The 72,089-nt window shown below is 44.5% G+C and overlaps 2 long non-coding RNA genes across 2 annotated transcripts; one reads left to right on the top strand and one right to left on the bottom strand.

Moving 5' to 3' along the window:
- Positions 1-21,287: 21,287 nt before the first annotated feature.
- On the top strand, positions 21,288-35,880 carry LOC129384015 (uncharacterized). Its single transcript, XR_008611772.1, has 2 exons — positions 21,288-22,771; positions 34,260-35,880. It is a non-coding gene; the product is annotated as an uncharacterized lncRNA (long non-coding RNA).
- A 19,153-nt stretch (positions 35,881-55,033) lies between these two features.
- LOC129384009 (uncharacterized) lies at positions 55,034-60,094 on the bottom strand. Its single transcript, XR_008611767.2, has 3 exons — positions 59,851-60,094; positions 57,866-57,952; positions 55,034-55,182 (listed from the first exon to the last, which is right to left on the bottom strand). It is a non-coding gene; the product is annotated as an uncharacterized lncRNA (long non-coding RNA).
- Between the last annotated feature and the right edge of the window lie 11,995 nt (positions 60,095-72,089).

Raw genomic sequence — 72,089 nt, forward strand, 5'->3', positions numbered from 1 at the left:
GTGGTGAGTACGGCGCGGAAGCATTGCGCTATGCGCATAATGCTCACACCTTTTATGTCGCGGTGTTGAGACTTACCGGTCCTCTCAATAAAACTCAAGAAGCCAGTGCCGCACAAAAAAGAGACGTTTCAACTTTTTTCTTTCTCTTTTTCAATTTAATTGTCGTGTTTTACGTGTCAGAACCATGATCTGTTCCTGTGACCTCGTGCTTAATACTAAGCACAACTCCAAGGACGCTTATAGCAACCACGGCGGGTCAAAGAGTATTGGAATTTCGTCATCAGGGTGTGTTTGATAACCACTTCGCCTTAAGTGTCGATATAGGTTGTGACAGCCCACTTGAAAAACACAACAGGAAATTTTAGTCTGTCGGTCTGTTGTCCGTAGTGTGACGTCCTGTAGTTCTTGATCAATATTCAATTAAAAATTGACAGAGACCTCTTTAAGGCTATGTAAATTTGTTTGTAGAAAAAAGAAAAAATAAAGAAAAAAAAAAAACCTCCCCGCAGGGGATTCGAACTCCGGACTGAGGCATCCCGAGCCCAGCATCTTACCACTACGCCACGCCGAACATACCTTTTCGTGCATATTTCAGCTATACAAATACTTTAAGTTTATGTTTATATTTGCATTTTAAGAGTCAACATGCGCTTTCATTCCACCGCGTCAACTGCCGCATCCCTAGAAAAGTAAAAGTGTTCTTACCATCGACAGGTACATTGTGTAGTGCTAGAACATCGATTTTGCTGTAGGATATCCATATTAAATAAGAAATACAGAAATAGACAACGGTGACCGGGGACACTGTTAGGTTGTTACTGCTAATTTCGACAGTTGTCTCTCGCTCTGCACTTTTGAGCGCGCATATAATTCTGTGTTCAATGCAAGATAGCTACATAAACATTCGTGGATGATTGTTCATTCTGACAGCATACTGGCATCTCTCGGCAGCGCTGTACCAGAATAATGAGACCCGAGCGAGACAGCTTTTCACGCAACTTTGTGGAACAACCCAAAACTTCTTTTTCGCTTTGTAAAAGCTTATGCAATATTTATGGGAAGTTAACATTGTCAGTGTAACGGAACATGTAAGTCCACAGGCCTGTGTGCCACATCTTACCAAATAACACAAAACGGATACGCAGCCATTCCCGCAGATGATATGATTTTCATCAGCGGCCGATTTTGAGGAGGCCGGTAGGGCATTTATGGTGCTTCGTCGTCACGGCACAATTATAACAATTGGCCACGTCGACTTCAATACCGGTGTCTGTGCTATCAGCATTGCCGGCTTCAGAGAAGCACGATTGAATACCGCGCAAGAGAAAAGTACAGGGTACACCACCGATGCGAAATTGACATACAATTTTAAAGCGTCGCGACTGAAAGCGCTTCTGTCGCGGCGTCAGAAATTATGTCGCTGCGACAGAAAGTGGCACATTTCTAACGCCACGACCGAAAATGTGTAGTCCCGACAGAGAGTTCCTGTTGCGACGTCAGAATCGCTGTTGCGATAGAAAGTTGTTGTTGCGACTTCAGAACTCTTGGTCTTCACGACAGGATGATTCTGTTGGGACATCAGAATTTCTCTCCTAATGTCAGAAATGTCTGTCGCGACTACAGAAACATCAGGAACTTCTGTCGTACAACAGAAATTTCCGTAGTTGCGACAGGAATTCCTGTTGTCTTTTTCAACTGGGAGCGATTTGCGTCACAGCAACATTACTTTTAAGGCGGCAAATTACTGTTATGCAGCATGAACAATGCGAACAGCCAGCCTGTTTCTGTGTTAAATGGAGGCACGCAGTGTGTGCACACAATTATGTTCATTTTGTCAGTTTTGTGAAATAAGCTTCAAACTGCATGCATTTTCACTGGGAAATCTGTACCAGCACTTCCTTGTATCAAGTTGTCTATGCACAAAGGTTTGTGCATTAGAAATCACAGTTTCAGGCAGTTACAGCCTACAATTTCTTTTTTTTTGTATACAGACACTAACTGTGTTTTCATAGTCATGTATTGCACATTTGACCAGTGCTGAAAAGGACAAATGGAATAAATTCAAATAGGCCTGCGAATTTGTTTGTTTGGTCAGGCTTTGATGTATTTTAGTAACGTGTTCATGTGCAGATGTCGTGTGAATGCATACTTGGACTTTAGTTACGTTTCACTGCATCAAAAGAAACCACCCAGCCAATCTCAATTTCCTTCCTTGTTTCTTGCCCTTGGTGTCCACATACCTGAATGTATTCTGAGTTTTTTGTACCAAGACAACAGCAGGGCATCACACATGCTAGAAACATTAAGACAAAGAATAAGGAATGTGGCACAAATGATCCACAGAGTCACAAAACAAAAAAGAGGCTTCAAAGAAGCGGAGGCAGTCAGACTTGTGCGAGCATTAATTATTAGCAGGGTGACCTATAGCCTCCCCTTTCAAAAACTAAATAAGGCTGAAATGTCTAAAGTGAGCTCCATCATCAGGGCAGCTAGGGCTCCCAAAAACACATGTGCCAAAAAGCTGGAGGCTCTTGGTATTCACAACACAAATGAAGGACATGACACGGCATGTGGTCATGCCTCAGAGAGAACATCTGAATTCTACAAAACAAGGAAAGGCTCTGTTACAAAAGGCAGGATATCCCCTGATAGCGCAGTATGGCTGAGAAAAAACAGTTTTGCTACCCAGACAAACAAGAGAGGAAATTCTAGTTTCACGAATCCCAAAGAATATGAGCACGGAACACCACCAAAGCAGAAGAAAAGCGCAATCAAAGGCTTTACAAAAGAAGTGTGAAAGAAATCCAGACGTATACTACACAGATGCATGTAGAGTGGCAACAGACAAATTCAAAATAGTGGCCTTCAATTGGTCCACAGGGATAACAACTTCCATTCGGAACCCTTTAACCTGCACCGTGGAGGCAGCAGCCATAGCGCTGGCCTTTCGAGATGCAGAAGCAAAAGAAACAATCTGCATTGGCCATGATGGACTCTAAGGCAGCATGCTGTTCGTGCATGACGGGTACCGTACCATACAAAATTCACAGAATTGCACCAGGTGGTAATTTGGTGCCCGCCGCAGTCTGGACTCGAGGAAAATGAGAGGGTGGACCGAACTGCTCGAGCAATAAGCATCCGAGCACTAGTCAGTCCTTTCAAGGAACTCCCATTGACCCACACGACACCTTCGAAAACCAGGAAAAAGAGAGACAAAAATACAGCCGCCCGCACTCCAACCTTATGGAAGAACAGGCCAGGGATTCGCGCTGTGTACAGACTAACACATATCTACACCTACAAATACTCACTAAGGTACACCCTGCATTCTATGAAAGTATGTGTTCTTGGTGCGAGGAGCTGCCAACTCTTGCCCACGTAACATGAACGTATAAACTACAGCCTCCAAATTCCAATTCGCCCCTTACGGCGTAAGTGCCAAGTAACAGGCACTGGGATGTTTGGCTTGCTAGTGAAGATGTAGAGAGCCAGAGAGCTCTTCTCGATCAAGCCCAGCAAACCACAGAGATCAGTGGAGCCCTGGACTGAGGGACGCACCGACCGCCCAAACCACTAAGAGAAATAAACTTTATACTACTATTACTTGCCCTTAGTGCTATCAGCCATCAAGTTTACCTACAACTACAAATGAGCCACATGTCACTTGATTCACTCAGTTTCCATTTCACTCTTTGTAGGAGGGCATGCATGACTGATTGCGTATGTGCAGCATTTTGTTGCCACAGAGGGGTATGTAATATGGAAACCGACATAAACATTAATACACTCTGTAGTAACTTGTTCTGAATTGAACTTTTAAAAATAAAGAGCAATTTCAATAAATGACAACATGTGTTTTTTTTTTTAACTGGGTGAGTAGTGTGCTACCGTCTGGGATTTTTTTTATTCCACGTGGTAGAGGTGTGTGGCTGTCACTGTACTGCTTTCAAGCTTCTGCATCAAGTGTGCTTGTGGCACCTGGGACTAATTCTCAAAGCAAATATGCTTCAGGTAATTGTGAATTCTCGTCAAACATGACATGCATATTGCTGTATTTGTCTTGGAAAATTTATTCAGAAAAGCAGCTTTTATAGCCTCAGTAAATTATTCATTGTGGCCAATTCAGGTGACCCTTTCCGAGACTGACCATTAATTTTACAGCAGTGGCTTTCTATCATTCAAGTATTCAGTGTGTATACTGCTTCTTTTCAGATATGTTAACATCATACAAGTCTGCATTCCTAAGAACATAAACAGCCAGAGGCCACATTGCAAAGACAGGGATCTGAGTATCAAGAAAGGAAATCAGTAATAAAGGTAGCAAGAAGTACTCACAAGCAAATGTTTGTTGACAGAGGGATGCAACAATAATACAGCCCATCCAGGGGGTGCGCAAAAGCCAGATAATGGCCACAAAAAACAAAGCCTACTCATATGTCACAGCCATTTTAATCAAAAATGACATTTAACTCCAGGGTATGCATATTGAAGCCTTGCTAATTATGTAAATTTACTAGCACTACCGTCCAGTACTGCTGTGCTCCTGAATGGTGGCTCACATTTGCAGGCAGCAATAGGTGCAGCGACATCCATCATTCGTGCATTACTCATATTGGACAATACACACCTTGCTGCAAGAAAAAGTAGCCACAATATAGCTTTCTAACAATTATTGGCAATTAGTTTGAGAAAGGCGTTTCCAACCACACCAGGCTAGACCGGCATTGCTTTGCAGCATGCTCTACACCGGGAACGTAACTCCTTGCCCCCGAACCCAACATGTCTGTTTACCTGGCATAGGACAATGTGCAGACAATGCTCACCCCCCCCCCCCCCAACACATGCACCAATATATTCCTGGCTACTGGCACTGGGCCTTGTTACAAGAAATAGAAGTACGGATCCTTGGTCTCGATGTTCGCCAATCCGGAACAAGATCAAATTGGCTAGGCAAAATAAAGAAGACACCAATGTCAACCTTCCACCTGATATGAAGGATTGCATCTAAATGTGGAGAAGATTGTACCGAAAAAGCCAGTAATGCTGTTTGGTCTGTACTCCAGCCACATATTATTTATCAGGCTCAGTTTTACTGGCCCTCACTGAAGCAGAGGGACCAGATTAAGATCATTATTCAGAACGTGATGAGGGCAATAGCTGCTCTCCCTCTGTTCGCTCAAGAACATGCCCAGGTGAACACCACGGCAGCATTGCTAATTCAATGTGAATGAGCATTTGAATTAAAGAGGTTGCATGTTGCAGTCACTTCTGATTGCTTGGGTGCAAGAACAGACTTAAGGCCATGGCACGGCTGTACACTGATGTTCCTTTGGACCAATGTATTTTGTACAGATGCTGCTATTACAAGAGATGGAAGCATAGTATCAGTCAGCCTTAAGTACTTCCCTCTTTATAAAAATAAGGAATCTACAATGGATGTCTGCAACTCTACTTGAGCTTCATACCATACATGACAAGAGTCTGCAGAACAGGGCTGGTACACGGTAAAGTCACACATGACACCAATGAGGCAGCCTCATTTTTATCAAACTTCACCCAAATACAGACACACCAATTCCTTGAGTGCCATTTAGCAGCTGAAGCAAGACAGTAAAGCCACATAGCTTTGTCAGAAGATACACAAGCTTCACAACTACTCACTTTTAATGCTTGCTTACACTAGGTACAGGGACACATCTCTGGCCTTTTCAATGCCATGGCAGATAACAAAGAACACAACAACATCAAGAACATGTATCTACCCGCACCTCTTGTGCCAGGATCACTTACCGTCTTTCTACCCCGAAAAGTTTGCTCTGATGCGACACATGCTTTTACGCTCAAGTTTGACAGCCATTGCTGCATCAATTTTGCAAGCACTGTCAAGGACGCAGTATTCTTAACTGCAATTTATTATCAGGAAATACGTAATTTTAATAATGTGAGCACAGGCATCTTGACTCACTTATTATGAATGGAAAGAAATGTCACTGCTTCCTGAATGAAAAGAGTAATCTTCTGCAGTTTTAGAGAGTCAGTGTAGCTTCATGCAATACTGTTTCACAGCAAGTTTGTACAAGGTATCATTACAGGCAGGGAATTATAGGCCTAATCGTGCTTTTCACTTGCTCTGAATGTGACCTTAAACAAAGCATTGTGTGTAAAAAGGGCAAATGTTCTTTGATATGAAGCATCTATCAGCGAGTAGCATTTTGCCTTTTGAGACTTTTTAGCATCCATGGGGGAGAGATTAAATTGCCAGTGTATCTCTATAAGTCATGCCTCTAAAGATGCACATGGCGTTTAGGAAGGTAAATTTTTTTAAACCAGGGAGGGACGTACGGAAATAACTTTAATGAGAAAAGGATCTGCAAGGTTTCCAGCCCAGGCTCAGGCCACCCGGGCATTATGTGCGGTGAGGCATAGCCTTTCCACTGCTGCCCGGGCCCACTGGATAGCCCATAGTTGGTCGTGTAGTTCCGAGCTAGTCAGAGCGCTTAGCTATCGCTCCTCGAGAAGGTCCTGTTCTATCTTGTCCTCTAGATATATCGATCTGATCTGTGTGCACTTCCATGAGATCTGTGCATTGTCTGCGGGTTCGTGCTTGCAGAGCTTGCAGCTCGCGTCTGGGTATTGTGTTGAATTTACTCTGTCTAAATGTACTGGGTTTCGGAATGTTCTGGTTTGCAACCTCCTCCAATCTGTTTCTTGAAACCTGTCGAGTTGTTTGCGGGGTTGTGGGTATGTTTCTCCTCGTTTCGTATAGTGTGTCAGTATGTCGTGGTACGTGACCAGTCTGTCCCTGTTGTCTCGTATCGCTACTTCGTAGTCGTTGCCTTCCCGCAGTCCTTCCCCTCTCCCCGGGGGTTGCGGGGTGTTGTGCCGTCACTGTCCGAGACGCGGTGGGTTAGTTCTCACGCGGCTCGGTCGGCCTTCTCATTGAGGTTGGGAGGGCCATTCATGGTTACTTCTCCCATATGTACTGGGATCCATTTGAGGTATTTGGGTCATGTCAGAGAAACACAAATGTATTGTTCCAAAATGGTACAGTGTTACTCCGCTGCTAGAAAGGTGATTTAGAAGAGCTCTCTAACTCCATTGACTAAATTTTCAGAGGTGATTGCAATGGGTGATTCCCCTGTTACTCTGGTATTGCTAGTCTGGTGCTTACTGTCAGTGATATACACAGCATGCCAGTCTTGGAGCTCAACTTTCAAGAGCCAATTAAGAGGCATGTCATGGGTGATTTAATAAGCTTATTAGGCTTCTTTTTAAACAAACAATTAATTTATTCTTTATTTTTGCTGTCATTTTGATGGCCTGTCTATGCTTTTTGTTTTCAAAGGCCATATTATTTTCATAATTATGGCCTCCAATGTTTAATTGTAATATCCCTTATAATCCACAGTGATCACTCGTAAAAGAGAAATCAATATAGAACAAACAGTAGATGTGGGTAAATGTATGTGCATTGACTTGAACAGTCACCTGCAAAAGTTTAAAGTCAGGTTGCTCAATGGATTGAATAATCTCAGTTGGAAAGCAGCACTAAGTGTGTTCCAATGCCCCTCGCTCATCCAGTATACGTAAATGTAACCAAATGTAGTATATGTAACCAACACACTCTCAGACTTTAGCGCAATAAGTTAATATGTTGTGTTATGCTGTTGAGTTGAGACTGTGAATGGAACGATTATTAAAATGAGCAAGCTAGAGACAACTATTGCAGTGTTTATAATTTGTGGTAATTGCAGCATGATATTGCAAAAGAACAATAAATAATGCTCCTCTCAATGTTTCTATCTATGCCTTTCGTTCATCTCTTAGTCTCTCTGAAATTAAGCAGCAGGGCATGGCACAAGCACTGCTGCTTACGTTTATAATGGAGTCATCAGTGGGTTTCAGACAGAGGCAACTCCTGTCTCTTATGCACATATGTTTTGGTATTTTCAAGATTGTTCCTGTCATACCAAAGCCAAGGCTCACTGGCCCCTCATGGTATTGAAGCTTGCTCACCAATTACTCAGAGTGGATGATACATTTTCTGCATTTTGTCAGGTGCCATCTGTCTTGCCCTAATCATGGTATGAAAGGTAGGTCCTGCTGGTCCAATGCAGCTATCTTAATAAAAAAATATTATAATTTGCATGTTTCTTCTCTTGGCCACCGAAGTGCATCATCCAAACCAAACACAAACACTTTTCTTCCTAGGCGCACTCTTGAAAACAAAGGCTTGCAGCCACATGCAGAAGGAAGAACAAAACAAATTATACAAATTAATGCTCTAATTAATTAACCTAATTAATTAATTAATTAATTAATTAACTTGAAAAGCTGATTTTACTCAGTTGGTTATATGACAAGAAATTTTGTTGTTGTGTTCTTAATACTTCATTCCTACATTGCATATTACACTACACCCTAAAGGTCCACACAGCCCACCTATATCATCATTAAATTAATAAAATATGAATACCATGTGCACATTTGTAATGTTCCTCTTCAGGCGAATATGTACGGTACTGTACCTATATTCCGCCCTCATCATTCGTCTGCACGCTAATAGGAAGTTCGTTTACATAGTTGTGTGCGAGAAAAATACTAAACAGCACTTCATCGGCATGTCGTTGGCGAGCATATCTCATGAGAGCCTCTCAACTGTACGTGCCAATTCGACTGAGTCATACATACATACATACGGTGCGATTCGGCAAACATGAACCTATCTTCAGGGCCAGTATTTCAATGGATTCCTTTCTCGGGGTTATCGTTATTATTATTACCTACCGTCCATATAAACGACCTATCGGTGATAGTATACGCGCAGCACGGCAAGGAAAGGCCCTAGCGAGTACGGCATCTCGATCCGGCCTGCCTGCTCTATCATAACATAGCATAACCGTCGGAATAAAGTGATCGCAATCGCACCTATTGTGTAACACAATAAGAAAAAAAAGGCTAATGCCAACAGAGCTGCGATACGGAAGCGATCGACGTTTCACGTACCGTCAACACGCTAACTTAATTGTTGACAAAACACGATTTTACTACTAGCGCTGGCCAGACAGAAAGCGTTGTCGGCCGCATATGCCAAACTCGGTCCAAGGATGCTCGGGGCGGCCAAGCAATTGCTGACTCGGGCCCGGGCTGGGCTTGGACCTAGGAGCGTCTGGCCGGGGAACATTCATTGGCGACAGACGGGAAGTCAGCGAGTCGTGGAAAGTTCTTGCGCGAGCGAAACGCAAGCGAAATTAAAATATGTTACAATGTCCACCGTCTACAATCGGGCAGCGCGAAGCATTGGGCCTGGCAACAGCTACGCAGTTAATCTGAACCCTCGGGCTAATCACAGGTCACATACCGAACCCCGCGTCGTAAGAATGGGCTATTTTCCCATGCCCTTCACCTGCGGGGTGCCCTCACGCAGCGAGCGTACTACCATCCAAAAGTCAATCTATTATTGCCCGGCCGGCACCGCGTACGGCGGACGTGATGTGGCACACAACGACGGGAGCTTTGCCCAAGCCGGATTAGCAAACGTTAAGAAACTGCCGTATTGTAATAAGTCGTGGTTATCAGCGCGTGAAATGACAAGGAAGAGCTCAATCATAACCTACGCTTATCCATGCCGGCCTGGTCGCTGTGGACGCGGATATAACACATAGCGTTACAGAAAAGTGTTCACAAACCATTAACAGCCCTGCTCGTGTATTTAATAACGTTTTCTACTCATCGTACCTTTGCGCTAGCTGTTACCAAAACTAAGATAAATCCTAACCAATTCGCCCACCTTGCTGTCTTGCTGACATAATATGACTGGTGAAAGTTATTCTAGTGCATGCACATATATCGTATTCACATGTGCATATATTGATTGTTTACTTCAGCATAAAAAAAAAGGATGCTCCATCTGTATAATTTCACATAATTACATTTTCCTTCCTTTCTTTCCTTTTTTTTACTGTTGCAGTGGGTTGAGTACAATATGTACGAATAAAATATGTCACTTTCGCACTACTCCATCACTTAGGAACAGCAAATCAGCAATCAGGATGACAGATATATTTATTTTCTTATTAATTTTTTAAAATTTGTAGTCAGTATGAGACAGCTCACACTAAGCTTGCTTGGTTTTTAACAAGCTCTTGGTCAACAACGACATATGTTTGGGACTCGGAAATAAACTGTGCAGTGCGTCTGTCTCAGCATGCTTTGGAATGACAAGCCAAACCTTCATCTTATGCAAGTGTGGAAACTGACAGCTTATGCAACCACACACCCATAACACGTCTACAAACCTGTCATCCTTATGCACTAGAGGTTGAAGTGTGATGTCAAAATATATGTCACTTTCATCACTCATTGATTCAAGCGTGACATCTCTTCTTGTACTAATCAAGACGTGGCTAAACGATACCATCTCCTATAAAATTTTTCTTTTCACATCTGCATGCAACACTTTTTGTTGTGAATGATGCAACTGCATAGAAGGTGGCATGCTCATAGCTTTAAAAAAATAAATTCTTGCAGTTCCAACTGGCATTCATTCATTCCTAGAGCACATTTTCATTTCACTTCAATGCTCAAGCAGAATGTTCTCATAAGTGCATACTACTGCCCTCCGGATGTAAATTGTGCATTTTCAAGCGAGTTTCAAAACATTCTAAATGAAGTGCATATGCTATTTTGGCATTCTACTGTGATCATTTATGGCAATTTTAATTTCTCCATTATTAACTGGACAACAGAATCTGTGACAGCTGCTCACGCTCAATGGCATATTTTCCTTCATTCCTGTCTACACTTCATGTTACCTCAACTCATTACTCTCCCAACCTGTTCATCATGTACACTGGCCAATATTCTAGATCTCATCAGAGGTAGGAAAAAATTAACATTCAAATATGCAAAGCCATCAAAACTACCCTGGGCCTACCATCTACGGCTTTGACTACGAGACTTCTCAAGACGGGCATACACAACACCTGGCAAGAATTAGCCGAAGCTCATAAAGCCAGTCAGTTAGAATGACTTAAGCTCATGCCCACCGGAAGATCAGTGCTGCAACGGCTGAGCTACAGTGAAACCTTTATAGGCCACCACGGACCGAAAAGAAAGAATTCCTCTAAACATCTGCAAATCCCTGTGCATAGCACCAATTGTACCACAAGGAAAGAAGACGAGCCCAAGTGGATGCCCTACGGCAAAGACACAGGCAAGGTCCGGATGCCAGATACACCGACACAGTCAAATACCCGCAAAGAAATGCTAACGCCCTGAACGTCACAGATTCTAAGGGCAGAGAGCTAGCGTCTGCCACAGTCCGTGCACAAAACTCTGAGACTGCAGAAGAGACGGCAATCGCCCTAGCAACTACCACGTGCAGACGCAGCTGTAGTTTTTTCCGATTCTGAAGCAGCTGTCAGGAACTATGCTAAGGGTCTAGTGTCGACAGAAGCACTAAAGATATTGAAGCACGACAGCGCTTCGATCCGCTACACCTGCGTGACCTGGGTTCCTGGGCATGACGGGCTGGAGGGGAACGAATCAGCACACGCCGTGGCCCGAGGCCACACCTGCCGGGCCAACCCTTCCTACTCTCAAGATGCCAGTCTGCATCGGCAGGGGCAGAGACCGTACCCATCACCTACTCAGCGATCCTTCAATATCACAGGCTGGAACGCAGGGTGCACCCACCACCTCACCCAAAGCTCACCGAAGAAGAAAGTACCACACTCAGAAGACTACAGAGTAACACTTACACCCACGGAATACTCATGCACAGACCATACCAAATGCTACAAGGAAATACTCATGCACAGACTATGCCCAATGCTACAAGGATACCACTGCCCAATGTGCAGCTTACCATACACCTTGGCGCACCTGATCCTCGAGTGTCCATGGCATCTAGATACAGACGCATCGCCTTCACCGAAAGAATATAACGCCAGACAAGAAAGCGAAGACCTCATTGAAACGTGAGAGGCCAAGCTCGTCTCCGAGGGCCTGGAGCAACAATGACACCTCGTCGCCAGGGCCAAGGAGGCAGCGAAGGCCAGAGGGTTCCTGGAATGAGGAGACCTCCCACCTAGAGTAGAACTGGGGCTTAACCCGGGATACTGTTTCAAAAATAAATGTTTATTCCTCCTCCTCCTCACCTCGACCAGTGATCCTCTAATCTGTTCCAGCATTACTCACCTGGACGGGCTGTCTGATCATGCAGTTATAGTAGGTCTGCTTAACTTCTCTTTAACAAAAAAGAAAACACTACTAAACACATTAGGTGCTACAATAGGGCCAACATTACTCGGCATAATCGTTAATTAGCCACCTTTGCAGACACAGTCGAGCTATTGAAGAGAACTAGGTTATGTTTAGAGCCACCTTTGCAAATCTTATCAAAATGTTCGTCCTTTTTCTCAGCATTAGATGCAACAAAACATTCAATAAACGCCTGCAGCACCTCATAAATAAAATGAAGTGCTCTATAGAATGGCAAATAAAAAAAAATCCTAGACATGGCAAAGATACATATTATGTGACAAAGAATGCCAGATGCTACTAAAATCCACAAGTCAACAGGTTTACAGCTATGATTTATTATGAATAACAGTGATTATGGCACGTAATAAACCCCTATTCACAGCCTGACATAATCCTAATTCTGGTGGTGATGTAGTTCCTGAGTTATAGTGTGTGCAGTTACTAAATGACATGTTTTGTTGAGTGTCCAAATGTGAAGACATCACTGCATGCCCTGACTTCCCCATGCAATCTGACATGTCTGAAATTGTTATTAGTGGGTCGGGCATTTTTACCTTACTAAACAGATTAAAAACTTCATCTACAACAGGTCACAGCAAATTTAATAACAAGCTACTCAAGAATGTGTCCCAGCTAGTGTCGCAACATACCCCCTGGGTTCATTCTTAAGACTGGTGAGTGGCTAAAGTCATCCCATTCTACAAATCCAGCGAGTGTTTATCACCCCTTAACTACCAATGAATATCATTAACCAGTACAATTCGCAAACTTATGGAACACATTATTAATTCACAAGTCATCGACTATTTCGAAGATCCCAGTTTAACATTCAACTACCAGCACAGGTTTTCATTTACATTACGACTTAGCATGAAACCACCACATTTACTCCATCTTTGCAGCAGCTCACCACTCTCTTGGCATCATCAAATTAAACCTAAAGCATGCTTTTGTCAACATACATAAACTTGCTTACACTACACTAATCCACATAAAGCTCGAATACGCATCGCTAATATAGCACTCTGGCAGGTAAACATTGTTGACGAGATTGCATTTGTTCAAAACTGGGCTGCTCACCTTCATATTTTCCGACTATTCATCTTACACTTCCGTGTCATCATTAAAAGCACGTACTGATTTACAAGCACTATCCCTTCGCCACAAATCAGTGCGTCTTTGCCTGCTTGACAAACTTTATAATCGTACTTCTCTTCACAATGATTTCTTTCAGTCACCACCTGTCGTATTTTCATGCCGGCATCACCACCTCATATTCAAGCGTACACCATCTCGCACGTTACAATATGCATGCTCCTTTATACCCTGCACCATCACTGAAGGGAACTGTTTTCCCTCTGATATTGCCACAGAATCTGACATTAAAATTTTACGACGTGCTACGCACTGTTAATTAGTTGCCTTTTTTATTACATTCTTGTTTAGTTGTTTTTGTGAGTTACTAATAAATACCTGTATTAATACCGTAGTTTATGTGTGCATGCATATTTTCAACATTTGATTTTGCTGTGTGCATAACTTTTGTTTTGCAATTCTTATGATTTCTTACATTCTGTTTCTTAATACCTAAACAATGTTAGCATACCTTTGTTCTGTACTTTGTCCTATTATTTGTTGTAACTATTTCTTTGTAATCTCATTTATGTTTGTACTCCCCCTGCCCCTGTTATGTGATGGGCGCAACTGATGCCTTTAAGGGCACCGTTGAGCGCTGCAACACTGCTACTTTGATGTAGCAGTGTTGTGAGGCATTTTGCTACCCTAGGTAAAGTCAAACTACTGCACTCCTCTCCACTCTAGCACCAAATTTAGGTGCACCATGTGAAGAATTTTAAGACACATTGTAAGGCATTATAGTAACTAATATGGGAAGAAAGTTGGTACACAGGTTTCCAGGCATCACTTCATTGTTCTTTCAAAAGTCAGTCATCCATAGTGCATTTGAAATTGGATATTTTACGGAATCCAACATTGTCCTTTGCCATTGGTGAAATGTAAATGTTAAAGTGGGGTGAGGAACGACTAGATGCGATGTGCCCATCTAGAGCTGCCAAATCTAAGTGGCCACTTGTTTTGCCTACAGCACAATATACCTCTGCTTGGTTGTGTTGCTGGTCAGAAATATACATACAAAATAACAGAAGGTGCTGCTGTGCCAATATATTCACAAAAGTCTTACATGATTATACAGGTGCCATCCATTAGCATCAAAACATGGCTTGCACAACAAGCACAGTATCTTCAGCGGAAATTGTAGTGTTATATCTTGCATACAGAAATGCAGAAAAGTGTAAACAAGGTACACTGTGCTAAAATTTGTCTTGTGAATTCCTACTGTGCCAACTGTGCAGATTGATGACATATAGTTTGATCTGGGAGCTAGCCCAATGCACATGTACACAAAGGAAAATGATTCACCTCTTAAATATGTGAAATGACGCCCAGATAGGCACAGTAAATTTTCAACTTTGTATGCTTCAGTGTTATGCTAGAAGAAAACGTTTTTTTAGTGTGTTGCTGATTCACAATTATATACCAATTATGCATATAGGAGAATAATCTGCAATCTTTTAGGCTGCGTGTTAAAATACCATGTATACAAACCCAGGGAAAACATGGGGAAGGCGGGAAATGGAAATTCAAGACGATGAGCAAACCGAGAACAAGATGAAAGCAGGAGCCAACGTTTCAACAAGTGGACTTGTCTTCTTCAAGGCGACATATGCTTTCCTCGCCACAGTTACAGATATTAAGAATCAATTTGGTTGATGCCCAGCCTGATACTCCATGATTATACTGATAGATATGCATACAATTGTTTATCCTTTTTCTGTGGATTGCATTTCACCTACTAACAATTGAAAGATATCAGTCAACGTGAGATGCAAATAGTGTTGTACTTTGCGGAAGGTATGTATATATATATATATATATATATATATATATATATATATATATATATATATATATATATATATATATATATATAGCACCAGCAGTTATGTTACGACCTTTGACGAGTCACGTGACGCGCTTGACACACCATGCTCGCCGCTGGGTTGTTGTGCTTTGAGTGCCACATGTTTTTCTGAGCACAGGTTTGACCGATAAAGATTTAATGCTGTGAAGTGATGTTTCCAGTGCCTTATTCTACACTGTCACGACAACGCAACAATGCTCTGAAGTATATATTTATTGATTTGACAGCAAGAATTCCATAGACATTTTCTGTAGCATGAAGGAAGGAGATGCAGATATGGTAGCAGATCTGAATTATTATTATTATTATTATTATTATTATTATTATTATTATATACATATTATTACTGTATTAATCATTAATATACATCATTGTACTGTGTGGTAGTACAATATATAGTATACCGCTCAACACAGTCAGTGCTCCAAGTTAGCCAGGGCTCGAGAGAGTTCGGCCTCTCTTCCATTTTCTAAGCAGGGGTTCGGCCCCATCTTTGCAGGTCAACTGTAGCACTGCGGCACCCATTTGACAAGCACTGTAGGTGATTTTATTGCCAATAGTGCCTTGTGAGGGGAAATTCCAACTCTCCAATTTTTTGAATAATGACTTAAATAAACAACAAATCGGTTTACTACCTCTGTCCAAGCGGCGTGATTATGAATGCCTTAAATTGTTGCATAATTCAAATAACACCCCACACTACTCATTAAAGAACAACTATCTGTCTCCTGATAATTTGAAACCTACTAGGAATAGCCACAAACTTAACCTTGCACCATTTCAACTGCATACTAACCTGTTTACGTATAGCTTTCCTCATACAATTGAAAAATGGAACTTACTCCCAGGTGAAACTAGGTAAATTAGAAAAATCTTTGTATTTACTTGATTCATGCTGCGTTTATTATACTGATTGTATCTTTTATATTGAAGTTATCATGTTTTTTAAGGCATTGAAGTTGATTTGTGCAGAAAAATATTTTGTTATATGCAATGTACAAACCCACTCCTGCGATAGCCCAATTGGACTACAGTATGTGAAAATAAAAATAAATAAATAAATAAGTGATTAATCAGTTGATAGGGCATGAGCAAAGACAGAGCAACAGCTATTGTCCTACTTCTGCATGCATTTCCCCAAGGCATTGCACATGACAGTCACCACCCTTAATTGCTCGACTAATTAAGATTCTTGGCACAGCTAGCATACTGTTTCATGAGTCAGTTGAGTGTGAACCTACCTGTTCGTGAATTATTGAAGGTTCACCTTGGTTTCTTAGTTTACAAATTAATTTTAATTCGTTTATTTTTGCATTACGAGTACAGTGCTATATACCATGCATGTACTGTACTTTGTATACACTTTTGCAGTAAGCAGGTGTGAAACCATGAAATATATTCTTGTAGTGCCCTGAGGTTCTAGGTCCTTTCGGCTCCCCTTATTACCACCGGTACCACTATAGCCGTTACCACCAGTGGTGCGCGGCCGGTATGTCGATCGATACCGCCGGAATGCTTTATTGAGCGATATATGTGTGAACGTGACACGCGCGGCTTGCCCGTAAATCCGTTTCACTTGCGCGTGCCGCGTCAACAGAAACACGCCGCTTTTCTTTCTTTCTTTTTCTGGTGGAAATGGGGCACAACATCGTATAAACGAAGCTTTGCACAACACGTTTACAAACGGACAAACACGAAATAACAACCACTCTGACTCATCATTAACATGTCTAATTGACCAACGATTTGGCGGCTGTCCATTGTATTTGTTAGGTTGTTAATTATGCTGTTTCTCACTAGTCAACCAAGCGAGACTGTACTAGTAATCATGCAAGCCGTTCGTTTTCTTGCATTTCGTGACTTGCTCGTCCGGCTCCTTTTGCCGACGAGAAGCAGCCTATTTCTCGCTTTATCCCCAGCAGCAATACTCTACAAAACGAAATATTGTCCCTCCATTTAAACCCCATTCAGCCAGGTTTAATGTCCTCGACATTGAGCCACAATATGTAAGGAATATCGTTTAAAGGCCGCAGGCCAGCTGACAATGGACATAAATCGGAGGGGCCGAGGGGCCAAAGAAACTAAACTAAAACATTGTTTGCCGTGAGTATTTTCTAAACAGCATGTGCCTTATATCTTAAATAAATAAATATAAAATAATCTAGACGGACATATGTTAGAACTTTGTTTCGTTTTGCCCATATTCAAACTCTTCTAGGTGGCGCCCCAACAGCTCATCGAAATGCACGCAGCGCGAATTCGAATCCACAGCGAGATTTGAGCGCGGGAAGCTGTTATGTGCCAGTATGCTGGGGTAGGCTTGACAACTCAAAATTTTCTATTTGTACTTACGAAGCAGCAGTATTTGACAGAAAAGAATAATACTTTGATGCTCTTCTCACGCCTACAAGCGAGGGTGGCATGATTAACAACACAGCGTAATGCGCAACGGTGAACGCCAACGAACTGCGTGCCGCCACCAACCTGGACGAAGCATTTTGGTAAGCTCGTATTTTATTTCTTGTTTGCAAAGTTTGTCGCAGGCAAACAATTTCTTTATTTCTAGAAGGATCGCATTTGACTTCGCTATCGTGAGTCTCACGCCGTGAACAACGGCTTCTGCGATATCCAGAACGTATTGATGTGCTCAGTGCGCATGCATGCTGTAAGACGATGGGCGTCTTGCGCTGGAGTTTGAGGTATAGTAGCGACGCCTGGTGGCGCCGCGGGAAATGACATCTGGGTCGTACCAGCTTGGGTCGTATTGAGCCCTGGATGTGGCGAAGCACGTTTCTAGGCCGAGTTTTGCGTCGATTCGCACTTTTTTCTGCCCTGTTGCGAGTACGAAAATGCTCGTCACTTCTCACAGACCACGCCGATCACGCTGCGAGCTGGCCGCAGCCTATAGTTTAACGAAAACGGACTATCCGTGTGCCGTGGGACGTAATGCTGGAAGCAGAAGGAATCGGCGACGCCGATCCGGAGGGACCTAGCTCAGCATCGAAAAAGCGTCACCGTCGATACTGCTGCGTCGTGGGCTGCCATGAACAAGAAGGCCTGAATCCCAACATCCGATTCTATCGTTTCCCTTCAAGGCCTCACGAAGCGGAGCGTCGGGCGCGCTGGGTAAGCGAAACTTCGCGCCATGCTGACTGCTTCACCTGTCTTGAAGCTTGCTTGATTATCTACGTTCTAAAATTCGGTCTTTTGCACCTGCAGTCCCGACGGCAGACCGACATACTAGCAGGCATGGCCATGGTGATTCACGATTCGAAACCCGGCCACAGCGACAATTAACAATTCGACCGATGCGAAGTGGTGAAGTGACCAGGTGTGTGCAAATGACCACAAATGGCCGGGCTGATTCGGTGACAGTTCACTACCCCACTACGAGCAGCACAGGTTAGAGAGTTAAATGTGCTCATACTTGACCTCAAGCCGGCATGTTGAGGCAGCGCAGCAAGGTAGTATTGATTACAGCAGATCGATGTTCGAGCGCTGTCATTAAAAGCTACATCAAGCGAGCAGCGCACGAGCTCGCGCTGCAGCGCGATTCGCACGTACGCGCGAGCTCATATGCATTGCATCAGTTATTGCCAGTTACTAAAAGGGACAGATGGCCGCTACTACAACGCAGGCATAACTACTTGTTTAGCGGCATGCAGTGAACAAAGATTGCAGGAGGCCCGCCGTTTCGCGGCATGTCGAAAGACCGCTGCCGTCGCGGCGCGTACGATCGTGCGCTCGAGCAGTTCGTACATCGCGGCATGCTGAAAGACCGCTGCCGTCGCGGCGCGTACCGTCGTGTGCTCGAGCAGTTCTGTACACATGATGCTTGCTTATCGCTGCTGTGGATTCATTTATAGCAAGCATTTCCTCGCGTTTGTGCGCCTGAATCTAGCAGCGTGCAAACCTTACCTGATGTTCCGCTTCGTACGCGACTCGCTTCACTTGCGATTGACACCACGCTAAATCTTCGCCGCTTAATTCTTGAACGGCGTACACGTATTCGGCACTGCATAATTTCTTGCCTTTACGCAGCGTGCCACCCCTGAAAAAATCTTCGGCGCCCGATATTCGCTGCAGGCCGTGATACAACACAACCGAAAGTGGCGGGTCCATATTGTAAACGTGCTTTCCGAAGCAGACGACCGAGCTTGGTACGACCCATTTTAGGACAGAGGGCGCTTTTTAGCACCTTTTTCACAGCGCCCCCTGGGCAATGCAAGAGCCCCATAGAATAAGCAGAACTGTGTAACCTCTTTATCGTACAAGGGGGAGAAGGCGCGAAGATAATATGTCAGTTGAATAAAAAGAACACATCTCGTTTGTACGCGTCCTTTTGTTTTAGTTACTGTATATTTTGGTAATGTATCGTCATATGGGTTTACCAGCCATGGCCGGACTTGGTGCTCTCGTTCTCGCGTGCAAATGTCCCAGTTGGCTGAGGTGGCACTGTGAACAGCGCCAGACAGGGCGCGATTCACCCGGTTCTTGAGCCCCTGGCCAAAAACTTATTTCTGGTATAGGAAAAATTTTCACAGCTGTGCACTGTACCCACCGTGGTTGCTTAGGGGTTATGGTTTTGGGCTGCTAAGCACGAGGTCGTGGGATCGATTCCCGGCCACGGCGGCCGCATTTTGATGGGGGCAGAATGCGGAAACACCCGTGTACTTTGATTTAGGTGCACGTTAAAGAACCTCAGGTGGTCAAAATTATTTCTGAGTCCCCCCACTATGGCGTGCCTCATAATCAGATTGTAGTTTTGGCAAGTAAAACTCCATGATCTATTTTTTTACCTCCGCACTATGTGTTTTGAAATGTTCCCTTGTTTAAGCGTGTTGGTACAAGCCTTTACCGTAGTTTTAGCTTTAAGATTTGACCATATTCTCTCGGTGCGTAATGCCTTTATATACAACAACCGCGGATAGAAGTTGCGACTGTTTGAGATCGTAACGCCTTTCCTCTAAGTTGTAGTGATTAGATGTCATTGGAAATGTGTAAGGTTGGAAATGCTTGTTTTCATCCTTCACATTCTAGAATACAAATTTATACTAGGGTAATTAAAACTTGCAAAATGCAGTGTGAAACTTCATACTAAACTTTATTTATTCAAAGAAAATAAACAATATTTTCAATGTCCCTTTATAATAGCATCATTGTGCAATGTGGAGGTGAACTGGTTCGAAGGCACAAACTGACTGAATGGATTCTTGTCTTGCTTTAGCATAACTCAGTTTGAGTATGGAAGAAAAAGTACAGGTGACAGGATGAGCACTAACTTCTAACTGGTCTTATTCCACGACCCTACTGCACATTATATGCGCCGCTCATAGCACACATGAGAAAAACAACTGAAACAACAACCTTACAAGAAGCAGACGGCTGCAGTTCACTGAAAACGTGCCGACCAACTTAGAAAGTAAAGTTCCTTGCCTGATAAAGATAAGGAGGGTGTACTCACGCACACCCTAACGTATTTGGCAATGGCATTAGCCTGATCAGTAATCTCGTGCATCAGTTGAATGTTACTGCATCCTATGATGACACATTCTTTAAAAAAACTAGTTTGCATCCACAAGTCTTGCAATGCATGGCAAGGGGCCTACTTCGTTAACTTTTATGAAGGTTGTAACTATGCTCGCCCAAGCAATCGTTGATACTGCATCAGAACGGCAAGTTGGGCCAGTTGGTTGGGATTCATACTAAGGTTTGTTACAGCGCAACCTAAGACAAGGACAACAGAAGGTACAAAACAGCGCCGTGTCATCATTTTGTACCTTCTGTTGTCCTTGTCTTAGTTTGCGCTGTAACGAACCTTATTATGAATCATTGATACCCCTTCCCGTCTGTCTAATGTAGACGCCCTTGCACAACAAGGGAAACTTGTATACCATAGCTCAAGTGCAATTAACATGCCCGTTCATGTCCTTTTTCCAACCAGTGTGTCAAAACAGATATAAAATACTCGTAAACATGCAATGACCGCTACGTCACTTCACATTTATTCTGCGATATTCTGCTATCTCAACTGCAGGTTGCCAAGAATGAAAAATTACCAGAGTGCACTACTCGAATGGTGTTCACTGTATCTGATGAGTGTCTTGATTTACCTAATCGATGAGATGTCAGTGAAAAGCTTTGTATGATGGTTACAAATGGCCGGTAACAGCATTTAAGACAGCCTAGGATTTGTGAAGGCACGAGAATGAAAGCCCGTGAAATAAATAAAAGGTGAAAATAAACTGCCCTTACCATGACAATGCTTCTGCGCACTATTGCATCAATCTTTACAAAAACTTTGTCAAATAGGGGCACTGGGAAAGAGCAGCTGCAGTTTTTTCTCGACATGTCAGCAGTTTTTGGCGTGCAAGTACAGTCCCTACCAAATGCGAAGTAGCGCGATCTTGGTAACAGTTCGCTTTGCGAACCTTTACAAGACTGTGCCCCAGGTTTGCACATTCATAATATATGCAGTGCACTGATGACACTGTTTCTGTCTGAGACCACTTATATTACTGATGCGGAGCGCATTGCCACGTGAATTTCTAAAGAAAAATTCGCTTGTTTGTTTTTTGTCGGAAAAAAAAAAAGACCACACATGAACTAGGTCGTTGTAACGCTGTTATCGGTCATTTCTCGGCGTATTCCACAACCTTTGCATTGGCACCATATTCGATAAGTAAGGAAATAAACATTCATTACAAGTACATATTAATTGCTTGTTCACAATGGAAAAAAAACAACTTGAGTAGCACAAACATAAACCTATCAACATAGAGTGGGTGATGTTCACGGAAAGCACTCATTAATTTTTTTCTTGGCCACAGTTAGTTGTCACATCCAGTATGTAATTTAATGGTGGTTTCCGAGAAACCTGTACAGGTCTCCTTCGTAGCTTCATGCTAAAGTAGGGTGGGTGAAAATTTTTCCTGTCATGAATTTTACTTGCCTTGCAGGCTTCCACAGAACTGATCTGCCATAATCAAATAGTGCTCTGTAAAGTAAAATAAGGAACACCTTTTCTTCATATACCTGTATTTCACTCATTGACCTTTACCAAGCTACTCATGTAAACATGTATTTACTGCTCGAAAACGGGCAATTCATGCTCCAGTGTGTCAAATTTGCCACCTCCCAGAGCTGCTCCAAAACTTCTTTGACTGCTTCCATCCCTGTATGAGTGGCCCATATAATGTTTAATGAAATTATCACTGGCATCCCAGAAACTTCAACATTTAACATCCGCCTGCCAAAGTGCCTACATCTCAACATTTTGGTTAGAACTGATCACTTTATTTGCTGCAGGACTGAAGCTGTCTTGATATCTACAATACATTGGACACTACATGCAGGATTATGAATGGATACCTGAACACTGCTTGAAGGAGCAAGCTCTACAGCATCACTTATGCTCCTTTCCATGGGTTGGCAAGAGGAACCGTGGCACGCAACTCTACAGGCACCTGTGCTCTTCACTACCTTCGGAGGAGAGATGCATTGGTATGCTGTACATATATTTGACTGTGGGTTCCAGCTGCATCTCTTGCATTGTCATTCGATGTGCAGGTAGAGGAGTTACCTATTGGGCGCACATGTTGGTTAACGATACAAAAAGGAAGGTGCTTCTTTGAACACCGATGACCCTGTCCTCCACTTATTTATTTTAATTTTCTTGTTACCTTATTTTTGCTGATTATATAAAGGTCGCAGGCAATTAAGCCAAGAGAAGCGTTGGTGTAATTAGCTGTGGTTGAAATTGAAATGTAGAAAATATTGAAAGAAAGTCATGAAAGCAGACGAAAGGACCTTGTCTCTGGTGGTGACTGAACCCACAACCTTTGCAGTACACACGCGATGCACTACCAATTGTGCTAACTTGGGTATTTATGGTATTTATGCCCTGGGAGTGTTAGCCAGCACCATTTAGAGCCATGGTGGGCAGATGTGGAACATCTTTTTTTGCACGATGGTGTCGCGTAACACCTGAACTGAAGAGAGCGGGCATGTGGCTAATAAACCCATGCATGCTACCTAAAGGCATCAAAGCTATGAGGTTTCAAACCCTTGCATGAATGAATGAGAAGGAAAACGGGCTTCATTTTTTTAAAATCACGACCATATAAAGCCAGCAGGCAATGAAGCCAAGAAAAGCATAGGGGTAACTAGCTGTGGTTGAAACTGAAATGTTGAATTGGCTCTGCGGCCATCTATCAAATTTCACCGCAATGCATTATCATAACTCAATGGGCAGCACGTTTAAAAATTATAATTCAGAAGACTGCCAGAATTTCAACAAATGAGCAGTTAGCAAGAATGATAGTGTATGCCCTTCTAATATTCTTCGTATTTATGGCACTTATTCGTAACTTTTCCGCTGTGTTATATCAGTGTTTTAATTCGGACCAAAACTGTGCTATAATGTAGCAAAGAGGTTATGGTCTAGTGGCGTAAATGTGCATGTTAATAAGAGGGCAAATCGCCTTAACGTTAACTGAGAGTTGCTTAAACTTGGGCAGCCTTCCGAAATATACTTTTTTTGAAGTTGCTGTCCATTGAGTTACACTGGTGCACCGTGTCATGCGAGCTACCGCAACGAGATGGCGCTATGTACACGGTCATGTAAGATGCGGAACAACGCCTCTGGGAGAGCGGACCAGACCGTGTAAGCCGAGCCGGCATGTAGCCGTGCTTGTTTTGCATACACAACCTAGTAAACAGTTCCAGTTAACACTTACGTTTTGTCAATCACGTATGCTCGTCACCCGACCATGACATGGAGGCAACGGTGGGATACTCGACAACGCTGTGAGAAATGCACCACGCAACTAGAAGTCTACACCTACAGCGCACTGCGGTGAATACGAAACTTTGCTACCCATGGCTTCACCTACAGTGTCCACAGCCCAGCACGCAGCTCCACTAAACTCGTTCGTCGTCAAACTGCCGGAAAAACTTGATTTTCGGCAGCCCGAGGAGTAGAAACGGTGGCTCACGAGAAGGGAGTGCTATAGAGCTATCTCCAGACTAAAGACGACGACGAGACGCAGGTGAACACACTCATTTATGCCATGGGTCGTGAAGCCAAAGACGTCCTAGCCTTGCTCAGGCTCTGTGATGCTGAGAAACTCGACTACAACCCAGTAATGCAACTGTTCATAAAAAATTTCCTGACACGGATGAACATGATATACGAGTGTGCAAAGTTCAACAGCCAGAAGCAAGACGTGCATGAGACAGCCGATATGTTCATCACCGAACTCTTCAGGCTAGCTGAAGCCTCTGAGTACAGCGCCCGGAAAGAGGAACTGATCTGTGATAGACTCGTGGTCGGTCCCACAGACACGTAGGTAAGTGAGAAGCTGCAACTTAATGCTGAGCTTACTCTGGAAGCCGCTGTCAACGCTGCTCGCAACATGGCAACAATCAAACAGCAGCAAAAGGACCTACGGCCACAGCTACAATCACTTGAAGCTGTAGACACCATGCACAGCTTCTCGAAGAGCAAAGGAAAGTCAAATAATTCTCGTAAAAACCAGCGTGATCAAACTGCGCTGACATGCAAGTGGTATGGCTCAACAAGACACCTATGGTTCACCATCACACGCTATGTGCACAGCGAATGGCAAAACATGCAGTGCCTACAGTAAAAAGGAACACAGCTGCCATATGCTTTTCCGCTTCCAAAAAGCAGAACAAAATGCACATACCAAGCTGTTTTGGAAGAGGTTTACTTGGACAATTAACTGACCAACAGGATCCTGGGCCATGAAAAATCAATGTGATGGTCAATGGCTTCAAGGTAGACACTGGTGCAGATGTGACTGCCATGCCAACAAGCCTCTACAACGAACAAGTCACGGGAAACCTGAAGCAAGCAAAAGAACAGCTGCTCGGACCCGGCAGGACCAAAAAAAAGCAACGGTTAGACTGCTACCGTGTGCTGAAATGGCTGGTTGTGTCAAGAACAAATTTACGTAATAGACAAGCTGCATGACGCACTTTTTGACGTCCCCCCGCAATCAAATCCTTCAATGTCCAACCAAGTCTCCTAGAAGTAGCGGAGTCAAAAGGCAAGGTCAGCGACCCAGCCAACATTTTATGCCACTACCTCTACCTGGCTACAGACCTGGGCCTACCTTCTCAGGACCGATTACAATATATCGCTACTCCCTGATGCCAAGCGGTGTGCTATTATGTACTCGGGGCGAGTACCTCTGCCCATGTTGCCGAGTGTCCAAATGCGAGTTGGAGAGAACGGAGAGCCTGGGTGTCATCATAAAGGTCGAAGAAACCACAGAGTGGCATGCACCTATGGTAGTGGCTAAAAATGAAGGAGGCGAGCTTCAAATCTGCAGTGACTTTGGAGGGTTAAAATAGAACATTCTGTGAGAATGAGTCTTAGTGCCCACCATCAATGATTGCCTGGCCAAACTCACCGGAGCTGCCTGGTTTAGCAAACTTGATGCTATAGCCGGATATTGGTTACTGGTTACCCGAGTCCCAGAGGTACAACACTTTCCTGAAGCCAATTGGCCATTTTAAGTTCCTCCGATTGTCCTTCAGAATTTCCACAGCAACTGAATTTTTCCACAGGGAAATGCTAAGACTGCTAGAAGGCCTGGACGGCCAAGCATGTCTGCAAGACGACATAATAGTGTTTGGCCGCACGAAGGCAGAACATGATGCACGACTGCACAAAGTACAGTGCTCACGGAATGAAACGCGTCAATTTAGGGCTAAGTAATGCGCATACTTTCGCTTCAACCGGCTGCAGTTCGTGTCACATCGACGTAATTCTGGCGCGTACACTTACATCGGAGCCCTCGTCACCTTTGGTGACCAAATTCCTAGCGACATGACATTGTGCTCTCGCGTACTTTGCACATATGTAGGGTTGTACTAAATGCTCCGTGTCCTATTTCAATCCGTGAGCACTGTACTTCAGCACCTGCAAGAAGCTGGCATCACCCTAAACGCAGGAAAGTGTGTACTACACCAGCAGTAAAAAATCGGGCCCCTTGGTTAACCCCCTTCTCGTTCATTACATAACGAGGGTCTCGAATCTGGCAACATTGGTGCCTTCAGGTACTACGTGTGGGTTTATTGACCAGTTGCCTTCACCCAAAAAGATCACATACTCGTGATGCCTGCGACAGAAAGGATGCTCTACATATCGCCAAGGTTTGTGAGTGGTGGCACTGGCTAACAATCCCAGGGTTAATTCTAGTAGTAACATAAATACCCCAGAAAATAGATAAGAAGACGGTGCTGTGTTAGCTCGATCGGTAGAGCATCACACACGTAATGCGTAGATGTGGAATCGTTCCCCACCTGCGGGAAGTTGTTTCTTCATCCACTTTCAGTTCCATTAAGTTATAATTTCTTTATTTCAATTAGTAAGTACAAGTAATTTTCCCTGTGTTGTCCTTGGTGCCTTTGTTTGTTGGCGTCTTATGATTAATAAAAATCGGGCCCCTCGGTTAACCTGCTTTCTTCTCGTTCATTACATAACAAGGGTCTCGATTCCGGCAACATTGATGCCTTCAGTTGGCATGTGGGGCTTTATTGACCAGTTGCCTTCACCCAAAAAGATCACGTACTTGTGATGCCTGCAGCAGAAAGGATGTTCCACATCCACCGCGTGTGTGCCATGTTTTCTAAGAAAGCAGGAACTATTCATATAATCTCTCTGGAAGTTCATAAAAGAGGGGGAGGGAGGAAAGATTGCAAAGAAGGGAACAGGGTCAAACAAATTGAGGTGTAGCAACCTGTGTAAACCGAAAGCAAAAAATTTATACACATACTTGTGAGAAATAGAAGAAAAAAAGAATAATTACACAGTCATTCTTTGATAATAAAAGAGCTTCTGATATCAGTTGTGAATTCATGTTTCTACTTCTGCCAAGAATATATTTCAAGTTGTGGATGACAAGTGCATGTGTTACAATGCTCACCTACATTGGTCTTTGTTTTTATATTCTGCAAATGTTCTCTTGCCCTTTCATCAGTGCAGTGTCCAATTTGGCTTGTGTAGAGCTTACCAGAAGTAAGAGGTTATTTGGTAAACCATTCCAATGGCACAATTCATGAACGGTGTTGCATGCCTTTTGTTAAAAGCAGCTGTATTTTTACACTCAAGCGTGGGAAAAAAGCTTAGATGGCTTCTTCGGAACCAGCAGCACGAATGGGGCCCCATATTTGTCATTAACCTTCTTCAGTGAGTGCAACTGCTGTGCTCATGAGGCAGTGCCTCTGGCTGCTTCAAACTGCGCACTGTTACGTTTGCTGCTTTCCACTCCTGAAGTTCTCGCAGTAGGGATTCTGAGATTCCGATGATGAGAGTGAGGGAGGCCAGCTGTTATGAACATGCCAACGTGAGCACAAAACCTATTGCGCCTTGTGTTAATACACATTTTTAGAGCCTATTCAAGGCACATTGGGCAATTGTGGGCTTAACATGGATTTAGGCTGGTTCATACAGTAGCTAACCTTTCTTTGCTCTTAGTTGGTAACTTCAGGAAACATGCGTTAGGGTGAGCATCAAATGTTTACCTAAGATATGCAGCATATTGTCAATGGGTTAATGAAGTTGAGTCTGACGAAGTCTTGTCCGGTTAGGAAGAGTCAAGGGAAAAAACCGAACTGACACCGACCAAAGTGAAAAATTATTTAAAGACACGTGGGAGCCTTGCGTACAATGCTTTCACCATGCGTGTCTCATGTGTAAAGGTTAGTCCTTTTCCGTGCCCATTAAAGACATTTCAAATGTTATCTACCGTATTCTCATGTGTCATATTAGAGTTAGGTTGTAAAAGAATCAAGATATCGATGTATGTAAAAACACTTAGAACCACGGCGTTGTCAAATATCTAGTGATGTAATGTCACAAAGCACAGGAGCATTGCGATTATCACATCTCAAAACCCCTACTGCAAAAGCTTAAATTCCAAATGCAATGAAATTTCACTTTGGCTATATTGGTAATAAATTAGTAGTAAATACTACTGTAGTGATCCTGGCAAAGCTGCGGGGCTGGTATCTAATTTTCTTTTTGATATTCTTTTAATACTGTGTTAGCAGACGACACATGAACCTGGTGGTTAGTGGCTATGACGAGAGTCCACATCGCCTCCAGGTTTTTATCACTGCAGGCAGCTGCAGGTGGTCCCTTATCTCGTAGGCCACACTAAGGTGCCCTGCAATCTGAGTCATGCCTCACTGCCAGTTACTGGTAATTGTGGCATTCATTTCAGTCTCGGTATCAAGATTGCTAGAATGCTGTTTTGTATTTACACTGTTTGAATCATTTTTTTATGCAGCCCTAACTTTTGTTGTAGTTGGGCTTTAAGGGCTGTAAAACAGCAAAAGCCAGCAGTGCGCGCACTTTAAAGCAGCTGAAGCAGCTGGAAGTACTGCCTCATGAGCACCAAGTGATGCACTCACTGCAGAAGGTTGCTGACAAGCATGGGCTCTGAGTTGGGCTGTTTGGTGTTGCGCTGCCAAGCCTGATGGTGGATAATCAAATTGTAGCTGTGGCAGCTGCATTTTGATAGGTGTGAAATGCAAAAATGCATGTGTGTTTTGCACTGTATGCACAGTAGAGTAACCAAGGGGGTCAAAATTATTCCAGAATCCCTCGTACTTCATGCCTCATAATCATATTGTGGTTTTGGCAAATAAAACTACAGAATTTGGTTCAATATATTAGTTGGTGCCCTTTGATGTTCCAGTTCTCTAATTTTCTTGCTTATAAAAGCTCTGTTCTTGGTATAAATGATGAATTTGTTATTACAAAAGGCTAACCTTTAATCTAACTTTACTCATTAATTTCCTTTAGTGTTCCTTTTCCATGCATTAAAAGCATGGAACACTAATACATTTGCATTAATTTTTATTTGACTCGTGCTCAACAGCTAGATGCCATAGAAGAGAACTACTACCGTGGGCTTCAAGTTGATAGGTTGCCGTATAAAAGCTTGTCTTTTCTTTTAGAGATAAAAACACCTGAACCTAGTTTTCTGTCTTTATATAGACTATTGAGATAGGCAAACACCACTTGCATGATAGATCAGTGATTAGTTGTGTTCAGTTTTTGCCCCCACCCCAAAAAAAGAAAGTGAACTTGTGGGATCGTTCTCCACCTGTGGCAAGTTGTTTTTTCATCCACTTTCATTTCGATTAATTTATCATTTCGTTATTTCCCCTATGTTTTCCTTGGTGTTTGTTGGCTTCTTATGATATTACTAGTAAAAATTGGGCCCTCGGTTAACCCTCTTTCTTCTCATTTATTACATAACGAGTGTCTCGAATCAGGCAACATTGATGCCTTCAGGTAGCATGTGTGGGTTTATTGACCGGTTGCCTTCACTAAAAAAAGATCACGTTCTCGTGACGCCTGCGGCAGAAAGGATGTTCCATGTCCGCCGCCAAGGTCTGTGAGTGGTAACGCTGGCTAACACTCCCAGGGTTCTACAAGGAAACATAAATACCCAAGAAAGTGGATCGGTAAATGGCGCCGCGCTGCTCAATTGGCAAAGCATCGCATGCGAAATGCGGAGGTTGTGGGATCGTTCCCCACCTGTGGCAGGTTGTTTTTTCATCCACTTTCATTTCCATTAATTTATCGTTTCATTATTTCATTTATTAAGCTCAAGTAATTTCCCCTATGTTGTCCTTGGTGTCAGTGTTTGTTGGCTTCTTATGATATGACTAATAAAAATAGGGGCCCTCGGTTAACCACCTTTCCTCCTGCAATAACATGTTTCATGGAGGATAACAAAAGCACGCTTGACTTTCTTTAAAAAAATATGCTTCATGTACACAGTTTCTGCGTCCTTGTCTGTTTGCAACCTAAAAACATGAAAAACAGCTAGTAAAAGGCAGCAGAAAATTTTAAACGAACTGCTGATATTGCAGTAATAAAAACTCTTCACAAAGAATAGCTAATAAAGATATTTTAGAAATTTCAGTGGTTTTCTGAAAATAAAATTGGCTTGGAAAAGGTTAATCTTGTATGGGGCACTAAGAACAGTAGTAAAACAAATTAGTCACCTAACGCAATCTGTGTAATGAATTGAGGATAAGTGCTCTATAAAAAATTACATGTTTTCGATGAGAGATGGTGATTATTTTCAGACACATGTCGATCTTTATTTGCTAATGTGGAAAACCACAATCACTTCCCTCTCAGCTCTCTCAGGGCTCTGCAACTAACCTCATGTGCTGGAAGATAGGGAAACACCCACGGCTCATATGTTCAGCCATGTGGCTACTGTAGTTATTTGTGCAAGTTCTGGGTTCACCCACTCCCTCATTGAAACATTGATAATGATTACGGTTACTAATACTCATTTCCATCCAGGAGCCAAATCAGCTTGTAGTTGATGCTAGTCCTGTTGACAGGTCTTTATCCTTGTTTCTTCCTGCTATCATACTTCTAAGAATAAATAATCTTGCATACTATTGCTGAAAGCTGGGAGAGTTGGTTACTGGCATTAGGAAACATAGTTACTACACTATAAGATGAAACACATGAAATGCACAGGATGAGCACTACACATGAACTTGTTTTAGTACATGAGTGCGATTATATGCATGCATGAAATGCAGAAATTTGCAGCAAAATTTGACTATACGTGACATATAACATACATCACTCATTCTACTTTGCATGTACCGTACATCTTTTTCAAGTAATCAATTTTTATATTCGAGATTTCAATAGAAGGTGTGCTATTGCATTTATCGGTTTGTCTGGGAAGGCCCTTATATATCAGTGTGCAATTTTAGCCTTACATTTTCTGAGTATGTTGTGCTGTTGTATTTTGCCATGTATTGACATCTTTTACAATGTCCTGCAAGTGTTTCAGGCCTTGCTAACACGCTAACCTGCGTAGAATGCTCAGCCTGTCATTGAGGCACCTTTGAGTGCCTTTAATGCCTTCAGCAGCAAGTGTTATACCCGTCACACGAGCATGCCAAAGGTCCTTTGAAGTTAAGGAGCATTGAGCATTCAAAGACATTAGTTCAACGGATATATGTCGGTGCTACATGGTCTCCAGGTAGTCTCCGTTGAAGCTTTTAACAGAAACCGCAATGTATCCTTAGCGCTACCATCACCTTGAAAGTAATAAAAAAATATGGCCCAATGCGTCTTATAATAAATTTATCACATTTTTTTCAGCAACATTTATTTTTCCTAATACATAGAAACATCAAAACAAAATGCACACGTAGTAAAGGCATTACTTTATCACAAACAGATGTATTTATTGTAATGATGGCCACCATGTGTACCGCTTCGTACACCGCACATTGGCGTCGATTATTCATTGTTGCCTTTGCTTCAGCTGCTTTGTTTCGTTCGTTGTGGCTAGGTAGCGGTAGGTACACGTAAACGCTGTAAAAACTAAAAAACAAAAGTGACAAGGAAAGATGTGCAGAAAAAAGCCAAGGAGACTGGGATGCCTAGCAGCCACTAACCAAAGAACCAAATCGCACATGGCAACCGTGTTGTGTCGAGGTTGCTGCTGACGACAGGCTGTGCCGGTGTTGCTGTACCGGCGCTTTCATGATGGAGATTGCGGGTGTCCCGAAAGTGTTTAGTACTTTAGTAACAGTATTCAGTACTTATAAGCTCGTTCTGAAGAGGTAAAAATTGAACTTCCATATCTTTAGATTATTTTTTCTACTGTCAGACGCCCTCTAGGCTTGGGAGTATTCCCTTGAGGTTTCAAAGGACGAACGCGCACTCCTTTGACTCAAAGCCACCTTCCAGTAGGGCTCCTTTGCTGTGCCTGTGTGACAGTGCACATTCTCCCTTGAAGTAACGGATCTTTGGTTCAAAGGACTTTGAAAGTGCCCGTGTGACTGGGGTATTATGTAGGATAGACCAGGATTTGTGGTAATGGCAGGCTGCAGGAGCATTGTGCACAGATGTAGGTGGTAACAACATCTGGATATCTCACAAAACATTGCAAAACATGCCAAACTGTGCCAAACTGTGACTGTACACATGCAGTTTGCAAATATAAGGCAGGGAAGTGCAGATTTGTATACTAGGTCTTTTCCATCCAAGAAACCAATAACTGCATTAACAAACCTTCTACAGGGGTCTTGAATAAAGAAGTTGGTTACTTGAACAATATGATGTATGACATGGGTGCATCATAAATCACATAGTTTATATGTCGTGTATTGTGAAATTTCCTGCGAATGTGTCGTTTTTATGTATGTAATCATTATTTAGTGAGGTTGCTTGATGTCCAGCACCCATTCTCTGCATATCATGTTGGTATTTTGTTTTGTCTTAGAACTGTAATTATGTTTCATAAAACCTTACATTGCTAAAATTAGACTTTGGGGCAGTTTGGTCTTTTCATCCACATTCTTGTTTTTGTCATTTCCCTTACCATGCAAGCATTTTTCTGGAGCACTTGCAGTATTTCGTCATGCTCTTGCGTTTACAAGCCAGATGTCTGTCTCTGAACAGCTCAAACCACTTGTAGCATGCAAATCTGATGCATCCTCAATAGAACTCCATAGTGAATGTATTGCTAAAAATATTTTTCAGGGGATGAAGCACTTCTATAATTACAGAGTTTTGCAGCAATAAACAAGCAGAATGCTTGCATCTGTGTAATGTATATATAATATTTTCTTTGTATCATCTTTTATCTGACTGTCTGTCAGCATGGTAACATTGCATATTATCTTCTTAACATTCATGAGTTCCAAATAGCTACTATAATCTTTTTGTCCTCACATTTTCTGCAATATCCTTCACCGGAAGGACAACTAGCAGTTCACTTGATTTACCACTTACAGGCAACAAATTAACCATAATAGTAGTGTCATGCCGATTGCTTAAAAGCTCCTAAACGATTTTGCACATCTGAAAGTTCCTTGAATTCATGCAAGCAGGTGCTGCTTATATGATGGCTGAATGCTCATGTGATTGGTTTTTAGGCCAATGTGAAAGAAAAACGCCAGTACCTATGTGTTGCTTTATGATGTTGACCTGTATTTATTATTACGTTGGTGAACTGTGTGTGCACTCTGAAGATATGCACATTACTGCTGGTGTTTTGTATAATCTGTGTATAATACAACAACATATATTATCAAGAACACATTCATTTTATTAGTTTTTGTAATATGTTGTCATGATTTCCTTTCTTTGTCAGTGCTGCAAGGCGTCCTAATACCTAATTAAAGAGCTTCTGCAGATATAAAGAGTTGATTCAAAATTTCAGAAACTTTTAATCACCGCAGCTATAGATTTTTTTAATATAAGCTTTCTTCACTACAAAATGGGGGTTCCTAAATTGGTTATTTGCGCCTATGAACCACCCAAGCTGGATGAAAATACTTTTCAGAAATTGCTCGAAGGTCTATTATACTTAAGTCAGAATAAGAAGATACTCTTTGCAGATAAAAAACATTAATGGTCTATCTCACATAATGAAACATTCTGGAAGGCCTTGTGGTCATTCGTCGAAACACTTGTTTGTAGCTTTGTCAGTGCCGTGATGTTTCAACCTTAGCCTACAAGATAACGATACTCACACCATGTAAAATTTTCGCTAAGTATTCTGTTTGTGCATTCTGCGACTTAAAAGGAAGAGGTCCGGACACTGACCAAAATGGTTTAAAGTAATTATTTGAATTTTTGAAGTTATTTGAATTTATTTGAATTTGAAAACGTAAAAAACTATTTTAAACATTTTGGTCGGTGTCTGGACCTCTTCCTTTTAGTATGCATCATCCCGACCAGACGGGCTTTCGTCATACTCTCCACTTCATCCAGTCTGCAACTGTACAATGGGCTGTAATTTTTCCTAAAATCTGAGGTGGCCAAGATGCACTTGGAGTGGTAGCATTGAATGGCCCAGCACTGTTGAATAATTGGTGATGCTATGTTTAAATATTCATGCGGTGTCTGTTTGCAATACAATAGTACATAATCTATTTACGTTTGGTTTTCCAGAATGCTCCCTATCATGCACTGCCATCTCAACAGTACCATGGCTTTTTGTGTGGATTCCTTCCCTTTTGAAGGCCACCACTGTTTGCACAGCATCACAGCCTGCCTGCCTTGATCTTGCGGAAGAAGAAAATACAAAATGCCTATTTTTTGAAATGCATGCATGGCTCCATGCAACACCACCTGTTGTCGGGGTGTTAAGGCTTTTTGCAGAGAAAATGTAATGACGCCTTATGTGTGCCCTGGTGGCAAAGTGTTTGCCTCTTTGCCTGTGTAAAAATTTCACACTTATGGATACTGTTAAGGGTTCCTGTATCATATTTTCTTTCACATCCTAAGAAATTTTTGTTTCATTATAAAACTAAAAATTATAGTTGAATTGCTGCTTTGTGTGATATGCAATATTCAGCTGAAGGTGATCAGCAGAGGTTGAACAAGTGTTATATCAGGTGGAGAAATTTTTTTGAGAAGTGGACTTCTTCGTTAGGGTAACAACCGTTTTCCTTGGCAGTATTTATATAGTTCACTTTTCTCCACTCCATGGATATCCAGCAAAATGAGTGAGTGCATAGAGAGGGTGAGGTAAGTTTAAATGCTCACCATGGGGGTTTAGTTGGGGTAGCAAGGTGCGTAGAAGTATGGGAGTTTGGCAGGTTGCTGGCACCAATTTCTATGAGTGATCTTGTTGTTTGTGTCTATGTCAGTTATATAATACGAGGCATCTTCTGAGGCCAGAAATATTGAAAAAAAGCTCCTTATATTTGTGGAAATTCAGTATGTGCCCCTGGGGCTACTACGAGCACTTGGGGCCACTGGGTAGATGCAGCTCTCCAATGAACTTTTTTGACACAAACTTCTGTATGTATACTGGGTGTGTGCCACTGCATATGTGCCACTCTTTAATGAACCTCTTTGATGCTGACTTAGGTCATGGGGCATCACAACACAAACCTATGTAGCGACATCTGTGTATGCAAGTAAGTGTGAGCTGGAGTTGTCTGCTTGGATTTTCTTTCCCTGACGACGACTAGTCCTCTTGTTGAATTAACTTCAGCCTGAGATATCACCTGTTTGTCTACTGTTATCACATTATGCCCATTTTGCTGTGAACTTGTCATGTTCTCTAGCTGGCAAGCTTGAATTTCAGGTACTGCACGCTAAGGAAATTGATTCAGAGTGGGTGGTACCACCTCTGCTTTTTCTTTGCAGCTGTGTGTTACATGAGAGAATAAGTTGTACGTAGATGTCTATTAGAAATAGCATAGGTATTCAAAGGTACTTTCATTATGTTCTAGGTCATTGGTGCTGTCTGGCCTCCTTTGCATCATTTTTTGTAGCATGCTTTTTACATGCAAAAACAAATGTGGCCTGTTCTAATGCATGCAAGGACTGCCCAATAGCTCATGATGTTTTGAGCTGCTGAATTTCAGTCTTGGCTGCACTTGTGGATTTTCAACTGTACTGAAGCTTGCAATATGCTTGAATTTCCTGTCAAACTGGTTTGCTTGTTTGTATCCATTTATTGAATTATTTCACTTTCATTATGCTAATAGTCATTGATTGTACTATCATGCTGGCACATTTGATTCTGGAACTGCAATAAATTTCCAGACATTTTATTGATTTCTCATGGTTTTTGCACTCGTCAGACACAATCTACTAAACACACACAAAAAGAACTCCCTTCAACCTCGTAAAATTCCCATAAAGTGCATAATAAACTCCCAGACCTACCTGTAAAAGCTCTAATAAGGAGCTAAAATGCATTCCCAAAACATCTGTTTAAAACTCCCTTAGTAAAACAGCTCCCTAAAGCTGTAAAAATTCACTCCCAAGCATTCTCCTATATGTTCCCATAAAAAGCAAAAATCGAACTCTCAAAACTATCCATAAGTGCTCCCTTAAGCAGAGCTCCCAAAATATGGGAACGGTTGCTCCCAGGTTTACACCTAAGCACTCCTACAAGGAGGTAAAATAATTTCCCAAAGGTATCCTTCAAAACGCCCTTAAGAAGCCAAACGTTTCCGAAAATATGTACGTAAGAACTCCCATCGCTTCTCCTATAAATTCCCATAAGAAGCAAAATAAAATACCCATGTCAACTTTTAAAAGCTCCCAAAGCTCCTCATAAGAACTTCCATAGTTCTGGTGTTCAAAAGAGGAATGAAAAACTCCCAACGTTCCCCATATAGACTCCTGCAACCACTCGGGGGTTGGTGTTCAAAGGAGAATTAAAAACCTCCCATAATTCTCCATATAGACTCCTGCAACCACTCAGGGGTTGGTGTTCAAAGGAGAATTAAAAAACTCCCATAATTCCCCATATAGACTCCTGCAACCACTCAGGGGTTGGTGTTCAAAGGAGAATTAAAAAACTCCCATAATTCCCCGTAACACCACCAAACACAAGGGTGTGAAAAAAAACTCCGTTCGAATGGAGGATATTGTCCTCCCTTAAGGGCTGAAGTTATGCAACGAGGCCAAAACTCCCTAAAAGGGTCAAACCTGTTTACAGTGTAGAAAGCATCGCAAACATCTCCCATTACGATTCATTAATTCAAATTAACTGCGCCACGGCGGCCTCGCTCTTTTCCGTTAACTGCGTTACAAGTGCAGCCTAGGTGCCGTACCGTAAGCCTGAGTGCTTGAAATGCGTCGCAGACTGTCGAACAAGATTTCTCACCTTGCCGTAGTCCAATGGTGCAGTGGTGCCGTGTCGAACTTCAGAAGAACCGCAAGAATTCGCCGGGAGCCCACCAAACCAGGCTAAATCCAAAAATAGAAAACACAGGCATACGGGTGACCGAACGCGCAGCCTGTCTCGCTCGCTGCGGCAGTATGTCTGACGAATGACGCATGCACCTGGCTCGTCATTCGCCGATTCGCCTGTCGCCATGCAATGGAAGTAAGCCGCAAAGTTTAATTTATACGCAGATATTTTTAGTTTTGCCGGGAAAGAATAAAGGAAATCAAACAATTTTTGTTAACCTCATTTCACATTCCCCTTTTTTTCGATGCTCGCGACAGCAAACGGTCGGCGTTAATACTATGGTATGACATATTTCCCGTTTCCACTTTTCGCCGAGTGTCCCCTCTTGTTATGTTTCTTTCTCTATGGCGAAAGTGTCAAATGACACACTGAGAGAAAAGGCTGCAGTCTGTCATCTGCATCAAAGAAAGGGCCAGTAAATTCCGATTGGCGGTGACGCCGCCTTACGAGCGCGCCTCGATATAGCAGAGCGGGCCATAGGGACACCTGCCAGGAGTGCCAGTGCGCCAGGTGTGCCGTGAGGGGGGAGGACATCGCCGCGACCCCACGTCAACCTCATTCTCGCTCTCGGAAGCCTGTGGTATCTGCGCGTTCTTTGTCTGCACGAGCTCTCGCCTGCGTTCTTACTGCACCTCGGTTAAACCCAAATCAAAATGCGCCAAGCGTCTCATCGCGCTCGCTTTCAGGCAAGGAGTTCATGATTCGAAGGAACGCTCAGCCGCATTCAATAGGATATTTATGCTTTCGCATTCGCAACTCGTAAGAAATGCTTGGGTATCCTCAGACTTGTTTGGACCTCCTTGAATATGCAGCTGTCGACACGACCACCTGGCACAGCCATTTCGATAGGCACACCCAGCTGTGCCAAACCGCCGTTCTCGTTGTTGCCACAGGAAATGCAAGGAACAGATCGTGGGTCACTGTCATATAAACAAGGATACTGTAGTGCAACCGCCGCTAACGCCAAGTCGGACTGACGTCATCTTACTGGGGACAAGAGAGACAGGTGGAAGGGTCTGTTAAGTTTCCTACCCTGCAAATCGAAGGCAAATGGGGAGGAAGAAACTGCGCACTCAGTTTTGTCGGCGTTCAGGTGCAGGCGGCAGGCTTCGGAGGATATGTCAGGAGGGTTCCCAGAGTCCACCCTCTTTATTCTCCGGTGAACCCAACCGTACACTCCTCGGGTCAAAAAATATGGCCGACTCAAAAAGGAGCTGAAGCGCAGCGTGGTCGTCGCGCACGAGACACATCTCAGCAAAGACGAGCAATGCTACAACAAACTACGAAAATCAGAAAGTTTCACCGTCCAATGCAGAGGACAGGGAATGTGCATTAGCCAAGACTAGACAAGCTGCACGTTTCTTGAAACGACCAGGGGCGCTATTCTGGACATTCCGCCATTTTCTTCGGTGCGTGACGTAGGCGCGACGCAAACAAAATGGCGCTGGTGGCCCAGTTTTGCTTATGTAACGTGACGCCAACTTGACGTTTCGCCTAAGAAACTGAAAAGATGGCACTGAATGTAGCGTTACCAGTAAAGCAAAACAGTTTTCCTCCGCAGTAAAAATAAAGCAGCTATCTCAAAGCATATGATTATTCCGTCGAAAACGCTTCTCGCTTCCGTCGTCTGCTGCGTACAAGCCGTCGTCTGCTTCAATAGCTGGGATGCGTGTCCCCGGAAAATGGAATGAGTCATCGCATGGTTGGCGCCAACGCGCTTGTTTTCTTGCTTGAGACAACATACGCGACCTACCAGTGGTGATGCGCGCACGTTCTAGGCTACGTTATCGCTATCTCGTGAAACGCAAGTGACTCAGCCCGACTCGGCTGGCTGAGAAACGGCCGAGTATCACCGATAGCGTTGCGCGCGCCAGAGATATCCACTAGAGCGACGCAAGCGCCGGCGCTGCCATCTCTTGTTCATTTCGCTGGTTACTCGCACCGAGGGAGGAAACTCCAAGGCGCTGCCTTGCGTACATTTCTTTTTATAAATTAGAAAGAGGCCGTTGTCATAACTTTTGATTGTACGAAAAGGCATTAATCTTGATTACAATACAAATGCAGCAGTGAAAAGTGGACAACATTGCCGAAAGCTTGCTATGTTCAACCAATATTATTTCGTATAAACGCGTTTTTTTAAAAAGTGATGGCCCGAAACACAAATGCCAACACCACCCGAGAGCGATGCAAATACTATGAGCACGCGTTATGAACAAAAGATTTTCGTGGTGCCAAACGACGGGGAAAATGTGGCGATACGCATTCCTCTCGGCTGCCATTGCATATGTCTTCCCATTAGCATAATTCGCGCGGCTCGTCGCCGCAAAAATTATGGCGGAAAATCTCAGCAATGGCGGCCCAGCGCAACGTCACGCATCGTCAAAATGATCTTTACGAAACAGCCCTTCCTGTGACGCTCCTCATGAGATATTCCTTCAGCCAATCAGCAAGCTGGCATGGCGCATATGTTGGATCGCCACCACATATTCGCGCAATTGCAGATGCATTGCACTGGCTTCTGCACGCTACCGCTCACATTCTTTTTGAAGCGCTAACATCACAATATATCTGCCAAGGACCAAAAAAATGTATTAGTCCCTAAAATTTGCAGCTCCACGTCACGTTTCGTCATCTTGATGAAAACGCAAAATGACATTTCGCAAAACTTCCGTTTCCCGGCACAAATTTTAAGGCGCGTGAGCTCTCCACAGCCAATCAGAGAGTAAATATGGCGGATAATGGCGGCCGTGCAGCCGCCATGCGTGTCGAGAATAGCACCCCAGGGAAGAACTTCGATAGGCCCGGCACCTTATTCGATTGCAACAGTGCCAAAGGCCGCGCCACTTCACGACACCAGATTAAAAAGCTGTGCAGTAAAATTTCTTTATGACGTGTGCTGACGTAAGCAGAAATGGTGGAAATATTATCGGCCGGTATTTTCGGGCTTTTGAAAACGCCGGGTTTTACACCACGTGACTGAGATCGGTCGTGATTGGTGCCACGATACACACCATCAAATCTTTCGCCTGTAGACTGCACTATAAGCGACGTGGCCTCCACCATCGAGCGTAGCGATTTTACGAAGTACAAGTCCGGCTGAGGACCCTGCCTACTGGCGGCGGTTCTGCGGACTTCATTGTATTAAAGGGAAAAGACAGACACGTTAGAGCGGTATAACAACAATATAGAAAACGTGACCGCCCCTTCCAGTCCGTGAAGATGGTCGATCATCGAAGCTGTGTTACACCGAGTGTTACACCATGCAAGCCATACTTCGCATGCAGTCTATGTTGTAAATCTTTTGTTTCACCATTCCTTCGCCTCATTTTCGCATGTGCGTGGTTCAAGTGGTGAGCGTGCTTTAGGAATGCTTTTTTTTTTTGCGGTTCTCCAAGTGTGCCGCTTTTTTTTTTTTCTTGCGCGTGACTTTTCTGTCTGTGTTTTGCCGTGGTTGCTTTTCGTGTGCATGTTGCTCTGACCCCCCCCCCCCCTTTTTTTTTTTCGCTCGAGTAATGAGAGCGTGGTTTGGCGTGAAATACAACTCACCGGAGTGTTTTTTATTCATTTCGTGTGCAATGTTGTATTTGCTTGGTCTTGTGTTGTCTCTTCTACCACTGATCTTGCATTGTCTCTTCTGTCTGCGCCGCTCGGTGTGCCTGCTCCGCTTGCAGTGCTTTGTCTGGAGACATTGAGTCTTGCATTGCTGGCTCTTGTGTTGACGGCATATGATGGCGTTTACATCTCAGAATCACAGCCGGGTGCTTGAATATTAAATCTGTCCGTCAAGTAAGACATACCCCCGTAAACGCGGCCTCCCCATTACGACGACAGAAGAGAACTGAAATTCTATGCTGGAATAACGAGCGGAAACGGAGCCATCTGTGGAAGAAGACGAGGACGACGATGAACGTGGGAGCAGTGGCACGAGCGCGTTCGCGCGCTATAGCCCCGAGGGATGGGCAACGAGCCAGCTGCGGCAGAAGACCACGAGGCTCCAGCCACTGCTGATGAGGATAGCTTTAGCGAATTCCCACAACGACGACGCAGCGTCCGCATAAATAGCTTCGCTGTAAAACAGATTTTACGATGCAACGCGTCGACATGGGGAAGCAAGCGCGCTGGCATCGCCTTTGATACGAGGCTACGCCAAATAGTCGCCTGCCTTATAGTTCATGTTATTACCATGCACATTGTTGCCTAAAATTTTCTCTGTCTATGCTTGATCTTGTCCGTCACCCCAAACATTTATTCTCTATATCGTACAGTTTGATATTCTTGTAACTATATGCTTGCTCAATCGATATCCTCCCTGCTTTTTTTTTACGAGTACTCTAAACTTCTCTTATTTATCTCGACAGCTGACCAGCTAATTCTCCCACCCGCTTTGCCAGCCGCTTTGCTGCCATTAGGTTTTCCCGTCCGTTCCCTCTCTCATGCCCTCTCTTCGCGCGAAATTGCACGTGATGACGCAGACACTTAACAGCCCCTGAACACAGTGACGCAAAACTGCCACTTGTGATTGCAGATAACAAGGGCGCCGCGTGGGATATAATCCTCAAGCGCAATGTCAGGTCGAGAAGCGACAACTTTCATCGCTCGATTACCTTGCATAATAATGTTTCATGAGGATGGTAATGCGTATAAACCGGTTTGCGGTGCTTTAGGATGTGTTTCGACTACTTGGGGCTTCTTTGTGTATTTTCTGCTGAAACAGGCTCTCTTTCCTAGCTAACTGTGTCCTTTGCCGTCGTTACTGAATTGAACTGAATTGCGGGGTTTTACGAGACAAAACCACGGTTTGATTATGACGCACGCCGTAGGGGGCGAGTTCGGGTTTATTTTTACCACCGCTAAATCTTTAACGTGTCCCCAATGCACAGGACACGGGCATTCTTGCATTTCACAGCCGTCGAAAAGGGGTAGCCGCTGTCGGGGTTTGATCCCTCGACCTCATGCTTATACAGAAGCGCAACACCATGGCTCACACCACCGCGGCAGATACAGTAGTTACTGCAATTTCTTCAAGAAACGGACTCGCAATTAGATCCTCCCATGTGCTATCGTCATGAATTAAAACGCCTGTTAAGCCTGTTAAGCCGCAATACATAAAAACTTCAACATGTAATCGTTCTGTTGTTTGTTTTTTAAAGATGCATTACTCCAAAATGTACATCTTGGAGTAAAAATAAAGCTATTGTTACAAGTTGTAGTGAGCCGCAACAGGAAAACGCATTGGCATTGATTCGGAAAATGATCGCGATTTAATATACGTTGACAGTACGACACGTCAACTCGAGATGAAACCACGACTGATACTTCAACAAAAATCAGGTGCACTTTACAGAAGAAAAAGAAGGCCTTGTTTAACAGAGTCGCGAGACCGCGTGACCGCGATTCTGCGCCGATTATTTTTTTTTTGTTTATTGGTTTGTTTGTCGTAAGAGCACACCATAAGAATTTGCATTCGTAGCCTATAGCATATGCGAAGCGGTCTCCACTGAAGGGTGCAGCGATTTTACAAAGCACACTTGTCGCTATGGTACCTTGCCTAGCAGCGGTACCGGTGCGACCGTTAGAGAAATAAAGAAAAGATAATCACTAATTTATAATTATGCCATTCCCATTTAGCAGCAACATAACCTGAGGGTGTGGTAGCGTCCATAGACTGTTGCGGCCGCGAAGCAAATCGAAGCCGCCACGTCGTGATCGGCAGCGCAGCACCATGACTGCACGAAGCCACCCTGAAGGACACACGCAGACCAATGGAGTTGACTTTTCTAAGTCGCACTTAAAGCAGCAGCTGCACATTGTTGCGCTTGCACTGCCTCGCAACGCCGACGTATACGTCGAAGTCTCGGCGTAGCAATGGGAGCCCCGTGCCTTTTCTCGGGTGCAGATGATCAGCGAGCACACTTATACACATGGCTTCCTAGATCGCGTGGCGGACACCTGACTTCTGAGGGCATGTCCTTCGGCACTAATGTCAAGGGATCGCCATCGGGCTTTGGGATGTCGACACAGGTCTGAGTGCTCGGCGGGCACCAAATAGGTCTTGCTTGCTCGTAGTTCCTAATGCAAAACCTGTCGTTTTGCGGTGACTTTGCAGTGGGTAGGTGTACAATACCTGGGTTGGTTTATTGCCTCGTGTTTTGCATCGGTAAGCAAGAGGCCAAGCCCGGCGGCCCGTCATGCCATCTTCGTCGCCATCGTTGTCATGTCATCGGTGGAATGTTTTCTTCCTCATGCAATCGTCGTCGCAGTCAAGCAGCTTTCTTCGTCGTCAACCGATATCTGCGGACGCCGAGCCGTCGTCTTACGTTTATCGTCACACACATGCTGCTTTCGGAAGCACAATTGCTCGTCTTACAAGGACAGGTCTCACCATCTCTGGCGAAGAGAATTCGCCGCGAAAACTCCGTCGTGCGTGGTGCCGAAAATGGGGCACCTTTGGAGCCGCTCTTCCAGCTTACACAGTGACTGTGCTGCGTGCGCCGGACAGGCCTATTTTTATTCTTTTTTCTTTTTGCGTTCCTGCTTCACTTTGACATGGCACTCCTGACACCTTTCACCCCAGCAAGGTGAGAAATTTTGTTTCATATTTGCGCTGCATTTCAAGGAATTTAGGCTTAGCGCTGAGTGGCCGCAGCAGTTGCTGTGAAGTAGTTAGCGAGAAACAGCTGGGCCGCTGTGGCGCAATTAGTTTGGTGCGTACTGAATTTTAGTGGGACATGCTTGTGACGCTTTGTACGACCCCCAACAACATTAAAGCTTATTTTGGTACTATCAGGGCACGCTGGACGCAGTGGTAGCTGTGAAGCAGTTGACGATTGACAGGTCGACGACTGTGATGCAGTTAGTTTGGCGCCTAGTATATCTTACTGGGCGAAGTAAGTGAATCTTTCTATGACTCCAACACTATTGGAACTTATTTCGGTACTTTGTGGACACGCTGGTCGCGCCGGCCAGTGTGACTTTGTTAGTAGAAAACATGTCGGAGCGAAAGACAGATCAGCTGATGTGGCGAAGCTAGCTTTGCGTTGACTGATCCTTACGGGGACAAGCTTGTGACGCTTTTTACGCACCGTCGGCCTCTCTTAACAACATTTAACTTTTTCCGGTGCTGACGCTTGTCGAAAATACGGCGAGCGATTGGCTGGAGCGACAACATGGGAGCGTGTTGCTTGCGCTGGCATAATGCGCGAAAGTTAACGCCGAGGAGCTCAAAAATCAGGAACTTGTACCTCGAAAATTCCATCTTCTGAGCGACTGTAAACATGCTTCGCACTCACGCATTTGTCTTCAGTGTGCATAGAAAGTATTGGGAGAGCATCTGGTCAGGGGCCTGCGTAGCGTCCACCTGTGTATACGTGGCGTCCCATCGCGTCGGCTGAGGCCAAGTTGTGTCGAAAACTCTCAGTCACTCGCGTATTTGTGCTTCTAAAAAGCAGTAAATAAGGCCTGGGAGTGAAGCAATGCTTGGAAAATCGCATGTCTTCGTCAAATTTTAGGTATGGTATTGTTTGGAATGCGTCAGGTGTTTTCTACGACATGCTTGTATAAAAGCGAATTGCCTTTGTTCGTAATGTCGCCCATTCACCAGTTTCGCAGGATTCGCCTCTATACGGAGTTACCTACATGGTACAGTCGCGAAAAACGACACATGCTAATATTACTAGTTTTAACAGCTCATTCCGTCCGAAGGAGCTTCGTACGTGAACTGCTGCTGCTGCTGCTTATCTTGCGCTAGAATAATGAAACAACGCACAAAAATCCCGGAGCGAGCATTCTTATAAAGCAAAATAAACGTTTCCTCATTTCACAAGTTGTCTTGTGTCTACTTTATGAAATCGCGCATTGCGATGAAACCGAGTAAAGATAGCTCGCAATCGTATTTATTTTACCAAATAAACAATAACAATTTCGCATCAAGACAGTGCGTGGTTGAGAAGTAAAAAAAAAATGGTAGTCGACTCTAATCTTTGACTAAGGTTTATTTTAGTGGCACTCGCACTTCGGCGTCGCTGTTCTGTAGTTTAACTTTAGGCGAACGCAACGCACGAACCGAACTCGGAGGCAACTGGTTTTCTTTAATTAGCCGCCCAAGTATCATTCCACCGTCATGTGTGTGACGCCTTTGCTGACGCCATTACTTCCGCTTTCTAGTTACGGGTTTCCAGGAATTTTGTCAAAGTCGTGCTCACGTGGCGGGTCTCCAAAGTCTACGATTCTGTGCTTTGGTGTGCTGTAATCAGTGATTTACAATTCGTTCTAATTATTCCAGAAACTTCAGGAAGTCAACTTGTAACTAAACTTATGCTCCGATATCACACCTATTATGAAACCCATGAATTTTGTACTGTACACTGTAAACGGAAATCACTCCGAGGTGGGAGTATACTGCTTCTACTCTAGCGACCCCCCGGTTCGGAGTTTATTATGCTCCGTATGATCGGAGTAGAATTTTTACTCCGTAAGAGCGGAATTATTGCGTGGAATTATGGGAGTTTTTTTTCTGTCTTTTCTTTATTTTTTGCTTTGCAATTGACAGAGTTTTTTCGAGGTGCAACGGGAGTATAAAAAGAGGCATCGCGTGAGTTTGCACGAACATGTTTACATGCAGAGGCTGCTGGTCAAATTTCGAAATATGCACACGAGACCGCGTCAAATTCGACGAAACAAGTCAATGAAAGCACATATATCACGACATACATAAACATTTCAGAAACGCCCAATGCAGAAATTTGAAAGACATCCCACGTACACGCGATACTCAAGAAGCAACGGTGCCAGTATATATAGCCACGATACTGTGTGCCTCGAAACCGCCTAGGGAGCAGCTGTGCTGTTTTCAGAATTACGACTCACATGCTCGTTCATACGAGATCTGCCTCTCTGGAATTAACAGAATACCTTAATCAACACAAAACTGTTAATTCAAAATAGTGAGGAAGAAAAAGTTATTGGTGGTGGGGGTGGTGGTAACAACTTTATTGAGACTCTGCTCAGTTGTGATCTGGCAGGCCCAAGTCCTAGAATGGCCCCTCTCGAGGAGCGACCGTTTCGCCCCAGGCAACGAGGGCATTTTATGCTTTTTCATCCGGCGTTCTGAGCAGCTCTTCCCACGTCTGTTGTGAGGGAGCTGGCAGGAGCGACCTGGGTGGGGGTAAGCCCTCGCACCCCCAAAGAATGTGATTTTCGGTAGCCAATGTTTGATTTGTGCAGTTTTGACATATTGGGTTCCATTGCCCGTTGGTAATTAGTTGGTAATTAATTGCCCGCGTAATTTTTGATAATTATCATACCATTCTGTGAGTGCTGAAGCGACTTCGCACACTGCCGGCATTCGCGGCCAAAAAGTAGTGCGTTAGTTACAGTAAGCAAGAAAAATGTAAGTGCATGTGCTGCATAGCAAAATTAAATTTTTGCGATGTAGTGGTAGCGTAGCAAGAAATTATTACGTGTGAGCATGACCCGCAGCAGCCGACGTAACACCGAAAAATGCGCAGTCATACATTTTATACACCGCACTACTTTCTGTGCGTCCAAGCAATCTGTCTCGGTTGCGAAAAGGAGCTACATCGCTGATCTGTCGAGTGAATCCCTAAACTCGGAGCCAGCAGGCATGCGTCTAAATCAGTGTCTCGGATAGAGCGTAATGTTAATGCAATATCGGAAGCAACGACATGACCAAAACCTATATGCGCGATAACAATTCGATTCACATCGCTCAATAAGAAGCTTTATTTTCAGTACGCATACTTATGTCCTACCGTTTTTCTTCGGGCGAAGATATCCGTTCACAGACACATAAAAACAGTTGCTTGCACTCCGGTCTTTCTCACTGGCAACACAGCACCGCAACGAACTTGGGTTACGCCATTCATGCGCGACTAGCACGGATGTCGTCGCTGGAACAGTGGCTGCTGTTGCCATTGCTACGCGGTCCTTTCAAACACTACACTGGACGTTGTCAGCATGTACTCAAAAGGACATAGAAGTCGCATTTCACGCACTGAAGAACACAAGACAGGGTGACGCAGCACGAAAACACAGCCAGAACGTGAGCCGACATCACGAGCCAGTGAGCAGCTTCGAGGTATACCTAAGCCTTTTTCCGCACTTGAAAACGTGGCTCTTGCAATCATCGTTGTCAGCAAAGTGATCACAGCTAATGTACTTGATGCTGAGATACAGTGAGCTTCAGGCATGCCTTTAACACTTTCTGGAAGGAAATACGGGACACAAATTGACGAAACGCTGTCACGGAACGACACTTCACACACGTAAACAAACCGTCAGCCATGAGCACTGCCCGCTCCGCTGAACGCGCCCCGTCGCTGGCGAGGCGCACAGCCTCATGGGAAGCGCCACATGACCAACCTGTATCGGCGGAGGGGAGCTTTTTAAAACTCCCTGTCGGAGTTTCACGGGAGAACAAGATTTTTAAGCGGAGTAAAATCGCGTCATGTCGCCTTAATACTCCCGCAGCTAGCCAGCGGAGTGAAACGAGGGAATGGCGCTGTTTTGCTCCCATACATCGGAGTAAATATTTGAGGAGGGGAGGTTTTAGGGCACATCACCTCTTAAAAACTCCCAGGTGGGTTTATTTTCGTTTACAGTGTACTATCATTTGCTATTTTTTCAGATTTATTTTGTATCCTGTTGTCTCGCTGCTTTCTAATTAATTCTAATCAGTCGAGACGCTTCAGTAACTCAACTTGTAACGATACTTATGCTCTGACATCATATATATAGCGAAACCCATCAATTTTGTATTGTACTGTTTTTCTGATTTATTTTGAATTTCCTCCCTGGTCGCCTCAGGAGGTGGACCGGAAGTGCTGCGCAGGAAACAAGAGGGTCACTCGATGCTCGTGCCGCCAAAAACAAATACCGCGCCTATCAGCGCAGCCGGCGTTAGACGTATTAGCCAGCGTTCAAACTGCGCGCGCCCAAAACAGCAACCGGAAGTGTGGTTAAGTTGTTTACATCGGCTGCTTGGTGCGCAGCAGCCAATTCGACCGCTGGGCTCTATGGGAGGGTCCAGTCTGGTTATTCGTTTCTCTATTGCCTGACGACCCTTCGCGCTGGAGAAGCAGGCCAAGCTCCTATCAAGCGTCTCCTGGATCTCTCATGTGAAAAAGCGACAGCTGGAATTCAGGCCCAACTGCATGAGAGAGACGATGAAGCGATTCGGCGTTTCGGCAAGCAGACGCAGCTGCATCTGACGTGAAGTGCACGATCTCAGGCTGGGCCGGATCTATTCCAGCGAAGATGAATCAGCGGGCTGAGCTCAGCAATGGCTGGCTGCTGAGACTAAAGTTGTAATTCTGTCTACTGGCGCAGCGATCGTGTCAGCTATTGAACAGTACAATGACTATTGGGATCGAACTTGATGCCTCGAATACATGGAGTGATATACAAATTAGAAGATTGCTTTAGCATGGCTTGCTGTTTCCCTGATGATCATTTAAATGAACCTTTCTCAGGAACTGACTCCAAACATCTCCTCGTACATGTTTCCTCTGCTTAGCATTCCAAAGAAAATGTTACCAAGCATTTTCTCGAACATTAAAAAAAAGCGAGTTTATTGTTCCTGTGATTGATTCGAAAAGCAACATTCATAACGCTTCCATAGGGCTTCGTCGTGGATGCTATCACAAGTCACGAGGAATGGCAATACTCGCTTAGGCGACGATTTATTGATGGTTTCAATGGTACAATGGCTATTGTCCTAAAATTTATTACCTAGAATAACGCGCGCGAAGGACAACAGCAGGAGACTGCCATTAACGTAAACTAATCATATCCGTGATAGACGTTAATTGTGAAATCTATGTAAATTTCCGGCTCCTTCTTTATAGAGCATTTTGCAAGATTGAAGTCCTTGCTCAACTGTCTTCAAATGCACATAATTATTCTCATGACTAATACAATAAAGTGACCTCCATAATGCTTACGAAGGCATTGTCCTGCCTGTTGTCACAAGTTGAAAAAATGACTGCTTGCCCGGGGGATTTCTCAGTATATAATTGATTGAAAAGTACAACCGCTTTTGTCAATAAATTGACAAATAAAATAATTTGAGTTATATGCAAAAAAAGAGACGGTAGTTAATGCAAGCTGATTGACTCCTTCTTAGGTTGTCTTAATTTCACCTTTTTCAGCCTCCTTGTCCTTGAAGATATCGCAATGCTCAAGCTGTACCTCAGCCACCTGCAAGACTTCAAAACAAGTTTTTTGACGAACGCAGAAGTGTTCGCCTGAATAATTCTCCCGAAATCTCTGTTCCGACTGCCGTCAAACGCACATGTGAGGTTACATGTCTAAGCGGGCTGAATTCTGGCAACAAATAAATGTTACACTGATTATTTCATTAAAAAGTACATAAAATAAAAGACGTGATTTAAAACACTCGAGGGCGTCGTTTCATTTAGATGGATGGTTTTCATGATAGCATTTTCTAAATACTCGCTTTGCGGAGCCTTCCTAGATGTTCTGTTTATTGAATACTTTGCAACATCCGAGATGTTGGTCTGCTAACATCAAACTAGTTAACTTTTTCATGACCCAAGTTTGACGTAATTGCACCTTGCCGCCTTCCGCAGAACTGAGTAGTAGTTAATAAAGGGAAAATGAGGCATCCACCCAAACGTACCAAATTGCTGAAATGTTTACGCTTGGGTGGATGTCTCATTTTCCCTTTAATAACTACTTCTCTCCACCTTACGGGCTTAAGCACAGCTATTACGTCAAACTCTTGCCTTTGCTTCAAGTTGTTGACAAATGCCCTTTCGCCCTGCCATCCTCGTTAGCTCAGATGGTAGAGCGGCTGCCCCGGAAAGGCGGTAGTCCTGGGTTGAAGTCCCCGATCAAGACGAATTCTACAATGAATGCTCTACAATGAAAAATGTTTCTTCGTAGGATTTGTTGTTCGCTGAAAGTAACAGCCGTACTTTTTCATGCGATGCAGTTTTGTTTCCAAAAAATGCCGTAAGCGTGACCCGGCAGGATTCTGTTGGCTTATCTGGTAGCGTCTCAACGTCTCGTTTCGAAAAAACGCAGCAGTTTGCGACCGTGTCTAATCTGCACGTCATTGCTTCAATATGAACCGTCGCATTCTAGTCGTCTGTTGTTATGGTATGCACCGTTAAAGTTTCCAAGAAATAGTCCTCGTCTGCTTCTTCACGCAACTCACGCAAATCTCTGCGTCTATGAACCGCGTCTCGTGATGGCGGCGGCGTGTTGAATACTTGGCAAAATGGTTCCACCTGCCGCACTTTTTGCAAGTCTTCCCGTTTGCAGGGCATATTCCGCTGCGATATGTCTGGTAACCGCATTTACTGCAGACGTTTCTGTTACTTGCTACTCTATGAACTTTCGTTTCCTGAGCGCTTGCGGCTGCTTCGCTTCTCTCGCGAAACTGCTCTTTTCCTTGCTCATGGTCGCGACAGTTATTGACAGTCTTCTGATATGAAGGGTTTTCAGCGATCGACTTTTGCTGCAAATTCTTGTCTCGAGTGCCCAGAATAACACGGCTGCGCGGCATGCGGTCTTCTAGCGCTTCAAATTCGCATTTTTCAGCTACCATACGCCGTTCGGTCAACCATTCACTGAAGCTCTCGCCTTCCTTTTGGTTTCTTGATCCGAAACGGAATTCCTGAAAGGTTACATTTGGTTCAGGCTTGTAGAAATCCTCATCTTTCTGTAACAAGATGTCGACATTGTTTCGTCTTCTCCTGCTTCAACCTTGAACGTGTTGTACGCCTTTCTAGCCTCTTCACCAATAGTTACTAGCAAATTGGCTGCCTGCACATCTTTGCACTGTTTACTCAGCTGAGTGGCAGTAGAAAACAACGTAAACTCACTCTTCCAAGTTTGCCATCCACGCCAAGCGTTGCCTGATGTGTCCAAAGGCTTCAGCGGTGGAAGAAGGGACGCTGGCGTCGACATGCCTTAGGGACCGCTGCCACCATGCAAGCAGGTCGGTTGTCGGTGAAGAGTAACTTTTATTGCCGGTGTGACGCTGGCATATATTAGAACAAGAGCGTGACGTCACAGGTCACGATGCCGCGTCGATAAAAAAAATTATAGGGCTTTTACGTGCCAAAACCACTTTCTGATTATGAGGCACGCCGTAGTGGAGGACTCCGGAAATTTCGACCACCTGGGGTTCTTTAACGTGCTCCTAAATCTAAGCACACGGGTGTTTTCGCATTTCGCCCCCATCGAAATGCGGCCGCCGCGGCCGGGATACGATCCCGCGACCTCGTGCTCAGCAGCCCAACACCATAGCCACTGAGCAACCACGGCGGGTAATGCCGCGTCGATGGCAGCTCTGCTAGAATCATATGCTTGGGTACTTATGGTGCAACTTTTCCAAAGCATTGTCTACGTTAAGAGCACAGCTTTACAAAGCTGTAATATGTTAGAAACTTGAATATGCACCTGCAGTATGGGATCCCAGTCGCGTTAATCTTATTACTTCACCTGAACTAATAAAAAATTACACGTTTCATTCTTTCTAATTATAACTGTACTGCGAGTATAACCTCAATGAAAACTAACCTTGCACTTATTCAACTTGCTAACCGCCGTAATGTCGCCCGTCTTTCACTATTCGATAAAATTTTTCATCACACCACATTTCACAGCGACTTCATTGTGCAGCCTCATCACATTTCAAGATGCGTCGATCATCGCAGTAAGGCAAGAGTTGATTCATGTTACATGAAGTCTTTCTTTCAATCTTTCATTCCCCGTACATCTCAGGAATGGAACTACCTTCCCTCAAGTATTGTAGCCATCACCGATAAAATACTTTTTCGCAGAACATTTCGCACATCATGTGGGACTGTGCCAGGTTCCCGACTGCGGCTACCTCCAGGACTTACACGCCCGAACTTCAAGGTGCACTGCAGTCTGCAGACAAGGACTCACAACTATGGGCCTTTCAGCAGGCCCGGGGTGCGCTCCAAAAGCACAAGCCACATGACCCACTACTAACGGGCCCAACTGGGCTAGCGGAGAGTAGGGTATAACCCCGGGTCGACACTTGGCCAGCGTCACGACGCGTTAGACAGTCGTTTGCCGGCACTTCATTAAAGTTATCCGTATCCTATCCTATCCTTAGCTAAAATTGTATAATCAGGAGAATTAATAAATTACCAGAACTCACCACACTTCTTTGTCCTTAACTACTTCGTAATCACTCCCCTCTATAATGCCATAGGGCCCCGAAGGTATATTAAATAAAAAAGAAAATAATAAAATGAACAGTGACTGCCAGAGTTTCAGTCATCATGAAGTATCACTTCCTGAAGGTTGCATTGACCATTTGCATTGCATTGACCTCAAGATTGCATTGACGGCGTTTGACCGTTTTAAATTCTTCGCATTTTAATGTAACAAATTATTGTTGTGAGGCGGCATGTGATACTTGGTGGTAACGCCCATCAAGCTGATTTTCAAAGAGCAGATTACGGGGTTTGTGCATTAGCAAGTAGGAGCTTGCTATATTTTTTCTGTTCCGGTCGTCATGGCTATAATGACTAGAAAAGAAACAACTTGGTACTCAACATGTTACGTCTCCGTTTGTCTTTAAAAATACCCTTGTGGTGTTGGGCTGCTGAGCACGAGGTCGCGGGATCGAATCCCTGCCACGGCGGCCGCATTTCGATGGAGGCGAAATGCGAAAACACGTATGTACTTAGATTTAGGTGCACGTTAAAGAACCCAAGGCGGTCGAAATTTCCGCTACGAGTGCCTCATAATCAGAAAGAGATTTTGGCACGTAAAACCCCATAATTTAATTTTTAAAAACGTCCTTGAAAGCAAGTAAGCTTGTACGGCAGGAAGGCAAGCCAGCGGCAGTTGTCAGGAGACAGAAACAGCTTAGGCTATAGAAGGGCATAATATCAGAGCTGCTAGTCTTCTTTTTTGTGTGAACTGCGGAGGCGAGCACCATGACGACGTCCTATGCCCTAATTTTGACAAAGCGTCCTATAACAGGAAAAAAGTATCTTGTTTGGGTTTGCCAGCGTCGTCGATTCTAGAGCTCGGCCAACTAACGGTAGGTGCCAGGTCATGAGGACTACAAATAGGGCGCCTCGATACCGAGCCTGGCGCTGCTGTCGGGACGCCCTAACTATAAATAGCCCTGGCCCACCACAAAGGCATGATTTCGCGTTCCATTCAAACATCTTTCGAGCGAAAAAGGATGCAAAGTCGATAAGTGACTCACAGAGAGTAAGTGAAATTTGTATTGCATTGTATTGTGAACGTTCTGGAGCAGAACTTTTCACAGTTTTTTAAACTGAGAAGCAACATGACATGTGCACAACGCCGGGAGCTTGATTCAGTAATTAACTAAGGAATATGAGCGATCGAAGCCTCAATGGTTTATGTTGACTATGGATATGTAAACGCTGCTCCTCATTTGAATGCGTCAAGTTGTGAACAAAGGTATGTCGTATTTTTTTGCCAGAGATCTAACAAATTACCGGCCCGCTCTTTAAAAAAGAAAAGTAAGAAAAACAAAACGGTTTTGGACAGCTGCCTACTGCTGCGTTTTTCTTTCTCGCCGAAATATACTGTTTCCCCGTCCCCTACCCTCAAAAATGCGTCATGTCTGGGATCACTAATGCATCTTAAAAAACGTTTGCTCTTCCAGCAGGAATATGTCCTTACTGCTCAACGACGTGTTGCGCATTAGCCCTTGCCCCACCGCCATTCTAGTAGAAGTCAGGATGAGCAGCTGGAACCGTCCCTTTCACGCTGCGATATATTCGAATTTCTTTGTTTTAGGGGCCAATATAAATAAAGAACGCCAATCCGTGACAAGTTGCTGAAACTCATTGTGTAGACTACTCTGATGCGCTAGTAGAATTAAACTTTCTCGCAAATATGCCAGGAAAGATGGCAATTTCTTGCGTTTATTTGAAGAAAAAAGATACACGCGATTTCTGCAGGTCCAAGTGGCTACCAAAGAAGTATACTGAAGCAGAATTTCAAATTTGCTTTAGAAAACGCTTCCAAGGAGTATAGACACAAATGCAGATGTAATAAGCTAGAGTGCATGCAGCAAGAAATTATCTTCATTCCTCAGGGAAGAAATCAATACTGACATTATCGCTACAGGATAATTGTGGGATTATTGCATTTGTTTGTCGGTGTCGTATATATCGAAAAGATGAGGGTGTTAGCTACAGGCAGAATCGATACTAAATTTATTTTTAATAACCGTTATAATTTTGTTATTAAAAATAATTTGTTTGGGCCGCTTTAAAATCATGCTAAACGAAATCGGTAATACTTGGTAATTGGCAATTGCCTGCACTTCTTGCCTTTTGTTCACGATTCGCAGAGGTTAGTGGTATTGTGCTATTGACGTCAGCATTTGTACGTTGCGCATTTTAGAAGCCCCATCCTATAACAGACTGTGCAATGCTGGCAGTGAATAAATTACCCTTAAGAAAATATAAGATGAGTTTTACACGAAAGTCTTATGAGTTTTGACATCACAGCCATTAGACTTTCTGATGAGTTTCTTTGGAATTTTCTGGTGTATTCCAATCAGAAAACATATTGGCCACCGTCTTTCTGTTGAATTCTTGATGAGTATTTTTCTTGTGCACATGAAATGGCTTGCTAATGTGCGCTTCAAACTAGTTTTCTGGTGACTTTCTCATGTCTTCCTAATGAATCTCTAATGAGCTTATATATTAGACTGCTGGTGCTCATAGCAGTGCAATAACGAAATTGGCCACCACGTCTGGTAACATTTTCTGATGTGTCCCAATGGCAGTCAGACCTTATTTAAAATCTTACCTGTGCGTGACTGTTTTTGGTGCTTGATACATGCAGCCTGTATGCATGTATGTATGTCCAGCGAAGATGCAGCACTTTTGACATGTACGTGCGCCCGTACATATGCTGCATGTTAGACATTACTCAACGAAACAAATTTAGTAAAAACAATAATTGGGCATATTAATGCTTCCTTACATGCAGAAGGAGGTTAAATGAAAGGAAAACACAGTATCAGTCTGGTTACGGATGTGATATTTTCCTTTTATTTAATCTCGCTACTTATCATTGAGGAGAAGCTGTTCTTGAGGTGGAGGATCGTTGTCTTGGAGAGATTGCACGTGTACCCTGCATGGTGTAGAAGCGACAGAAAATTTAAAAAAACTTGGCAATCAACCACAGAAATACATGCTGTATCACTTGCTGCTGAACGATCTGGGGATGTTATAGCTAGTTCTGCGAAAAATTTATGTCATGTCGCTTCACACAAAGTTGTTGAGGAACCAATGCGTGGCCTATGGGTGCAGCAGTAACTACAGTAAGCAGAAATCGCTCTTGGCTGTACCAACGTGCAACGTGGATCGGCTGTGACGTGTGTACATGTTGTGAACTACTTCGACTGTATCGGTTTCTGCTTGACAAAGGGCACCAGTCTGTGGACTGCTAGCGTGAATTTGAAAATCTCACTATCTGATTACTAGGGATGGAAATGAGCACGGGAGTGCTCGTGTACGGGCAATCCAATGCATTCTTGAGAAAACCAAGTGTCAGTTGTTATAGAATATTTGCATCAGCTACTGGCATAGTTCTCGTACATTTCAAGCCTACTGTCATGCCTGTGTTGGCCGCCGGTATGATGGCATAAACCCCAATTAAAAAATACACTACACCATGTCTGGTTTTCTTTATCGTTTTCACCCGAGCGCTGTTTCAGAGGGAGGGCACAAATTGAACAACAAATGCATAGAAGCATGATAAACAAACTTGCATAAAAAGAATTTAATAATTAAGTATGGTGATTGCTATTCCATGTCATTAGAGAGTATTCCTCTTTGTCATGCAATCATAATGAGCGTTGACTGACACACGTCACATATTTAGATGTGGTGTTCCTCACTGATTTTGTTGTATCAATCGGTTGCCATAGGCGAACAAAACTGATGAACAATCTAAATCCAGTGCACAGCTTGTCGTGTCAATGCATGGTCAAATGGGACGGGCACACTGGTCCTTTGTACGACAGACAGCTGAGCTTGCTGGTAAGGATTCATTACGCAAAAAAGAAATGACGCGTGTCCTGTGTCCTGTCTGCACGCCTCACTTCTGGTCCTGTGAGTGAATTATGGTGCTCTCCTAGGCGCATGCTGAGGCACCGGCTAGTCTGCATGCCCGATATACAATGGACCAAATATGTACGTGGTCAAAAGAATAGACTACACTACCCCTGACAGATACGAGACAAATTTTGGGTATCTAAGCAATTCTCCAATGCCTGGGTGCCTTTGTCAATTCATTTGTAGACTGCTATGCACATATATTTACAGCAAAAATAAAGTAGGAAGCATATGCACAACAGTTCACAACTGAATTGAGAAAGGCAAGGAGGCAAGCGAGGTTTGCTTGGTTAATGATAGCACCAAATTAGTCCAGTACGTGTCAGAGGCAGTGTACTGTATTCCTTTCACATCTGGTCCAATGTACATAGGGCAGACTGGCTGGTGCCTAAATATGTACGTACGAGATCAGTATATTTCACTCAAAAGACCAGTATGCTCGTCAGACTTGGCCACACATATCCGCAATGGGGTCTCAGGCCGGATTAGGACTGTTTATCTGTTTTCACCCATGGTTGAAAATTGGCAAGACAAATCAGTCAGGCACACCACATAAATAACAATAAGTGTGAGCCAGCCCCCATTATCAACGCATGAAGGCGGCCTTTCTAGATTACAAGGGATATAAATTAGTGTGTACCTATTTACTTGCTTTTTTTATCCAAACACCGTTTAGCGCCATTTTATGCCTTCGTATTACAACTTATGCCCCACCCCCCCTCTATAAGTAACTTGTACACAATACAAGCGCACATCCAGAGCTATTTTCTCTAATCCTTCCATCAACTTAAACAGTCAGTTGTTAGCCGAGGTCATGTTGTATGGTCTCCCTTCCCTCGCTGCGTAAATTTTGTCCTGAAAAGTTACATGAACTGACCGGCAAATTCAAATTGACACTAGAACTTTCGCCGAGTGGACATGGCTGGTTCTCAGAAATGCACAAGAACAGTGATGGGTATCTGTTAGCACCCTGTAGTGTGTGCAAACTAGCTGCGACATTGCTGCAGTAGACACACTCACAACTGCTACAATGCCTAGTAGCATGAATGGGGGCAGCTTGCAAAGAATATGAAGAAAGTGAGAGAAAATACAGCAAGCTTACCAGGAAACACCTCACTACTTCAGTAACTGCAGCACAATGAATACTGGCCTTCCTATTTCATTTCAAGAAATTCGAGCTCATAAAATGTGTATTTGCCAGTGGCAGTTATTCTGAGGACAAGACAGAAGTAATTGTAAATATATATGTTAAACAATGGTATGCACACCGCGTGCTTAGACCTGTGACATACATGGTACACTACACTTCAAATTTTTACATGGACAAAAAGGGCACATGTGTAGCAAAAGCAGAACGGAAAGTATGGATATATATGCTACAGTATAGGAAACAGTTCCAAGCAAATAAAACCAAAATAGAAATAAAATATACTGTGTAATAAGCGAAAATAAAATTTAACTAGTAGCCAAGCAATTGATGCGAGAAAAATACTAAACGTCAGGACATGTGAGGTGTAGTTTTAACTGAACAAGATAATGTGTGCATAATGTCTACAAACACAAGTAAGCAGCAAGTGGAATAAAGCTGTATAAATATTTAGCCTATTTAGCAAGCTGCATTAAGTAATATGTCGATAAACTTATCCACTAATAATACCGAGATCCTACTTTTGTGAACACGTACACATAATGCATACCTGACATGTCCATCCAGATTACACGCCGTGCTGCTGCAGCCATGGCCACGGGTTATGTGGACACTGTAGGGGGTCACGGCTTCACCACTAAAAAGAGAATTATGTGTTAACTTATATCTGTGACACAATAAGACTGTCACATCGTGAACACATGCAAGGTGCATGTAAAACAGTCACGAAAACAATGGCTGCACTGGTGCAGGCAGGCAACAGAGCACAAATTCGAAGTCACTGATGAATGGCATGATAACAGGGACCCCTTCAACAGAGCAAACTTTCGTACACGCACGCAGCAGCAGCAGCAGCGCATTACATGAATGTTTGTTCACATAACAATTCTAGATTTTCTTTCATGACTTCAAAGGGAAGCTGAAACGGTTTTCAATTTCCATGAATTGCTGGGATTGGGAAGAACAGCCCTAATAATTTACGTTTCCGTAATTTTTTTCTTCGTTTTATTAACATAAGTGGCGGAAATCGCTTTCTAAATCACCCCCGTGGACACGCCCCCATCGCTTCCCGGAGCGCCGGGTGAGGTTCTTGCCAGAGGAGAGAACCAGCGAGAGTGACGTCACTGGCGGGGACCGAGCTGCCGGACCGGCGTGCTGGCATGTGCTGGCATGCCTCTTTCCGTCCTGCGCTTTACTGAACGACGCTATGAGAGATCTGCCGCCGCCGCCGCTCACGTTTGCTTTCTTTTGCGATTTTCGTAAACTGTTCTTTCCTTCTGTGCTGCGTGAGTGCCTACAGCCAAGGGCGCCCAACATGCCCTCGTTCTGTGCAGCATGCGGCTGCGCGAACACAGGCGGGCGAGACGATGTGGTGTTTCCCAGGTTCCCGAAGGACAAGAAGCTTGCAGCGCAGTGGGTCCGTGCGGTGAGGAGAGATAAGTTCGTGCCGATGAAATCAACTGTGCTGTGCTCTTCATCTTCCATCAATACGCAGCACATGCAGGTGCACCTAGTTTAATGAAAGCCTGATTAGGCCCACATTGATGCACTCGAGAAATGCGAACATTCGCAGCCGTTAACGTCTGGTAACACAGTTTTAGCGTAGCCGGATAGCCTTACGACAAATGCGGAAACGCGTTGTTGCTAGCGTTGCTGTACTCCGTTTGATACATCAGGTGCAACGCTGTGGAGGCTTGAGATACTTTTTGCAGTGGCTGCGTTCGCACTTAGAAAAAGTTCGGTGTTTCTTGACCCGATTTCTGAGAAAATTTTCCATATATAAGCTCAGTTCTGAATGAAAAAAAGAAAGAATTTACCCATAGAAACAATCCGTGTACTTATACGGCTGCTAACACGTTCTTTTAAATCAATTTTCTTTTCGGTATTTTTTAATTGCAGCCCGTCGCGGCAGCTTCACGTGCATGCTCGCGCAAGCAAACGCCGCTGGCACGCTGCGAAGCATAGACGGAAACGCGCGCAGTAATAAATTTTGGTGACCGGACTTCGTGCGTAGCTTCCACAGCGTTGCACCTGAGGTATGCAATGGAGTATAGGCTTGCCTGGTGACATTCGACGTACGGTTGCAGTTATTGCGTTTACCACACGGCGGTGCTAAAACTGCCTAATATCTTTATGTCAACACTAGCATGGAACACGCATACCGATTCTTGATCGAGCCACAATCGCAAAGTCGTCGAACCATAGTATGAATATTGTACACATAATACCTCTGGCCATCTCTGGATTTGTATGATAAGCAACTTCCATGACTGTGCCCCGCAGCACTGCATGTGCGCACTTTGAAACGCGGCACTTATGTTCGCGATCGTGTATCAACACTCAAAAAACCACGGGACTACTTTAGACAAGCAGCGGCAAGGTGCTTGACATCGCGGAATCGCACCCGTGTTTACAATCTAATGAGAAGTTAGAGCTTCAGCACTCTTCCAGCAGCAAGTTCCCAGTGGCACTTCGCGCATTTTTTCTCCCGGCATTGGAACCTGCAGCTACATGAAAAAATAAATACATACGTACCAGCTAAGATTTCCAACGCGCGAGAAGGTGCACACATCGCTCTCGCTGTTGGCACGCTCAACATCGTCGTTGCCGCCGTTGCCGCCATCGTTTTCCGTATCGGCTGTCGGTTCGAACATGTAGGGCTAAAATACAAGCTGTCCGAGACAGCGACAACGTTCCATAATGCTTACAACTCAGCTATGAAGCCAGAACAGAACAGCGTGCTACTGGTGCTACGCTGGCTACGCTCTGAAACGGCGGCGCCGACCGGAGACTGCCGCGAAAGACGTCACAGCGGCCCCGACCAATCACGGGCAACAGCGGCGTTCGCGCGATGCCCTGAGGCGCTGGTGCGTGTTTTCTTGGAAAAACAGCCGCTTGCGTTTGTTTCCGCCCTTTTTGAACCAGATATTCGTGTTCAGGAGACTCAAAACTGTAGAATGCCGCAGAGAACTAATTTTTTTTTTTCCGAAAAGTGTTTCAGCTTCCCTTTAAGTAGATCCAATGTGGTGATGTATAAATGTTTCCCTGGAGGCGTCGCCAAATGCGAGCGTCCTCCAGAGATAGAGACCGATGCGGAGGCGGAAAGATTCTTCTTTCTGCTTTGTAGTGATCGACAATTTCCCTGTACGTTATGATGCTATCTTTGATCCCTGGAACTGGCTGCTGTAGAGTTGCCCGGTGGTAGAGTGCTCGGGCGAGCTCGTGAGCGGCTTCGTTGCCTGGGACTTCTTCATGGGCCGGTACCCGCTCGCTTGTGCGGGTACAAAAGCGGGAGTAATATTATGCGATAACAAATTAGCTATTCGAAATTTTAACAAAGGGAGAATCTCGGAAGAAGCCCTCCACATTCTACTCAAAAACCCTCCCAGGAGGGACATAACTTTTATTTGGGTACCGGGACCAGCCAATGCCTCGGTCAGCGTCATCTGAGGACTTGTGCGGCTGCCTAACTGCGCATAGCTGTTGTAAGACAAACAGAACGACAGATAAGTCTATATTGTAAGCTATAGCTTAGCATAGAAAGAAATTCTATGACGCATTTTCAATTTTGAGTCGCTTCTGCTATATACAGCCAGCAAAAGCATAGCCTTCGAGATCAGAAAATGTTATCCCTATAGAAAGCCGTCGCTGTAGCGGTATTACAACGATTTGCACTTCGCTTACCTCTCTTAAAGCCCGTGAATTACGTATTTCGCTCCTGCCCATGCTACCTGCGCGATCACTTCATTTTAAATAACTTCCTGCTGTCGTTAACATCAACTGTATAGCCTCAGACATCGTTGACGCGATCTCCGAGGGACACATGTGCAGTGGGCGATGTTTCAGTGCCCGTTGCAACAGTGTCAGACGGAAAGCATCACATCTGCTCGTGTGGCGCAGCTTACACCCCTGTCGTCCGTATCTTGCTTTCGTGTTATTGTGTTTTATGTGCGCGGGTTGCACTCCTGTCGTCCGTGCCTTCTGTGTTGATCGTGCGACCAACGATGATTCCTCGAAAACCCGACATGTCTCGGCAGCGTGCATTTGTCCTATGTGGTATGTCCCAGGAATGTGCGCTGGCGTACGATGCGCTTGCAACCAAGTACTACAGTGCGTTCCAGCAAATAGACGCTGCCGCTTGCGCGCAGTTTTCCTTGTCATGATCATGTCAATCTGCACAAATGTCGGTTGCCACTTAAAGAAAGTAACACAGCCGAGAAATCAAACTACGCAGAACAAGGCATACACTATATGTTTGCACTGTTTACCAAATGTGATAACCGGGTAACACGAACTCACAGTGCTCTTTAAAGAGAAAAGAAATTGACGTCGCTGTTTTGCGCCTAGCCCTGATAAATCTAAATCGTTTCCAGAGTACTCGGCGCTCCCGCTGTGTTATATGGTATGGTATGAAGAACTTTATTTAGGTCCTGAGGGATCAGTCTGGGACTGATGCGGGCCGCTTCCACGTCGGTACAGAGAGGCCGAGCCCCTCTGCCGTCACACGGACCATCTGGACAGCCCTGAGTTGGTCCGCCAGTACTTCGCTGTGCAGCATCCGCTGCCACCACTGTTCACCTCGAGAACCATCACCGGCCAACGCCAAGCAGCGCCAAAGCATGTGTTCTAAATTGAGCAAACCCCCACACTTACTGCAATAGACTGAAACCCCGCAGTCCGGATTACTTTCATTCATAATGACCGGGTTAGGGTACGTTCGTGTCTGCAGAAGCCTTAATGTAACCGCCTGTGCCTTATTTAATTTAGAATGTGGCAGGGGGAATGCCCTGCGCCCTAAGTAATAGTGCTGTGCGATTTCGTTGTAGGTTAACAGTTGGTCCCTGTATTCAGGAGTGAGAGATTCAGCCCCTTCAGGGAGAACACGGCACACTACTCCTCGTGCCTCCCTGTGCGCCACCTCGTTGAGGTTACGCGGGGCTTCCTCCACTGTCCCCATGTGCGCCGGGAACCAAGTAACTGTATTCGAAGTGATATCTCTACCCTGCAGCAGTCTGTTAGCCGGTTCCGCAACAAGTCCTCCCGAGAAGGCTTTAATCGCAGATCGCGAGTCACTAAACACCAAAACTCTTCTTGAATCAATTAGTGTTAGAGCAATCGCCACCTTTTCGGCAACCCCGGGATCTTTGGTGTAAATGGAAGCAGCATTTCTAACGCTCCCTTTGCCTCTTAGACTGCTCCCAACGATGAATCTGAACCACTCCCATCAAAGGCCAAGGGTCCGAGTGCCTTAATTAACCATATACTAATTAACTGTACCTTAATTAACATCGTCTTAATTAACACCAGTGGTCATATCTTCGACTCCCACCTATAGTCATGGGTCCGAGTGCTTTAAGTATATCGTAATTGTACATTAATTAATACCACCTTCAATAACACCAAAGATCGTGGGCACGACTCCCACACAAGATCATGGGTTCAAGTGTTTTAACTATATATTAATTAAATGTGCCTTAATTAACATCACCTTTAACAACAAAAGACGTGGGTCCGAGTGTCCTAATTGACTATATAATTAACAATACCTTAATTAAGATGGCCTTCATTCATAACAAAGGTCATGGGTTCGATTCTAACCCAAGGTGATGGGTTCGAGTGACTTAATTGCTATATCTTAATTAAACGTGCCTTAATTAGCACCGTCTTTATTAACAAAGGTCGTGGGTTCAGGAGCCTTAAGTAACTATCCTAACAGTGCCTTAACATCGCCTTCATTAACACCAAAGGTCGTGGGTTCGAGTGCCTTAATTAACTATATAATTAACTGCTTCTTAAATTAACATCGCCTTCATTAACACCAAAGGTCGAGGGCGCGACTTCCACTACGGGTGGTGGGTTCGAGTGCATTAATTAGCTATATCTTAAATAACTGTCTTAATTAACTGTGCATTTAATCAACACCAAAGGTCGTGTGTTCGACTCCCATGAAAGGTTGAGAGTTTCTAACCTCTTTGTACATCGTGTGCTCAAACCGACAAGGCCGGATTTTCTGCCACATGAGCCATTTAATGCTATCGCATTACGAAGAATTTTTCCCGACTTAGCATCGTACACATTCATATATGATGTACTTTGACATTACAAATAACACAAAAAAGCTGTATACTCTTCTCATCAGAAATCATAAGGTGCTTTGTCATTTGAGTCTCTGGTGTACTTGTGATGCCAAAAAACATTAGACGATGCATTTCTTATGAATGTCTGATGTTACATTCGGAACACATAATGTTCTCGACAGAAACTCGTTGTTCATTTTCATAAGGGCAGTGAAAAAGAAGTTGTTTATAAAAATTGTACTTTAGTGCAGATCGGCGCACACTTACCAAACAATACCTCAATTGCAGCACGCGCCTTGGAACTGTACAGGTCTCCTGAATTCATTAATCACCATTTGTTCTCAATAAGAAAAAAAACGTAAGAAAGAAAACGTCGAAAACACAATGCTTCTTTATTCAAGCAATAAGAGTTCACCGTGTATCGTGGCTGCTGCCACTGTCCATGTGTTCTGTTGTTCCAAGTTTTTCTATGTCTGTTATTCGGGTGCGAACAGAGGCTCCCCCATAAGACCTTGTTTTTCTTTCTTGCCAGCTTACTCTTACATAGAACATGTTACGCTTTATTTTCCTTCACATTTACTTCTTTCTTTTTAGACTGCACTACCTTGCGAAAGCGGCCCACATTTTTAGACGGAATTGTGTCCAAGATCGGCGCGCATTTTTTATTAAATAAAGCCACACTTTCGGTTCAGCTTTCAGGCACGCCAAGTTTCAACGAGAGCATCTGTGCTAAATTTTGATCTCGTTTCCGTAATCACTCAACATTACGGCTGAATACGTAGCCCTACAATAACTTGGTGAGTATGTTTCGTTCCCAGTTTCATTTTGGAGCATTTTCCTTCTCCTACATGCAATATAGGAAGCCTCAAATTGCCTCAGGAGATCTCGCCACAGAAGGTCTTGTCTTCAAAAAGCAACAAAGACAAAGATGATGTGCAGGACCAAGGACCCACGCACTGTGGGTATCGATGTTATGCTAAGCAGTTTGCAGATAGGTGGCTACCCGGTTTTGTTCGAGGTTACGCAGAGTGCTGCCAGGTAGACCAACGTGTTTGTGTAAGGCGAGCCGCTATTTGGCTTAGGCGAGCCTGTCTGCGACGATAGCAGTCAGACGACAGTGACAACTATCGTGGTATGGGGACGGCACGATTTCGACGACGGCCATTGGACGCGAACTTACGACATGCTGATTGTTGGGTTCTACAAAGGTACTGAGAGTGCGAAAGCGAGAGAAACAAATAATTGTGAAGTCATCAATGAATACCTGTTATACAATTGTACACTGCTGTGCCTATGGCATGCGGTCTATGGTAAAATGGCAATGATATTTTCACTACGGTAATGAAACGTTAAATCTTTTTGACCTGGGACGATCATAAACGCAGTAGAATCTTAAATAGCTACTGTGTAGCTTTAGCTGCAAAGAGCCTAGATTATGGTGCTTGATGATTTGGCTGTATTGAAAACAGTTTATTTCTGCCGTGTGAGCCAAAGACTGGTTGACTCGTTTTCACCGTTGCAATCGGTTTTGTTTTCTCAAAACCGCCAATAAAGAAAACAAAAACAACGATCGTGGCCTCATGAGTAGAGCAATGAGATCCTCTTCTGGTGGTCAGACGTTGAATTGCACCATCGGCCACGCATGTGTTTTTACAGCGATCTCAAAAGAGGCGTGGAAGGAACCCACCTACCGCAAAGTGCCTGGGAAACAAAAAACTAAGAAACAATAGAATGTATCGACCAAAGGCTTATATTATTTATAGAAGAACACGAGCAACGTGACTTTCCCACATTGCCGCATTTAATCAGTTTGTTGACCTTGGAAGGATACTGTGAACGAACCGGAGGAGGTTAGAGGCAGTCATATTGCTCTGAACGAACAGCACACAGGTGTTGATTTTATCAAATGCTCATATTTCATTATTAGATTCGCTAAAAGACGAGACGATATTGATAATTAATGCTTGACAATACAGAGAGCAATCGGAGTGAAGCTGCGGGCTTCACATGAAGAAGCGCATGCGGACCCTGGCGCCTGGCGCTGGCCGGGGCATGTAGTGCAGCCGCTGCACCTCGGCCGTCACGACGGCGCAATGAACGAAAACGGCCGCTCCGTAGCTGGAAGGTGGCACGACATCCTCGGGCAGGAACGTCCACGTGAGAGCGCACGCCATGAGCACGTCCATGGCGTACTTGTACATGTTCGCCAGTCCCTGGTCCGTCTCGCGCGCCTTGGACACGAAGAAGACGTAGGCGAACGCCGTCTGGCTGGCCATGCTCATCTCACCCATGTCGACCTGGGCCCAGAGTTCGCACCAGTGTTGTCCACAATGCCACAACGTGGCTCCCGAAATTTTAATTTTCACAGGCGCTGATGACCTCGGTGGCCAAAGCACAGGAACCGCCGACCTAATTCGCAGTCACTGAGGCTGCATTCTTCTCAAGATTAAATTAAGAAACGCCCTTGTCCAGAGTAGTGATGGAAAACTGTCGATAGTACTATCGATATTTGAGCTACTGTCGAACCATCCATGGTGAAAAAAAGCCATCGACTGTACTTTTGACTATATAATTCTAAGGGTCTTACCGCACGTGGTCCCTATAAGGTAATCCTGGCGATGTTTCACTGCACGTTACGAGCTTAGAATGAAAAGAAGTAATGTTTTTGGCCTTGTGCAACAGAGGCTAGTTTTAGCCATGAATATGCGATAGTCATATCTGGAACTTAGACGTCGGAGACAATTTTATTCCAGTCGACAAACCATTGCAGCTACAATGCATGGACTGTGTTAGTTGCAGTAAGTTATAATATCCTGGCTTAATTGCGATAGCAATTATAAGGACACTCCAGGCGCATTTCTGCCGTCACCGTCGGCGCCGCCGTAGGGTTCCGTATCAAGCCCAAGGGCGATAAAATCGTCGCCGCGCGCCGATTGTTTTATGTGCGAGTGAAAGCGCGCAAGGTTGAGCCGGCGATCGCCTCAGTCTCGCGCACGCAGCGGACAAACGCGAAGAGGAAGCGCGCCGCATTCCGTCGCGCGCAAGGCTTCGAGGAGTGTAGAGAGTGGGGGCGAGTTCTACTTTGGGCGGCCCGGGCGGCCGCGCGCGCCCGGCGGGTCCGCTGCACCTTTAAAGTCATCTGCGAGGTGTACAGCGTCCGGGCTGCACTATGTTTCCGCGGCGTTGTTCGCGTTAATGCGAGCGGCAGCACAAAGGTTAATTCGCTCGCTGCAGCTGCCGCGTTTCCTCACTGCAGCGTTTTGACAGAGTTTACGCGGTCATTTGGTGAGACGTCTTCATGTTTGCTTGTGCGAGGATGATACAATGTTTGCAAATTTAGTTAGTATGTCTACGTTTACCACTTTCACGTCCGATAAAACTAATAGCTTCACTTCGCATGGCTCTCCACTAATTTGCTTTTACAGTCGATGCCTTGAATTTCGGGCAAAGCTGCGAATTATTTATTCCTAGAATTCCAAAACTCTCTATACCATTAAAAATAGCAAAGATTAGCAAAATAGCATAATTATATCGGTACCATCACATAGAGCTAAAGTACTAATGCTGTCAACAGTCAAGTAAATGATAATTTCAAAGGAATGGTCATGAGCTTTCCAGAACGGCGATCATTTGTCTACATGCATGGCTCTGTGAAAAACCACGCCAGTCATCACGCTATTCGTGAATGGCAAAGTGGTAAGGCGGGAATAATTTTTACAGGTCGAAGTAGAAGCAAGAAATGTGCACAAATATATGCAACAATGCAGGACGCCACATGCCACTACACACAACTATAGATTCCAAAACCTAGTTGCTCAGGGTCGATGCTCATGGCCTTCATGCTGTAGGTTGAACGGTAGCGCGCCTTCACTCTCCTTAGTTTCTCGTGGCGCTCGCGATGTTGAACGTCAGCGCGCGTCCTCTTCCTCGTAGCTAGTGGCCCTCGCGCTGTATGTTGAACGGCAGCGCACCTCTCTCTAGTTGCTCATGGCGCTTGCGCTCTTGTTGGTTGGTCGTGGCGCTCGCCCTGTTAAACGGCAGCACAGTGCTCTCTTGCGTTGCTCGTGCTCGTTGCTTGTGGCTTTCGCGTTCTATGCTGAACGTGAGCGTGCTTGCTCTCTCTTTCTAGCTGATTGTAGCCCTTGTATTGCATATTGAGTTGTGGCGCACCGGTTCTCTCTTTCTAGTGGATCGTGGCCTTGTGGCCATCGGGTTCCATGTTGAGCAGTGGCGCAACTGGTCTCTCTCTAGTTGATCGTGGCCCTCAGGTTGCATGCCGAGCGTTAGCGCACCTGCTCTCTTTCTCTCTAGTTGATCGTGACCCATGCGTTGCATGTTGAGCAGTAGCACGCCTGCTCTCTCTAATTGATCGTGGCCCTCGTGTTGCATGTTGAGCGGTAGCGCACCTGCTCGTTCTCTAGTTGATCGTGGCCCTAGCGTGGCATATTCAGGGGTGGCGCACCTGCTCTCTGTCTAGTTGATCGTGCTCCTCGTGTTCCCTATTGAGCGGTAGCGTACCTGCCCTCTCTCTCTATCTCTAGTTGATCGTGGCGGTCGCGGGGCATGTTGAGCGGGGGCGCATCTGCTCTCTTTACTTGGTCGTGGCCCTCGTGTTGCATGTTGAGCGGTAGCGCACCTGTTCTCGCTCTCTCGTTGATCGTGACCCTCGTGTTCCATGTTGAGCGGTAGCGCACCTGTTCTCTCTCACTAGTTCATCGTGGCCCTCGTGTGCATGTTGAGCGGTGGCGCAGCTTCTCTCTCTCAAGTTGCTCGTGGTGCTCGGATTGCATGTTGAGTGGTAGTGCACTTGGGAAAGTATTCTGTAAGAGTCCACCTATTGGACATGTCCATTTTGTCTGCAGTTTAAGTTCTGATTGGCTGGGCTGGGCTGCGCGTCCGCAGCAACCAGGCGCCACTGCCAATCAGCACTTCAACCGCAGGATGAAATGGACATGTCCCCTAGGTGGACTCTTACAGAATACCTCCCCTGCTCTCGCTCTAGTTGATCACAGTACCTGCACTGCTATTTAACTGTAGCGCGCGTACCCTGTTGTTGCTCGTGGCCCTCGCGCTGTATGTTCAACACCAGCGCGCCTGCACTTTCCATAGTTGCTCGAGGCGTTCGCGATGTTAAACTGCAATGCGTGCGTTGTGTTGTCCCATGTTTCTCTTTCTGTCTAGTTGCTCGTGGCGCTTGGGCAGTGAACGGCACGGCACATATTCTCTCTCATTCCTTCGGATTGTTGCTAGTGGCCCTTGTGCTGTATGTTGAACCGCAGTGCGCCTGCTTTCTCTGAAGTTGCTTGCGGTGTTCGCGCTATATGTTAAACGGCAGGGCCCCTGCTCTGTCTCTAGTTATTCGCCCTCGTTGCCCTCTGTTTAGTTGCTCGTGGCGCACGCGTTGTTGAACAGCAGCGCACCTGCGGTGTCTCGTTGCTCGAGCTCATTGCTCGTGGCGGCGGCGCGCAACGAAGCATTAGAGAGGTTTAGCTTGTCTGGTATTCCAGTAAAACGCAGGCGCAATCGCGTTACTGCCAAAAATTTACACCCGCAACAAAGTAAAATACACTGGGTTACTGCAATATTAGCTGTTTCTGTCTGCTTGAGCACTGCGCCACCAGGTGGCCGTGCAGACCGCTCACGTTTACGCCTCCGCTCCAACGCCCCGACGCCCCGTCCACCTGCGTTTTACAGGAATACCGGACAAAGCTAAACCTCTCTATTTACGGAACGCGCTGAGAAATACATTTTCGTAACGGCAGCGTGTCAACTGGTTTGGGAACGGCAATATGTGCACGGCAGTGCCATTCTCCAGAAGCTCTCCCACGCAGAATACCTTTTCTTTATTTTTGGGGGCGAAGGGGGCGGAATATCAATAAAGGTGAGCGTCTGCTGTACCTGTCATCTAGAGCGTGAAACAAAATGTTGACATAAAACGCCTTTTCAAATGCCAAATACGTTTCACACATAATCCGCAAGACATTTTGAAACATTGAGTTTTAGGAATGCGCCAGTTCAATGCAACAGAAGCCACCGTGCTTAGAGATGCGTGAATGAAAAAGGTCTACTGTTTGTCTTTCCGATAGAAATTCAAAGGAAGCCACTGCGCTTAGAAACGTGCGAAACAAAAGCAAGTACTGTTTATTTGTTTAGAATGTGAAGCCTGCTAACGAAATCCTGTGGCGCTGAGTGCCATTCAGTTTTCGGTAGGAGCGTTTGTTTACAAATTATATCCTTTTTTTTTCTGCTAGTTTTCCTCAATACATACGCGCCATGTTTTGTGCAACCGATTTCAATGGCTTGATAGACTAGTGACCGCACGTTTCACCGCGCGAAAGTACTTTAAAAAGGAATGTGCATCACATACATTTCTGTTTACGATTGTGACGTCATTGCGCGTTTTAGAAAAAGCAAACGTTATGCAGCTCGTTGTCGGAGTCTTGCGCACATCTCAAAAACACTTAACATCACATAGATGAAGGCCACATTTAAAAGAAAGAGAAATTATCCTTGTTTTGCCGACAGTTACCGTCAAATGCTAGAGCAAAATCTCGCAATGGCTTATAAAATGGGTTAATTAAAGTGTTTAATGACAAACAGTGCATAATTACCAATTGTGAAAAGTGGTACTACTGTCGGTTCGACGCCCGCCCGCCTGAGACACTTGCGGACTGCGGGTGGAATTCCTAGAGAACGTCCTTGAGATTTGCCTTTTTAGTTGCTGCCAGAACACGCTATTGCATACAGCGTTTTCAAAAGTCCATATTGTGCACTCAGTGATGACAATGTTTCTCATCAGCAAGACCGGCAGCAGGCTTCTTCCTGAAAGCGGCCAGCATAGAGCGAGTGCGCCCGCAAGTAGAAACCTCACTAAGGTTTATCGCTGTATATGTAATGGCCACTCAATTTAACGCACCACATGGATAAAAAGAAGGCATGCGAACAGAAAAGAGCTCGATTTTACTGTTGCACGGCTCGCAACGCCTGCCTCAATCGTCTCTGAGTTTCCCCTGAAACACGTAGTTCAGCCTGACGAGTTTGACTCAGCGGCTCGTGTTTGAGAGGCTGTTGTGGCACTTCACAACACAAAAATACCGTGTACGAATTGGCATCGTGGCAACACAACCACCGGTATAACACGCGCTGCAAGGCAAGCGAGCGCGAGGTCGGACCGATGAGAGAAGAGGCGATAAACGAAATTTGAATTTGCGTGCTGGGGGAGCAGTCGGCGCAATTGTAACGGGCGAAACTTGTTTTATTTGTAAATTTGCATGTACTTCCTTCCCATCCGTTGCACCCTCGCCACCGTCTCTGTTTATCTGACTTTCATTTTGCTGACTGCGTGATTTTATCAGATTTCCATTAGCCTGTCCTTGTTTGCCAACATTCTTCACCTCTTCCACCATTTGCATGCACGATTTTGTGGTGCGAAGGAAGGCGCACCTCAGCCACCGCATTCTTTTCATGCGTATTCTGTCTATTTCATCGAACGTAATTTCGCTCTGTACTTCTCTGAGTTCAAATGAGGCCTTATTTATATCACCCTGCAGTGCCACATTTGTGGTTTTACCATGGGACTCCGATACCGCCGACCTTTCCTTATATTCCACCCCCGATAAGGTCTTTGATTTTAGGAATACATTCTGTGAATTTTAGCGCTGGCACCATTGTTTTCTTTCCCCAATTGCTCGCATCACCTCATGATTATAACAGCTTCAAAGTGCTTTACGTTTTACGGTAGCTGCATTCAGTTATCGGTGCGTCGCAGCTGCACTCATTACCCCTGCGTTTAGTGGGGCCGAGCAGTTTTTTAACACCGAAAACAGCGCATTGTGATTGATAGAGTATGGGAAAGGATTAGAATTGGACTTATTTCTGTGGAGTCCAAAGGCTGGACGAGTTCCCAGTAGTGGGTAGATATACATAAGTCTCGGGGATCGGTTCACTGTTTTGTGACGGAAGATCTAACCACCTTATGCCTCGCTCACAACACACAAACTCTCTTAATGTGTTTGATGACGCAAAAATAACGCCGACGAAAGGTTTAAGATTCGTTTGGATATATCTCCTTCCGCTCAGAAGTCGTGGTCAGAGATTTCCGTCATATGCACTAAGCAACAGGGGCACGATCATCTACTTAATTCATACATAAAGGCGGGCGATGGGAAAACTGCAGAATTACCAGCCCTGCAACCTTGTCAAGGTTGCTTAAATAATGTCTACTAGTCATTAAGTCGAAGTACAGGTTTGTTGCAGTTAGCCTCTAACCTGCAATGCATAGGAAGGCGCATGAGCGTTCTTGCATTACGCAGTCATTGGGATGCGGACGTCGTGAATGCCACACTTGCACACGCCACCTCGTGTTCCACGCCAGAACGCCATGTATGCTCAGCCAGAGCGGCGGGTGGGTTGCGCTTCCAAGCAAATGAAAGCGATACGAGTGGTAGTCGACGCAAGGGCGCGGGGACCTTGGTCAGCAGCGCCTTGGGGCTTTCGAGCACGTTGCCGGCGAGCAGGGTTGAGAAGAGGAGCGATGTGAAGGACGAGTGGAGCAGCAGCACCCCCTCGGGGATATCCTTCGTGGTGTGCGCGAAAAACCCTTGGCCAGCGACCAGGCAGGCAGACAGAAAGGCCCACCCGAAGCTCTGCAGTCTCTGCGAACCCATCCCTTCGTCCTGGTACAACAGTAGCCCCATG

This window comes from Dermacentor andersoni, chromosome 3, assembly GCF_023375885.2.
Source record: "Dermacentor andersoni chromosome 3, qqDerAnde1_hic_scaffold, whole genome shotgun sequence".
Lineage (NCBI taxonomy): Eukaryota > Metazoa > Arthropoda > Arachnida > Ixodida > Ixodidae > Dermacentor > Dermacentor andersoni.